The 71,317-nt window shown below is 45.9% G+C and overlaps 1 protein-coding gene and 2 long non-coding RNA genes across 5 annotated transcripts in view; 1 reads left to right on the forward strand and 2 right to left on the reverse strand.

Moving 5' to 3' along the window:
- The window catches only part of LOC122167625, a 5,758-nt gene extending 3,349 nt beyond the window's left edge, over window positions 1-2,409 (reverse strand). The window contains exon 1 of the long non-coding RNA XR_006171061.1: window positions 1,976-2,409. This is a non-coding gene — a long non-coding RNA (uncharacterized LOC122167625). The remainder of the gene's footprint in view (window positions 1-1,975) is intronic.
- Window positions 2,410-5,700: 3,291 nt separating this feature from the next.
- Window positions 5,701-29,549, reverse strand: SLCO4A1 (solute carrier organic anion transporter family member 4A1). Of its 3 annotated transcripts, none has more exons than XM_042832329.1 (12): window positions 29,483-29,549; window positions 16,598-17,498; window positions 15,699-15,789; window positions 14,773-14,894; window positions 14,438-14,549; window positions 10,008-10,162; window positions 9,171-9,366; window positions 8,461-8,626; window positions 7,642-7,814; window positions 7,435-7,499; window positions 6,765-6,913; window positions 5,701-5,931 (listed from the first exon to the last, which is right to left on the reverse strand). In XM_042832329.1, the coding sequence occupies exons 2-12, from the start codon at window positions 17,358-17,360 to the stop codon at window positions 5,782-5,784; spliced, it is 2,142 nt and encodes a 713-aa protein (XP_042688263.1). In that variant the 5' UTR covers window positions 17,361-17,498; window positions 29,483-29,549; the 3' UTR covers window positions 5,701-5,781. The 3 variants fall into 3 exon arrangements, with proteins under 3 accessions (XP_042688263.1, XP_042688264.1, XP_042688265.1); XM_042832330.1 differs by lacking the exon at window positions 29,483-29,549 and adding an exon at window positions 20,987-21,027; XM_042832331.1 differs by lacking the exon at window positions 29,483-29,549 and adding an exon at window positions 20,942-21,010.
- On the forward strand, window positions 29,018-34,789 carry LOC122167626. Its single transcript, XR_006171062.1, has 3 exons — window positions 29,018-29,072; window positions 30,456-30,647; window positions 33,597-34,789. It is a non-coding gene; the product is annotated as an uncharacterized LOC122167626 (long non-coding RNA).
- Window positions 34,790-71,317: the final 36,528 nt, after the last annotated feature.

The raw sequence follows: 71,317 nt of genomic DNA on the forward strand, positions 1-71,317 counted from the left end.
AAGATGCACTTGAAAAGAATTGGGCTTTCAGGTCTGGCGTCGATGTGCTGTTGCAGAGGTATGGAATCATCAAGGCTGAAACCAACCATCACTACCGTGTCCACTAAACCACGTCCCTCAAAATGGATATAAGAGGACATACTGCATTTGAATGAAGCTCATGGTTTGTTCGGTAGGGGTGGTCAAGTGGAGCGCTGAGGCCCAGTGCCTTTCTCACCACTTCCCCCTAGAGGCAATGGATGCCGAAAGAATTGCTAAAGGTAATTACTTGAAAATAGTTTTTGGAAGATTTTTTCCCCACTTCAGTGAAACAGAAACAAAATTCAATCAGGTTGCTCCAAAAGTAACGCCTCCTATTTATTTCCATCGAACACATTTCAAAGATTCATATTATTTTGCCACAGGGAAGGGAAAATCTTTACAATTGCTATGGGGTATTGGGGAAAATCTTGCTTCATTTTGATACTAATGATATACAAAAAGCAGCAAACCCTCACTTTCCAAGAATCTTTACTTGTTCCATGCTCATATCTCTTTGCCACTAAAAATCATGTAAAAATGCCGAGCATTTCATAAGGACAGAGATGAGATGTGCCTTCTAGATAACACAGCATATTTGTATCTTCAGGCAAAGAAGCATTCACAGATACGAGGCCCTGCTAATGAGAACAACCCCGTGCTTAGTGGGAATGTTAATCAATTAGACACGCAGAGCATTAATGATGTTTTCTTGCCTAATTAGATTAACAAAACATGAGCACAGATGCTTTTTTCCCCTTGCAGCCATCCCAAGGAGCACCACCCATCTGGCCCCGGGATGCTCCATGGGGAGATGTTTCCCCGGGCACCCCTAGGGCTGGAGGAGGTTCTTCCTGCAGTGAGGACACCCCCAGCACCCAGGGGCTCGGTTCCATTAGTTGGGTAAATCTCAGGGAGGACGTCTTGCTCATTGAGCATTAGTAGGATCCCCAGGCGGAGCTACTGGAACTCCAAGACAGTGATAATAAAAGGGCTATGAAAAAGAGAGAAGGCTTATCTCTAACAGAGGAGAATCATTTGATTCAGAGTGAGACAAGAAGCAGATAAGAAGCCAGAAACACTCACAAGTCCAGAATAACAGTGACCTACAAAGCATGGGATTCCTGAAAAACACTGATAAACTGCCCTGAGACCTCATCAGCTTTCCTCCCTGTTATCAGATTCACACAAAGGCAGGTAGCACATGCTCAGTGCCTGGCTCCCCAGAGGAGAGAAGAAACGAAGGAAATCTGCTGCACTGTTTTCGTGGAGGGAGAAGTCACAGAGCAGATCCAAGCACAGTGTTAAAAGGATTGCACAAAACCAAACGACCTCAACAGCTGCTGGTAGGGAATTGTGGATTATCATTAAATAAATAAATAAATGTTTTAATATGCGGTTAAATAAAGATTAATCATCCATCATCAAGCCCCAGGTTGGCTTTCTTTACTGAATGGCTGCAGGGGGAGCTGGAGGTATCCAGGAACCCCTAATTGACCCCAACCAGATGTACAAAGGGGCAAGCTTAACTGCACCAGTGATCTTTTGCAAAGTGTCTGAGTGCTTTGGTGTCATGCTCTGCTGTTCCAGGCAATGACAGCCATCAGCTGGCTATGCACAGAGGCTGGCCTGCCTGCCTGCTGCTTTCGGCACCTTGTGCAACCACAGAGCACCCACAGCCCATACTTCAGTTGCCACAGACTCGTTCTGCAGTGAACTAAGTTAATTGCCATTAGCTGTGAGACCACAGGAGGTCAGGGATTCTATAGCAAAGATGACAGCACAAATACACTCTTTTCAGTGCATGCATTAAGATCTGCGTTATTGACTTTTTTTCTTTTTCCTTTTTTTTTTTTTCCCAAGCAAACACAAATATTACTCTGAATTTCCTTCCCATGCTCCTGGGCAGATCCACCACATCCCCAGAGCACACTGGGCCATGTTGCAGAGTTCTTACTTGCACGCAGAGATGGCCAACTCCAACTTCTCTTACATGGTCAGATCACAGGAACACTCCAAATTCCCATTGCTGCATCATGTCTGCTCTGGACAACGAAGAATAATTGCAGTGATCTACATCAGCTGAGGATCCACTCAGTACCCACCAGCAGCAAAATGTCACAGATTTGCTTCCACCCTTAGGAATGGAGGCATGAAATGATGCAGGTAGGTTAGTTTTCCTGCTGAATGTGTTTTCCATAGCTCTTGCTTATATGGCTGTTAGATTTTATCCATAATGCCTCAAGGTCTGAGGCAGCTCATGGTATTTCATTCTACTTCTGAGGTGGAAGGTTTTATCTGTGCTTTCACAGGTTTTCAAAACTTCACTCTGCTCAGGACAGATTTTGTACTCCTGAGCCAGGTGTACAGTTGAGTAAGAGACTGCTTTTTTCTTTTAACTTATTTTTTTGGCTTTTATTCTGCTCCAAATGAAATTATTTTGGCTGAAGGAAATGTCGGCACATTTTGCTCCTTTGAATCCCCACGGATTTGGGATGTAGTGCAGGACCCCACATTGAGGCTTAGGATTTTTACAGGCAATTTCTGCCTGTCTTCATCATAAAGTGAGCTGAAAGGCTCGAACCAATAACGATCACAAGAAAATCACATGGGGAAAATATTAAGGAAGAAACTGCCTTTTGATTGATGCTTCAGCGCTCTCCATCCCTGCCTGGGAAGGAAAGGCTTCGAATACAAATTAATCAGCTTCCATAAAGATAATACAGCTGCTCTGTTTGGACCCCCATGTGCTGCATCACTTCCTGATTACGAATGATATTTGCTTTCCCTGGATATACCTCTGATATCCTCTTCTAGATGCCAAAAAGTTCAATTTGGACATTATTCCGATCTTTTAAAATATATTTAAAATTTTGGTAGTGCCAACCTGGAATCCAGTGCTCTGATCTGTTCCTTGAAGCAGCCAATGTTTGCTGTTACAGCACAGGGATGTGGGCAGCACTGGTGATGCTGAAGCCAACTCCACAGTGCTGCTGTCTCCATTGCCATCTAGTGGCACCCAGAGCTTGCTTTCTTTTGCTGAAAACAAACAAACAAACAAACACAAAAAAATCCTGTCAATCCGGTGGGTTCTCCACCACCACCCCATTAAAAAGTGCATTTTAATTATTTGCTGCTCCCACTGACAGAGCCCTGCAAGGTACCACGAGGGATAGGATTTGCCTGGCCTCTCTGCGCACTCCAGGATGGGACAAACCAGGGCAGGAAGCACTTCAAATCCATCTCTGAATCACAGGTACAGCTTTATTTGCTGCTGTTTTAAAACCTCCAGGAAGTTTGCAAACTCTTTGCTGGAGAAGAAAGGCTCATTGACTGCCCGGGTAGTTGCCTACAACAAATAGCGTGCGGCTCTTCCTGCTCAGAGCCCCTTGCGTGCTCCCATTTGTTTTACCTCCCTGTGACATTTCCTGAATACCAACTGCTGTTTGTATTCTTGTGCAGTGTGAATCATCCCTTCAGCAAACGACACAGGACTTTGCCCTCATTTACGTAGCGTGGGTCTGGGAGACGTCGTGTGGCTGCAAAGGGTCACTGCGGGTACGGATGTGGCAGCAGAGAATTTTCCCTCTTGGTCCTTCCTCAGCAACCAATTAGCTTATTTTGCCTTCAAAAGCTATTATCCTCCCTAGAAGGAGGTGTACATCACCACAAGACTCACACCCTCAGGGTCTCAGTGTCACCTGCTGTCCCACCAGTTGGATGGACCCTGTTAGGCTGATGGAAACACACACAAGCAGAAATGCCCATCACATTTCCAGGCCTTTTATAGCATTATAATACTTCATATGGGTCCAGAAAACATACTCTCAAATATTTTGTTCGAAGTTACCTGTACACCTACATAACTCCTACTAGGAGTGTCCAGTTACTACTTCCTGAAATCCATCCCTCACCAGTGCCACAGCATCAGGATAACCCCCCTCTCCCACCCCACCCCAATGTTTTATTTTGCCCTGGAAACAAGAGGTTCAGCAGATGAGGCTCATTTAATAAGCACAAGGATTGCATTGTGATATCTGTATATATATTTATATATTAAAAAAATTTCTACCTTCATAAATACATCATACATAAAACATGTTCCCAAAATACATTCATGCGTTTTCCCCTTTTGAGATCCCTGCTTGTACCCAAAATATCTCTAAGTTGGGAAAGGCAAAGAGGGAAGAGAAACTCATGGTCTGCAGGTGCCTCAAAAACCAGGCCAGGTTGTGAAGAAGCCTTTGGTGTCTGGGTGATGCTGAGGTCAATTCCTGCATCTACGTGTCCAATCCTGACCCTCTGGGACAGCAGGGCTCTCCTGCATTCTGTACTCGTTGTGCCCTTCATCATCATACTGCACCAGCTGACAATGTTTAAGCAGCCACAGGAAAAAAAAAATGCTCATTACATGTCTGCTTACGAAGGCATAAATATACAAAATATACAAAACAACCACAAACCAATTCCAAGCAGCACCTGGCACAGAGCGGTGCCAGCAATGCAGCTCAGTAACATATGTCCTGTTCAACAGAAGATTCAGTGCAGTACCTCCAGGGCTGCCCACAACCCTCCCCACCCTCCACAGCTGTACCTGAACCTTGAGGCTGTGCAAATGCAGGCAGACGAAGCCTCTGACCCAACGGGGGCTTTGGAGAAGCCAGGGGAACTCCTGCTGAATGCTGAGATTCCCCCCTCTTCACCCCTGATCAGTATTGCAGGTGCACACTCAAAGCCATTTTGGAAACGCTGCCCTCTCTGCCTGAAGCACACACTGGGCATAGGTCAGCATCTCCTTTCCGCAAAGCAGTCTGTCATTATGGTGAGCTCTCCCTTAAGCTAGCAGTTGAGAGAAAAATAAATCAATTCTGACTTTTTGCATGTACCCAAAACCAACATTGTACAAGGCAACCGAAGAGAACCATCACATAGCTCCGTATCTCACATCCTCCTGCATCCAACAAACAGCAAGAAACACAATAAAGTTTTGCACAGTACATTGCAAAAAGGCGTCACCTCTCAACAACACAACAAAAAAATGAAGTGTCACCACGATGCAAACCCTGCAGGAAACAAGGCAGCGAAGTACAGTGCTCAGCAGCTCCCAGGGATCTCTGTCTGTAGTGTAGTGATGGATTTGTTGGACAAACCTCATCCCAAACCTATCTCCCATTGCACAGGAATACCAGCTTGCATAACCAGATGCTCTGCTTCTAAACACAAAGGTTGGAGGATGCCAGCACGAACTGATGTGAAGCTGTGTGTTGCAGGAAGACAGTGCTGGCTGGGCTGTCTGCTTTGCATCCAGGAGTTTAAGGGCCAGTCATCTTTGCAATGCAGATTGCAGGACAGCAGGTGTCTTTTCAGGCAAGGAAGTCTCATGGGAAGTTTTGCTACAGTTGGCTTGACAACTGAGATATTAGGGACCGGATCCTCTAGTGGCTTCAACCCCACTCACTCCATTGGAGTTACTGGTGTCTGTTTCCACTCATGGAGATCATGGTCCTTGCTTGTCACAGACAGAATAAAGCTACGGTAGCCCTTTCTTTAAATAAAATTAAATAACTGCATATTGCATCAGCACGCAACTTGGAAAGTGCTTCTGCTGTTCAGAAAATAGCAAGCACACCAGTGATTAATTAAATTATTTCTCTTGAAGTAAAAAAAAGTGATAATGTTACTAATAATTAGAAACTTTGGGGCTGCACAATGTCTTTTTGTCGTATTTTTGAGACTGAGAAAGTCACTGGCATGTGCACAGCCTCATATATCCTCCTCAGCTGGGAGCGAAGGTTTGTTTTCCTGGAGGTTCCCATTGCCATTTTCTGATGTGTCTGAGCTGCCGGGGGCTGATTCTGTCGGCGGTGGTTTGTACAGCACACAGGCAATGGTGAAGAAGGTTGTCCCAAGCACCTGCAGCCACCAAGATCACAGAATCATAGAATCACAGAATCATGGAATCATTAAGGTTAGAAAAGACCAAATTGAGATCATCAAGTGCAACCATCAGCCCATCCCCACCGTGCCCACTAAGCCATGTCATCAGTGCCACATCTGCCGTGTCTGGAACACCTCCAGGGATGGTAACACCTCCACCTCCCAGTGCCAGTGTTTGATTGCTCTTTCTGGGATGAAATCTTTCCTTATATCCCATTACTTCCTGTTCTCCCCATAAACAGATGCCCGGCCCTCAGTGGGTACAAACCAGAAAAGCAGAGCTTCAGTGTGCAAAGGATTTTGAAAGCCACTTTGTCACAATAACTGCTAAACACTGATCTCTACATCAAGTGCCTACTTGGGAGCAGTTGAAACGATGGCTTTCAGCTAATAAATAGGAATCACACAGCTATGCTCTCATATTTTCTAGCAGTGATCAGGAAATGGTTATTTACAGTGTGCCCACAACAGCATCATTCACTCACTAACACTGCAGTTATATACTTTACTCCATTTTTTAGCAAAAATCATTCAGTAACTGTTCGGTGTTTGGATTTTTCTTATGGCTCAACAGAAGCTGTAATGGAATGGAATGGAATGGGAATTTAAAAGAACAGTGCCTGGAGCACCATTACCTGCTGAGAAGCAAGGGAAGCTTTTGCCTTCCCTGAGGATACTTCTTGTCTTAAGGTCTGATTTGGCTTTGGAAGGGGGCAGATGGGCATAGCACAGTTCTGTAAGACTGTCCCCCAGCATGAGCTGCTGCCTCTTGAACACTGCTTGATCAGAGTGTGAAACACCAACCTCACCTTGTAGACCAGCCCGGTGACCAGGGTGTAGCGGCTCATGGCTGAGTTCTGGTACACATAGCAGGAGCCTTGCTCACCACACTGGTCCTGCCAGAGCAGGCAGGATTTGTCGATCATTGACCCAAAGGCAATGGGACCAGGGATACCTCCTGTGGGAAGACAGAACCAATCCTCAGACTGGGCAGAACCTGTGCACCAGCCTTGCAAGACACAAGGTGCTAGCAGAAATGCACCAGGCGCTGTGTCTACTATGATGCAGCAAACTCATCCCGCAGACATTCAGAGATGTGCCCAAAGCATACTGAATTTCAAGAAGTGAGAGTCCAGTCAGTTGACTTTTGACCCTGACCTACTACTTGCACAAGTCCCAAGGAGGGCCTTCAATGCCTCTGCTCCTTCTTCTTAAAATAATGACACACTGCCAGGACATTCTCCTTTGCTCCATCTGTGCTGCGTTGTGGAATCCCTCATTCATTTTGCAAACACTATGCAAACAAAATTAAGTTTCTTTTCTGAAGGATGGCAAGCAAGGGAAAACATCTTCCACTCAGTACCTCATGTCCTACCCCTTCCACTTCCAATCCAACCTCTTTTGGACATGTAACAGTGTGGGGCACGCTCTTCAAAGACAACAGACCACACAGTTGTGCTGTGCAACTTTGTACCATACCTAGTGTTCGGACCACGATCCACTGGATCCCAAGTGCAAATGACTTTTGCCTGTCGGAGACGCACCTGGGGAAGAAGAGGGCAGTTCAGCAGCTCCACCAGGCTGCATGGCACCAACTTTCCCATCGTGCCTTCACTGGGGCTTGTGCCAATGGGGTAAAATGGAGGTGGGATAACTGAGGCTTCTTGCAGAGGATCCTGGGCTTACCGTAGCGTTGCAGTCAGGGCAGGAATGCTGCTCAAGAAGGTGAAGAGGATCACCACAAACATGAAGAAGAGCAGGAGAGTCCTTTTTGCACAAGGGGAAGTGCATTTCCCTGCTTCTGCCTCACCGGGGCCAAGCAGGAGAGTTTTCTCAATGCAGCTACACTCACGGTAGACCTGGGAAAGAAAGGCTGGTGACCAGATTGCTGGGGAGAGCATGGTGATAGTCAGGACTGGGTTTTAAAAAGAAATGAATTTGGAGAGGGCAGAAAGCAGCTGGTTTTGCTCCTGGTGTGGACTGAAAAAGAAATCAGGCTGTGTTCTTGATGAACCTACTTCAAAACAGATTATTAAATAATAGAAATCAACTTTGCCAGGCAGCACTTCAACACTGAATGTCATCATTACCTATCTTGAGCATTCTCCTGTGTCTATAAGCTGTATTCAGGAAGTATGTGGAGGTGCATCATGTGCACTGAACACCCAAAACAACTCTCATAAGCACTGGCTAGGAATTAGATGCTCACCAAGCTTCCCTCCTTCCCTGGGTGACATCCCATAGATCTCAGTGCAATTTGACCCAGAGTGGGGCAAAATCAAAGTTGGGCACATTGAGGGAAGTAAAGCAGGGTGACCTCCAGGAACCTTTTAACATCCTTCCAGGTGGTCCTTGAGCACATCCTCCATCTGCTCTGTGCTGTCTCTACCTTTTACACTAACTTGCAACAAAGCCCAAACCTGAGTATGCTTTTGCAGAGCCAGCCAGAACATTGCAAAGACAGTGTGCTGCTGCCTTATCAATACACAGTGCTGTGGGACATACCTTCTTGCCATTCCGGAGGTTTTCAGACACTTTTCTGCATCCAGCATGACAAGGAGAGTAATACATAACATCATCACTTCCGCAGACAGGGCTGTAGGTCTCCTGCAGGCATCCGCACTCTGCGTTGCACACTGCTGTCAGGTTCAGCTGGCCACCAGGCAAAGTGCTGAAGGAAGCATGGGAACAGTCAGTGGGGAGAGCCAGAACGGTTCTCCAGGATGAAAAAGGGTAAAGAATGAGAAGGAGAAGAGGAGAAATAGAAGATGCAAAAGAGCTCTGGAGAATGTAACACCAGGCCTGGGAAGGGTTTCATCTCACCTATTGTAGCCAGGAAACAGGAACTGAGCTCTGCAGCTACAAAGGATGCTTTAGTGACCAGATCAAAAGGAGATATCTACTTTTGAACAGGAGATCCCACTTTCAGTCTATACCACATTGTTTGTACAGGGGGAGATCTTGTGAAGACCACAGAAGAGTAGACAGACTGAGATGTTGCTGCTGCTGACCCTCTTGCTGGCTTACACTCCCAGTTAAATTCCAAAGTTTGGATATATGTATTCTGGGGATATGGTTCTCACCCTCAATATCTGCCTCTAAGACTGACTGGACATTACCTTCCATCTCTAACCCTAAGCAATGGCCAACATCAAGACCATGTGTTTAGCACTACATTCCAACTAGGGCCACACAGTACAAGACATGGTTATTACCTTCCGTTGTACATCTGGGTTACTCCTGCCATTGGCATGTTAGGGCAGTGAATGAAAAAAATGAAAATAGCTAGCAGACTTGACACTGTGCAAAGTAAACACAATTTGATGATTCCTGAGCAGCGGAGTTTAAATTTATTCACAAGGAATCCTCCTAGGAATGTGCCTCCACCTCCAGCCGGCACAACCAGATAGCCTGAAAAAGAGAGACAAAAAAAAAGCACAAACAGATTTAGAAATATCAGTGAAGAGTTTCTCATTTATCATACATGCAGTGTGTCTGCATGAGAATAACCCTTTGGTTGTTGAGTTGCTTTTTGGTGGGAGTTTAGGAAAATTTGCTACAGTAAGTGAACTTCCACAGTTCCTAGGGTAATGTGGCTTGAACCTGGTAAGGCAAATTCTTTTCCCTCTAGATCTTAAAAGAGACAGTTTAAGGAGCACATCGTGAATACTGATGCTTATTTGGAACCCATGGAACTCAGATCAAACTTTCTTGGTCTGGAATGCAAGAGTTAATTGAAGATCTTCCCATTTTCTGATAAAGTATTCTTGTTAGAAGCACTTGTTAACGTTGCCTGGTTATGTCCAAGAAGGAATTGAATACAGGTTTTCACCTTTCTCCAGGTAGTGACAGTGGCTACAGGAGTGATGCATTTCTTACTGATGTCAGTAGATAGAGCTCTGAAAACACACTTGGTACAGACATGCTGATAGGAAATGATCCTCACTGCCTAATAAGTGGAAGATGATTACCTTTCTGTAAATGAATGGCAAAGTGTGTTTGTCTCATTCTACATGAAAACTGAAAAACATAGCAAAACCAGGTTTCCTTACCAAAAAGGGTAGCAGCTTCAGAGGCACTTAAACTAAACTGAGACTCCAAGAACTTGGGTCCAAATGTGGACATCCCAGCAATGAGAGTGGCTTCTGTCGCTCCTGCTAAGCAGAGGAAGACGAAGGTGGGATTCTTCAGGAGCAGCAATACTGATCTGGGAAGGACAAATACACTGGAATTGAACTGCTGTGGCACATTTCTACTTCAGATATATTCCCTCCACATGTAAGACAGGGAAGCATCACACCAAACTGTATCCCATGGAAAGAAGAATCCCAATAGGAGCTTTTAAAAGAGCAGTGACATTCTCCACTTCAACTTACTGAGTTCTACCAGCCAAGGAAGGATGCAGAGGAGACCCTGACTTCTCCCCATTCGATTGCGTGTTGAGAATCAAGTTTGCCCTTGAACTCTGCATTATAGGACACCTCTTGCATGTCTACTGCTGTTGCTACTACAGGGCAGCCAGACTCTGTGTGGTCTTAAATGCCCTCAGTCACAGGCTTACTTTCGCAGCTTTTATAGCCCCACCAACAGATGGATCCAAAGGAATCAGAGAAATGTCAGTCAAATAGCCAAAACTGGAGGGGACAATATGGGATTTTTCTCTTTGGACTTCATGAAGGCACCAGATGGGTCTACATGAGTATGGATAGGCAAATAAAAGCACTGTGTGTAATGTGATTTGCACTAAGGATGCCCACATGCCCACCACTTCTATTTGGGTCTTTTCAGTGGTAATTTACCAACATTTGGGTCCAGGATGCAAAGCATGTAATAACTTTCACTCCTAAATGGCAAAATTGTGGAGGGACTCTATTTGACACCAAATCTCAATCACTCCAAGGTTGTAGCAGTCCCTAATGGCAGTCATCCTGGGACTCCTGTGTGAAACATTTATGAGCTGGGAATAAAGCTGTGTTATACACCTATGTACACTTGTTTCTCAAGTGCATACATGTCCTCAAGAGACTAACAATCACTTACAAACATGTTTTTTTTTTGCAGCTTGTGGGAAATACCAGGCAAGTCTTTCTGTACAGAGAAGGCACCTCTAAAACACCTTATATCTCACAGGAAAACAGAAAGCAATCTTTCTCCCAAAGAAATGTCTAAGCATAGTTTTATGTGAAGTTTAACATCTAAGTTGAAACAATACATTTTGTTTTTGACCTACTGGGATTTAGTAGACAGCCAGAGATATTCATGAAAAATTGCCGTATGTCATTTATATGCAGAAAGATGATCCAGCAATAATTCCATCTCTGAGACACAGAAACACCCTCAGGCACATGGAATGGCCTCAATTATTTCCCACTATCTCGGATATTGGACTAAGAGAACTGCTTTGGAGGGAGCATTTTGTAACAAGCTTGAAATTCTGCCACATAACTTGCCCCAGGTTTAGCCCTGACCAGTACAGCAAATCATCTTGTTTTTGGGGTATGGCACAGCCTCATCACACTGCAGCAGCAGCAACTGGGACCCAGGAGGATGCTCACTGAACTGAAAGGCACTGTCAGTTAACAGCTACTGCTTGGGAAGAAATGTGAAATGGGAAAAAATCTACTGCAGAACCACCAAGTGTGTGCGGTGCTCAGCATTAGATATGCTAGGAATTCAGGGATTTACCTGGTTTAACCCAAATAAAGTGGACAATTCCATTATGTCAATAGAACAAAGAGGCTGAAAGACATATATATGACACGTTCTTACACCTTGATTTCAGAGGACTCTATAATAACCATTGTCCAGCTATTGGGATTGTCTTAATTTACTAAACTATTTAACAGGAATGGTCTTTTCTACTGTACTTCTTTCAGAAGAAAAAAGCCTAATCTCTTAGCTAGAAAACACTCCTTGTGGGCCTCTTGACTGCTGTAGAAAACATACAATGCCTTCACCATTTACAGTTGAAGAGAAAAGAGGAGAGTGGTTCCCTGGCAAAAGCATTACTTTGTGCCTGTTGGACAAAGGTTGCAGGTAGGAAATTTAAGAGGAACAACTTTCAGCATGATGAACGACCTGCGTCATTTCTTGTTTGCAGACAGAAGAGGTATTTCGGAAATAATGCATATAAAACCTTAACAAAGTCAACACATCTTTTTATCGTTAGCAGCAGGATTTTAGTCACACCCAGAAACCACATAATTTTCAAGAAGTCTTGGCTGCCCTTGGGTTTAGCAGCCAAAGTGATTTCAGAGAGTTCAGCACTCCCAGAAGTATCCTACCATGTATAAAAGCCTCATCCTACAAATATTTACTCATACAGACACGTGGGCACCCTTTCCTCTTGTAATGGTCCTGTTAAGTGAACGGGGAACATATCTGAGGAGAAGTGCATGCCCAGGACAGCAAGCTGCCAGACTGTAACACCACATAGCCACGTGCTAGCAGTCAATAGTGACAGATGAGTATTTGTGCAATCTTACATCATGTGAACAGGGATATTTCCAGCACACAGCAATGACATCTGCTCCACCAAATGGAGCACCACTAAGTGGATCAATCACCACCACCAAGTGGATCGAGGGGAGCATTTATGTCCCAGAGGAATGAAAAACATCCTCTCCTTACCATACTGATGCTGCAGTAAGGCCATGACACATGCCAAAGCCCCATCCTACCTAGTAGCCCAAAGGAGACAAGCGAAATACTGGCTGTAGCTTTTTGCCCTGAAGACTGGCAAACCAATGAGTGATCTTCAAGCTCCACTTTACTTGCTAGTAAGGAGCAAGTCTTCTGTGCTGCCTTGCTGTGGCTCTATGTGTCTTCTCTTTGAACTCCCACACATGGACATCAGGGGATGTTCCATGCAAGCAGTCATGCAAGCAGAAGGAAAGAGCTCTTTTATCATGCCTTCTCAGCCCAAAAACTAAGACAGAGGGCAGAAGCTTAAGCTGTCTGGGCTTTGTTCCTGCACGCTCCTGCTTTTAGGGAGCACTGTGAATACAGCAATGCATTAAGCTCTCTTATAAAAGACCTGATGGTGTGGAATAGTATTCTATTTCATCTGTGTTTCTTCTTATCTTTGTGAGACTCTTACTGCCTGTACTGTGAGAAAATCTGTAGCAGCCAATCTGTCATCTAAACAAAAGCAACAGTGTCCTTTGGCTTTGCTCTGTGCACAGGGCCACACGTACCCAAGAGCTGCACACAGATGTGGTCTCCTCTTTAATGGAAGTTTCCAGTACAGCAAGCCTTTAAGGCACTTCCCTTTCATTAATCAAAAGCAGGGAACACAAATGTCTGGTGGGTTTTTGCATTCAAAAGAGAAGAAATTTCTGAGGTTTAAAAACAAGAAAAAAGCACATTGAGAACTGGACTGATCTGAATGGTGTGAGATGAGCCAAGCTGCCTTCAGTGCTCATTCTTAGGGCATTAGGCATGAAGGAAGACAGTCCTCTAACTCGTCACCTTAGTTAGAGGAAGACACCTCTAACTACTGCTAGGACAGTCCTCATTAGGAATAGTAGGAGCTTTGTTCAAGGTAAGCAAGCAAAACACAAAACTCTGAATTCATCTCTCCCTGCTGCCCAGTTTGTGTTGGTTTCAGTCATAACCTTACCATCATTTAAATGCAGGTTTTGAATTTAATTTCCGTGTGGAGAATAAGTCATGACCTTGGAAAATGGCACCAAGTCAAGTATGCCATTTAATAACAGTATTGAAATCTATTCCATGTAATATTCTTTATGAAACTGCCTTAACCCCTGGTAAACTTCCCATGAGGTCTCCAGGATTTTTAACTACCCCTCACTGTGTGAGAACCCGCATTACTCAACACAGATGGAGTGCTGCTGATAGCTCCTGCACTCAGCACCTGCCTCAGCCCTCCTCTGCCTGCACAAAGTTCTGAAATAACAGCAGCATGGGTTCTGGCAACATGTCGCCAACACATGCAGATGCAAACTCCTCCCTAAGAACGGTCCTGGGAGAAATGCAAAAATGAAAAACCCTTTTATTGATGTCAAGCTCACCATCCAAAATGAAGCAATGCCCAGATCTCTCTGCAGCACCCACAGCTCCACGCTCAGTTGAAGCCAAGCCAAGTAAACAAAGAAGCATCTCCATTTACATAAAACTCAAAACAGCAAAACAGAAAATCATAAATGATTTCAAAGATCCAAGACTTGATTTCATTTTGGCCTCTTACTTGTTTTTACCCAAAGTTCCAGGATTCCTTTAAACCATTTCCTACCAAACCTGTGTGAGTGTACTTGCCCACACGACATGCCCTGGGATTTCACTTGCTGCTGGATTACTGCTTTGCAAGAGAGCTAAGAGGTAGTAACACATAAATGGGATCAGAATACACAAAGGCAAAACAAACAAACAAAAAAGCCTGTAAGAGGCAGTGAAGGAGGTGACTGTCTCTACTAAAATGAGCCAGCTCTCTGTGCATCACCCTCTGGGGCAGCTTTCTCACCGAGGTAGGTCTTTAACTGTTTTCCCAAAGTCTGGATCTGATGCTTTTTTGTGGCTCCCATCCTTCAGCTGATGAGCCTCCGACACCCTCATAACAATATACCTCTGGGACCCTGCAAACGAGAGGCAAATGGGAACAAGGAACAGGTGAGACATGAGACATGAGTGTTACCAAAGGGGTGGATTTGCAGCAGGAAAACAGGCGTCTGAAGAGCCAAGGGGTGAAATTAATGTATTAATTACAATTAGAACACTAAAAGCTCATTCTCCATGTCCAACCCTGTCTTCCCTGCTACAGGAGGGTGCAGGCACAGCCCAACCCTGCGGGCTGCCTACCTGGGAGGCGCTGGGGGTAGCCCAGGATGGGGATGGAGATGAGGAGTGAGGCTGCTCCAGCCCCCAGGAAGCCGATCCACCATGCCCCCACCCACAGCGTGTTCTCTGGGGAGATGTCAGTCCTGCAAGAGACAAAAGCAAAAGGACACAAGGGAGAGAGGCGGTGGTTTGAAACAGAGGGGAAAAGCTGGGCACTGCCCTCACTAAAGCTGGCCGAGGTTGGGGGAATGATGGGGACATCACTGAAGGAAATTGCCTCTCCTGGAGAGTTCTGCCGTGTCCACCATCTGTCCTGCCTGACAGATGCACAGCACTTAGTGAGCCTGAGAAATTACATCATTTATTTCTCTTTTCATCTCTCGCTTGCGTGTTTCACCTCATCCATTTCATTTCTGCTTTGGGGGTTGCAGTGAGCCTTGTTCCATCCCACAGCCACCCTTTCAGCAAGACAGCTGGTGGAAATAACCCATTCCTTCCCCAAAAACCCACTCAACCACTGCAGCCCATTCATCTGCCAAAGAGCCTATAGGCTAAGAGGTGATAAAATAAATTAGAAGCAATAAACAGCGAAGAGAGACAGACCAGGCATTGTGGCCAGATAGCCAGGAGGAAAAGCTGCACTGCTGGCAGCCTGGCCTGATGGGGGAACTCATTCAAAAAATTCACCTGCTGCTCCCAGCCTCGTTACAGCAGGCAGTGCAGCATAAGGAAGGATTTAGGCTGACAGGTTCATGAGCAATTCTCTTCCAGTGACAGCATTACTGCAATCAACCATTCCAGCCTCAGCGCCCCCCACAGAAATGCTGCTGAACACAGTGGGCATTTTCCCCCCAGCCACTGAGTTATTTTCCTGGATTTTTTTTTTTACCCCAAAGGAAACATACAGCATAAAGGAAAAGGAACAAGATTATTTTTTAGCCACTTACTCTCTGCCAATTTCAGTATAAATATTTAGAAACATTCCTCCTACCAGATAACCCGCTGCAGGACCAAGGATTGCAGCAGTGTAGAAAACAGCTGAAAGGGAAAACAAGCGGTGTTAGAGAACCTGCAGAACTACAGCGGATGGGCTGCTGCTGGGGAGTGCTGATACCCACAATACAACCAGCAGCACTGAGGAATGAACAGCCTGGAGAAGAAAAGGTCTGGGAAGACCTCATAGCGGCCTTTCAGCATCTAAAGAGGGGCAACAAGGAAGGTCTGTTCAGACCTTTCAGTCTGGTCTGTCGTGGAATAGGTTGCCCAGACAAGTGGTGGCTGCTCTCTCCCTGGAGACATTTAATGTCAGGCTGGAGCAGGTTCTGAGCACCCTGCTGTAGATGTCCCTGGTCATTGCAGGAGGGTTGGACCAGATGGTATTTACAGGTCCCTTCCAACTCAAATGATTCTATAAATCTATGAACGGAGCATTCTTTCTCAGTGAAGCTGCACTGTATGTTGCACCAGCAGCATCCGAACAAACACTCCTCCCGTGCTCTGGTACTGAAAGGGCAATGCCTTGCACGGACATGACTGATGGCCAGAGAAGGTAATGCCATGCACACAGGAGAGACTGTCCTCAGCTGACGGCTGTGCCAGGAACACTAGCACCTCCTGCTCTGCAGGACTGCAGGAGCAAAAATGCCCAGCTGCACTCACAGCGCCTGCCTGCCAATAACTGGAAGGGGGAAAAAATAATGAAAACCTCCCAGACAGCTGCTTCTCTCTACTTATCATCATGTCTGTCATCAGGAACAAAAGACTTGGAGCACCTCTTGTGAAAGCGCCCAGGGCTGCCAAGGCAGATGGAGCGGACCTCCCCCCAGCCCCTTTGGCAGCCACTCACCAATGTACACAGGGGAGTAGTTAGTCTTGACGTTTTCATCTAAATAGGTGACGCCAAGCGTGTAGAGCGGCGTGGCTCCCATCCCATGCAGGAACTGCCCCAGCATGAAGACAAACCTGTAGCTGGAGAGCCCGGACGCAGCCGCTGCGCAGGGCAGGCTCTGGTTGGCAGCACAGATGCCCACCTCAGCCGAGGAGCGCACCTCATAGCGGCCCGTGGTGAAGTGGGGCAAAGCGAAGAGCAGGGAGCCCAGGCCCATCACCAGCACGCCCCAGCCCAGCCAACGTGGCTTGTGGCCATTCCCTCCGAAATAGCTGACGAAGGTGAGGCAAAGGCAGGCGGCGATGTCGTAGGAGCTGGCGATCAGCCCGCTCTGGTAGCTGCGCAGGTCAAAGCGGCGCTCAATGGAGGTGATGACCGTGTTGATGAAACCGTTCACCGTCATGCCTTGCAGGAAGGAAGCCACGCAGAGGAAGAACAAAACGCCCTTGGAGGTGTTGAAGAGCTGCAAGCAGCCAGGGGTGAACCCTCCCCAGCCGCACGCCAGCTCCTCCTGCTCGGCTGAGATGTATTTAATGCCTTTGGCCTCGCAGAGGGGCAGCCCGCAGGACTCGGTGCCGCTGGGAGTGCCATTGCTCAGTGGCGTGCCGCTTGCCGAATCGAAGGCTGGGCTGTCCTCACCCACAGGGGATGGGCTGGGGAAGACGAGGGGCTGGGAGAAGTGGAAGCCATTCTCTCCCGTTAAGTGATGGGGCTTTGCCATGAACGGCGCAGCAGAGTGGGTCCAGTGTTGGCTGCGGCTGGGGCTGCGCTGCGGGGCGGTCAGCGTGTGCCTATTGCGGGGCTGTGAGCTTTGGCACACACATTAGATGGCAGAGGGCTGAGCCAGGATCATTGCAATCTGTGAACAGAGAAGTTTTACATATACTTTTACTATGCTATAACCTATAATTGTATTTCCTTTTGTAGAATGCTTTTTCTCAGTAAGTACCAGCATTTCGCTGTGCAGTTTGGCTGCATTTGCCTTCCACCACAGTGTGCCAGTACTTCAGGTATTGGGGTTCCATTAATAGTACAGAAAAGCAAATTATGTTTATAGAATCACAGAATCATGAAGGTTGGAGAAGACCTCCAGATCACCAAGTCCAACCCCAGCCCACCCCACCATCCCACTAACATCTCCCTCAGTGCCACATCTCCATGGCTCCTGAATGCTTTCAGGGACAGTGATCCACCCCACCTCCCTGGGCAGCCTATATCAGTGCCTCACCACACTCTGGAGAATAAATGTTTCCATCCGTCTGGAACCTCCTCTACTGCCACCACCTCTTTCTTAAAAGATGAGCATTAAAAAGCTACACTGAAGACCAGCTCCCTGTCTGATGAAATCCTTCATCACTTCTCCCTAAAAGTGATCCCAGGTCGATGCTGGACCTTTCCCCTCTTAGGCACAGCCTCTTTCCCTTCCCTTTTTCCTGCAGAGAAATTTGTGGAAAGCTACAAGTTTCCCACTGTTAGAAGTCCTTTGGTTTCTCTTTCACACTGTGCTAATAACAGTTTATAATTATCCTGAGAAGTTTCCACAGTTGGATCGATTTTATCCCAGGCCCTGAGATCTGTTTACAACTATTCAGTAAAATCCTTTCTGTAACTAATTAGACTACGTGCTGCTGCAGAGGAAGCTGGAGGGCACAGGCAGCTGATGTTAACCTGATTACCAATGTAGACTGTCTCTCAAACAGTTCCTGTGCTGTCCCAGCATCCCAGCACCTCAACATTGCAGAAAAAAAGAAAAGAAATTTTTTACAAAAAGAGCTTTTTTAGTTAAATGTATTGGCTGAACTATAAATGATGTAAAAAAGCAACTTCTCTTTTGAGTGCAGATCTTAAATACACAACGAATACTGGGCAAGAACTGCTTTATTACAGAATATTTTCAAAGCATTCAGCATTGCCCAGCATTTGCTGTCAATATTTATTCAAGAGCCTCCTATAAAAATGTTCCTCTTTAGATTTATCTAAGGGAATGGGAGAAAAGAGGAGGTTGTTGTCCCAATAAAATGAGCCACGTTCAGATTGCTGTAACCTGGAAATGTTGCAGGAATATTCCTGTAAACAGTAGAATTGTTTGACCTCTACCATTGGTTCTTAGAGGCACCAGGGCAGGTAGGCTTGAAGAATTTGATGCTTAGAAGATTATCAAGGTTCTGCTTCCACCCCAGAGGGCCAGAGGATACACCCCATATAAACGGATGTCAGTAGTGCTACAACAGCACTGGTTTAGCAGATGAGATGCACTCATCAGTGCATGAGGCCTTTCATTTGCAGATAACTGTCCATTCTGAGGACCAGAGGGCACCGACTACATCTGTGTCCAGGTTTCTGTAGGAATTTGATGATAGTACAGAGGCAGGGTGAATTTCACAGCAAAAGGGCCACTGCCACACCCAGAGCTGTGTCTGTAGGTGCTGTCAGCACAGAAACCTGCACAGGTTACTGCTAACACAGGGAAATGCAAAAACTATCTGCAGGTTTTAAAGTTTAGCTGAAGGGACAGACTTGTGCAATGTGTTGGCATAAAAGGATAATAGTTTGGATGTATGGCTGTAATTTTTCACTTTTTTGTCCCTCTACTGTCCCTATGACTCTTGCGGCTCTAGATCTATTTTTCTCATCTTTGCAATATTGCAAACAATAAATAAACTCAGAAGGGATGACTGGCTGCTGGATCAGGCGTTAGGGAGCAGAATGGGTCACGTACCAAAGCGTAAATCAACAGACTGCAGATGCAGTCCACACATTTGCCATTACATTTGTCTATCCATGAAGAAGGCTGCTTAGCTGGCAACTGTTTTTGCTAGCACCAACTTCAGCAGGTTAAATAAGCCCATCTCATATTGCTAACTTGTAGGATGGAGAGCCAAGAGTTCCCAAAGGGGCACCCAGGGGGAAGCGCTCGTACTGCCTCTATCAGCAGCAGGATGCCTCCATCAGTACATATTTCATGAGTCAGGAAGAGATTAGAGATTAGCATTAAAGTTTTCCCATCTTTAAAGTAGGAGGAGGAGGAGTCTGGCCACCAGCTCCAAGTGACCGCAGCATCCTCCCTTCCGACTTTTGTTACCCTTAATCCTATTGAGTTATCAGTAAACATGGAATGAAGCATTTCAGTGTATCTCTCCCAGGAGCAGCAAATGCCTCCCCCGTGCCCAGCAGCCTCACACTCTGATCCAATCCCTGCACCAGCACAGAAGGGTTGCACCCAGTGCTCCAGGCAGGCAGCCCTGTGCTGCATGCTGTGCCTACCTCACAGCCCGCTATCTCACCAAGTGTTTCCAAACTGGAACTGACACATTCACTGGGCAGATTAGCTTCCACGTGAGCCATGTGCCACTTTAGAACAGCAACAACAACAACAAATGCACACACACAATAAAACTTAACTTCATGCACTTCCTAATCTTTGTTATTCATCTACTTATTGCTTCTCATCCATCTCTGTTTTTAATGACTCAGCTGGTAAGTTCTTGCTTGCTTTGAACCAGTCCCAATACTATTATGTCAAAGCTATAGATGTCCTCATTTTGCTGCAAGACTTGTTCTCGTTATTGTTATTATTTTTGAAGACATACAATTGATTCCAGGCTGCCAACAGTACCAAATCAACACTATAGCAGTAGCAAGGCAATGAAAGCATGTATCTTATAATGAAATTTGTAAAGATTGCCCTCTCCCCAATATTTACCATTAAATCAATAGCAAAATGGCAAAACTTAGAAGCTTTTCATCAGGTGATCACTTAACAAGTCACAGGACCCATAAAAACAAGCTTTGTCTCTGCTGAGGCCTTTGATTAATGTCACTAATTAACTCCTAACTGGCATGTGAAATAATCCTATTTGCTGAAGCAAATCTTTCCTTTCACTCTATGATTTTTGAATTTCATGAGGTATTATTGTGGCAAATGTCATCTACTCATCATTTCTGCTTTCCACAGCCGAGCACAGGGCAGATTTAATAATTTCTTCAATCCTATGGCAGCACACTTGCTAAGAGAAAACAAGTGATCAGAAAATGTGTTGCGAACCACTAGGACAACCGCCCTCCTCCCTGATCTACAGGAGAGCCTGCCCTGGCTGCATGGCCAACCAGCCTTTGGGAAAGCCCACATCCACTCATGAGGCTCTGCTATCACTGCACACAGGGATAAATTCATCGAGGTTTGGACCCTTAATTTCTTTCAGTTACAAACAGTGAATTTGTGTTGCACTTGGCTTGGAGGATTATCGGTATTATTCTGCTGCAGCTGATGCACACCATATGGATCAAGCGTAATCCACTCACTGGTTTACCAGGGGAAAGCCTCGCAGAAGTGAGACAAATCCATACCGTGGTCCTGAGAACACGCCTGTCCTCGAGGGCTGCTTCAGCTGAGAGGGAGATAAAAGAAGGCACGCGGTGACCGGGCTGTTCTCTGGATGTGCAACACCGCAAATTGCTGTCCTGGCAGCTGGGGAACTTTACTCAGGGGATGTGAGGACCTCCTGTTACAGCACAGTTACAAAGCCTCCCTTCAGCTCAGCAATACGGGGGAGGCTGCTGTTGCCAGCAGCAGCCTTTAATCAGCAATTCCAATAGCAACAGCACCATTCTGCACATACACGTTTCAGGAATGAGAAACACACCCAAAGAGCTCACAGATACCTAATGCTGTGCTCCCTACCAGTGGCAGTGCTGCAGGTGCACCAGAGGTGTGTCCCACCAGGGTCTGAAACACAGAAACCAGCAGCAGAAGCTGGCTTTAAATTATCACCGGAACAAGGACACAATTATAATTAAATAACGTCCAGCTAGCAAAGCTTAGCACTCACAAAACCCTTTGTATGTTTTCCAAGCACTCTTCCATTCGCTGGCAAATTAATGCAATAATATGCAAGAAATCAGGAAGGTGGCTTGGATAATTTTCAATTAGCTGCTTGAAAATGCTTTGAAGATAAATCTAGCCAGATTTTCTGAGCTTACTTATTTGTTCCAGCTTATCTGTGCAAACGCAATTGGCTGCAGCTGCCTCAGCCCATCTTCAAAAACTTGCCGTGCCAATACACAGAGCAGATTTAACCAGGCAACAATATTCTGCTGCAGCAAAGATTAGCCAGACAAAAGGTTCCTTTATGCCATAATGCCTAACTCCCTCTCTCTAATGTCACTCTTGCTTTAATGTCTTTTTCCTTCCCCTAAGTTTGATCAATGATGAGAAAGTTTCCATGCCAGCACCGCGGATGCAGCCCCAGTATTTTCCCATGATCCAGATAAACACACATTATTCTCCAGCATTTGGATTCTTAAGGACATTTAAGGAAGCTCGATATCCAGGACAGTGTTTTTGCATAAACCATGAGTCAGCTTTCCTCCATGATTATCACTTAGTTCCTATACGTATCCCCTCTTGCTTCCAAGAAATGATGATTCAGGCAAATCGTGGATGAGGTGACCAAACTGAATGGGCCAAATTATGAAAACGAAGCAACCGTTCTTTGCTGTGTCTAAAGCAATTATATTAAAAAAGCCACATCCTATGCTATGCAATACAAGGATGCTGAGTGTAGGATAAATATAATATCATGATGTTGACACTACCACCACTTACAGGAACATTTTTTTTTAAAACTTCCTGGTTAGATGAGTGCAAAGGTAGGAGTGAAAAGAGGAAATGATACCATGAAACTCTGGGGAAGCCCTGCCACAAACAGGTGGATTTGGCATCAGCAAGATGTGGTGTAGGTGGTGTATTAACATTATATATCAGTAGCGCAGCCTCTTCATAAATAGAGGGTAACAGTCATTGCTGGAGCAGCAAAGCCTCTGCATGGTTTTCCACATGCTTGTCTGTTGCATCGCTGCTGGAACAGGCTTTTCATTGAGATATCACCATCTGGCTTTTTTTCCCCTGAACAATCAATTCATGCACTACATCAAGCTGCTCTCCCCTTGCAGAGTATCAGGAACTGGGAATTTGGCTTTACTGTAACGCAGCAAGAGCAGAAATGCTGTTATTCTTGCAGCTATAACTACCTATACCTAGCTCAGACCGCTGCCCCTCTTACCACTGTCTCCCATGCAAAAAAGCCCACCCAAAGCAATCAGGAGACACATGTACATTTCTACATTTTTCTTTACTGCTGCAGCATGGGAAGAAAACGACATGAAATCCCAGGCATTATGAATTCCTGCACAGAGGAAGAAGATCTGCCATGGGACAAAGCCTCTACACCACTTTTACATGCTGTAGGCTGTGGGGTAGGATGTCAACATCCAGATTAACTCACGTTTTGTTTCTTCTTGGGAAGAGACTGCTTTCCAGCAGCTCTTTTCTACAGCAGGTGGGCTTTCCAGGGCCAACCATGCACTGTGAGACATTTGCTCTACCAATAGAGCACAGGCTGCAGGACATCTGCAGCTCACAGCCTTCTAAGACACATTCTCCAGCTCTGTGCCTTGTTGGTGGATTAGATTTCCTCCCCAGTTCCTGTCCTAACCCAGATAATACAGGGGTAAAGAGAGCACATTAGAAGAGATGAACGCATCACAGGAAAAAAAACCACACCACAACACACACAAAAAAAAAAACAACCCACAAATCAACCCACAAGGTGCATCCCCCAACATTCACCATCCTCAGAGAGCACATGAGTCCCTGAGACAGGCTGAGAGAAGGGTGGAGAGACAGCCAATACAGGAAGGATTCAGCTGAAGGAAGAGTATTACCCACACAAGCTCGCTCTTTTTTCCAGATCAGCAAGTAATAGCTTCTCCAAACATCCTCCAGAGCACAAGCTCACTGGTGCACACCGCTTAGCCTGGATCTTGTTTAACATTCAGTGATGCTCTCTAATCCTCCGAGGTATTAGTCTTGAGATTCCTGCCAAGCACAGGAACAGCACAGCACTCCCAGACAGCACTTAAATGAACTTGCTGCTTGAAATGGGCCATTTGGCTCTCTACCATAGAACTCCAGCTGTTCCTTTTTTTGGTTAACCTCAGATGAGCACCTAGGAAGGCACTACAGCATGCAAAACACACAGTTAAATAACCCTGATTTCTCTGACTCAGATGACTCCCTGCAATGTCATTCTGCATTAAGAATGGGATTTCTCTCTTAATCACTTGTTTAAAAGTTAAATATCTAACTGGAGTTGGACATTCCTATCGTCTCTACTGACCACTGTGAAAAGATCATCAGGTCCAGCTTGTTTATGGCTCTCCAGCCATGTCTCCACCATCACTACTTTTTGTGTTTCTAAATCACCCATTAGTACAGATATGATCTGGAGCAGGAATGGGCATATAATCATATTTCTGTTGGATTAGCCAAGCATATTATTTTGAATATACTCTGGTCTCCTGTTAGCTACAATAACAGAAACTGTATTTGATCTAGCACAAAGCCAGATGGTGCAAAATGACCCCTTGGGCACAAAGCTGATGTGACACAAGGGTGTTCGGACCAGACCAGTGCTCAGGTCATGTAGCTGTGGGACTTCTGACTCAGTGTGTGCTTCCTCAAAGTCTCATGGCACCAAGTACTCACTATCTGCCCTCCTATGATGAACTAAACAAAACAGTCGTATTTCATCCTCTTAAAATAAACACCACGTCAGATTGGGGTTAGTTTGCATCTGATCACACAACACATCATGGTTTGGAGATTTCTTTAAGAAAAACATATCCTTATTATGCAATCAAGAGGAAATGATGATCCCCGTCAAAGGAATCCTCCTTCTCTGACTCAAAATCCCAAACTGGTACCATAACCACAAACTACAGCAGTGATGAGATTTAGGCAGGAACACAGACCCAAAGAGAATGGATCAGAGATTGAGGGCAGCACATGAGCAGTGTGCAGGACTGCTGATCATGCAAATGGGGGCAGGCAGAAGCTACGCGGTGAATATTATGGCCTGAGAACTGCAGGAGGTTTTGAGAAGCCAGCCTGAAGTCACTGCTTCCTTAGAAACCTCCAAAATGCTGAGTCCTCACCAATGTCTTTGCTGCAATCCCCTATCATGGCTGCAGCCATGACTTAATGCAGAAGGCATAGAATGTCTCAGGGATGGCCACAAAGCACAGCAGGGTGCACACAGGCAGTTGTGTTATGGCCCGATGCTTCCACGTGGCTGAGCACAAGGAGTAAAAATCACTGCTGACCAGAAAACATGAAATTACTTTGGGAGATGCTGGTGGAAAAATGCTTGAAGCCATCAGCACAGATCAGTACCAGCATTGATGATGTGGTGAGGTGGGCCCATAGGACAGTGAGTGCACAGGTGTGTGTGTGTGATTTGCCAGCACAAACGCTGCTGGCTTTGCAAAGCTCTTATAGGATGGCACCCCTCTCCTCTCACAAGGCTCAATCAGGCCAGCAATTCATTCCCACTGCCAGGGAACAAATTGCTGCCAAATGGTATTTCTTCCTGAGATAAAGGAATAAACAGGCATATAATGTTCCCATTGTCAACCCAAAACATCTGCTGGAATTCAGAGGGGCTTGCTGTCCCTGCGTTCTGTGGGCACGGCTTCTGCTTTGTACCCTCTGTGCTCTCATGGATGAGAAGCGCAGCCTCAGAGGGCAGCTGTGAGGGGACAGATTTACTCAGAAATCTGAAAACTGCCTTCAAGAGATTCCTGCTCCCATGCAGCAGCACGGCGTGGTTCTTGTTTCTGACTTGGGAACTTTTTGGTTTGCCTTGCTGAGGACCTGCCTGCCCCTCACAGCCCCTGCAGTCCTGTGTGGCATGAACACAGCCTGGTTATTTACTCTGCACTCATTTTAAATTCATTTTCTTCAGCATCTTAAAGTAGTCCCTTCAAGGTTTTCTGCCAAATAAAAGGAACACACGCTAAGGGGCTCATGAGCTCCGTGGGGCAACGCTGTAAAGAAGCCCCACATCTGGCCTGAAGGGTCAGAATCCTCCTCAGCACTGACTCCACTCCAGCAATACAAAGCGTAAAGCTGCTTTGAAAGCACTGACAGGCAATCCCTTTTTGGGGGAATTCTTATGCTAACGTGAAGCTCTGTGGCATCTGCCTTGGCCTCCATTATACCAAAGCATAGCAGAAGCAGGTCAGTCCCACAAGGAGCCAGGCTTCTGTTTGCTGTGCAGCTTGTGAGGTGAGAGCAAGCTTGAGTTAAAAGTTCAAATCTATTTTATTTGGAGGATGGTAGGTCAAAAATATTGATGCAGTTTCATAGAAGAGGATGCAAGGGAACAGAAAACTGAGCAGCGCCCAAGCCCTTCAGATGCTGTGGGGAACTGTTTATTTCTGTACGGTGGGTTAGGATCACTTAGCAGAACTCTGTCACCTAGATGTATTCTTTTTCTATCTCTTAGTGCCATTTAGAAAATTAACCCCTATCTCAGAGTATCTGAAGCACTCGAGTTCACAAATGTGAAAGCGTATCTATAAAAAAGCCAACAAGTACTTTTTCTTGGATTATTTTCAGCCAGAGCACTGCAAAGTCAAAGTATCTTTTGGGAAATAAAAGTGTTTGGCCTTGCTTTCTCCACATGAAAAAGACTCCTAAACTCCTTCAAACCACTGTGCAGTGGTTAAAAAAACTTGTCAGCATTTCGTTTTCATGCTTGGAAGACCCAGCCCAAGATCTGAGAATTCAAGTGGCTGAAGACTGCTGACATCACACAGCAATATGTTATTTATATATATATATATAAAGAAGAGGAATCAAATTTAGTTTTAGTGTAACTACACATAGAATCATAGAATCATGTGAGTCAGAAGGGACCTTTAAAGGTTGTTTTGTCCAGCTCCCCAGCACCACCACAGTGGGAGATCAGCCTAACATCTTTGTTGCTGAACACCCAACACGGATAACAAGAATAAAGCAGAGATTTCCCACCACTGACATACTCCCATTGCTGGTAAACCTGGAATGACATTATTTTTGGTACCAGCAATATGGTAGTTGCCCTGATTTATCAGTACTTCTGCCTGAAGAGAGACTTAAAGTTAGAATAACATCGTTCTGCCAATATTAAATACTACACTTACTCATCTTGTCGGCACAAACAAAAAGTCTGATGTAACATCCACTGCTTAGTGGCCCTCTCTGAGCACTCATCTACAATCAGTCATCCCGACTTCTGGGGTGAGATGGGCAGTTCTGCCTGGGTTTCAGCAAACAGATGAGTGCTCCCTCAGAGCACTTTCCATGGAAGTGTTTGCAGAATCTCTTTCCTCTTGGATCGCCCAGTTTAGCATCACTGGGATGTTGCTCAGGGCCAAAATGGCACAGAACTAATTACATCATGGGGAGGTCTAGCACTGAATCCATTCTGAAAAGGAAAAGGAGAGTAGTAGCTCCAATAGCAGCTCCTAGGGCAGCTGGGGGAGCTGCTAACATGCTGTGCTTGTGTGTCAAGCATGGGGTAGGAAGAGATGTGGTCAGAGCTGCTGTTGTCCCAGTGCTGTTGTGCTCATCAGCACAGATCAGCCCAGAAGTGGGCCCAGATAACACAGTTTTTGAGTCCTGGGTAAGCAGGACTCATTTCATATCAGGCACTGAAATAAAGACTGGAATATCAATGCACTTCAGAGCATTATCCACCCTGCACCCTGCTGTAACACCAGTGTCCTGTTATCAAGAACAGAACCCAAAGGGGGAAGGGAACCTTCCCCTTGAAACCGTGCCCAGCATCTCACTATCCTGAAACGCCAGCAGCAAGCTATCAGCTCTGCTAAGTGCTGCCATGCACCTTACAAAGCATTTCCACTGCTCATCATTGCATTAATGGGACTGTGCAAGACTTAAACGTCCCAGGGTCTGAGTAATCAATGCATGAGCAGCAGCTCAGAGAACACAACGAAGAAACTCACAAACTCAAATGGCAAAACAGAGTATTTGGCACCTTCACCCATGGGTTGTGACCAAACCCTCAGGGAAAGGCAGGTAGCAGGGCTTGGTGCATTGTGAAGTAAAGGGGAGCAGAACAAGGGCTCAGCAGGGAAAGAACAGAATGATCAGCACAAGGCAGAGCCATGAGTCATTTTAGGCTGCTGCAGGGTGTAAAGATCCAAACCAGGAGCAGGACCACAGCATGCTTCAGGCACACGAAAGAGACTAAGGCAGCCTCGATGGGTTGAAACTGGAAATCATGTGAGGGAGAGCGGCTGGATGCTGATATTCCTAAAACAGGGGTTATTTCTTTCGGTAATGGCTGATCCTATCTTCTCTCTTGTCTGTGAATCTCTAATCCCTGTATAGATTTCTAGTAAGCACTTGCTCAGGTAGCTCCTAAGTTCCCAGAGCCAGGAATAACTACAACGTGCATCGATTGCTGTTGGAATTCCAGTGTTTTGCCATCCCAGGGCAGGATCTCCACGGCGGTAACTGAGGGCAGGATCCACGTAGCACTGTCCTGCACAGCTCCTGGCACACCTGGGCACACTCACACCGCTCAGTGCCAAACACAGGGCAGGAGTTTGCGGGCAGCCCCAAGGCACAGGGCTGTGAGCAGCGCTTCACATCATTTGCGCTAGCCTGCAGGCTGGATCTCTTTGCATAAAAATAGCTTCGCTTTTTTTTTTTTCTTTTTTCTTTTCGTTATTTGACTAACTCCTTCTCCCCGCCCACCCTGTTTCATCCTACTTATCACGTTTACAACAGCTCAAGGCATATGTCTCTAAAGATCCCCTTTGTTTTAGTTCTCCATCAGATGCGATTTCAATGTGTGCTTTTACAACCAAGCGACTCCATATAGGAGCCCAGAAAAGGGGGAGGGTATGAGGAGGGGGTGGAGAAATGGAAGTGGCAGACTGGGATAACTTCACGTTTGTAGCGTGTTGCTCGCTAAAATCAGACTATAGAATAGTTATAAAAGACACATGCAACAAACTCATGTGATGAATGTCATCCAGAAGAGTCTTCTGAGGACTTAAAGCTGAAAAGCACGTTTTTATTACAACACTCCAGATTCACATCAACTGAGCAAATAGGTTACCGAAAGTAATACAGGTCAAACAATGAGATCACTGCGATTTCAGCCCAGCGTGCTGCCTGTGCCTTCCTTCTCTAACTTCGTTACTATTCCCTTGAAATAAGGATGCTGGTATTGCTCACATCCCTTTCACTTGCTGTAAGCATTGCTGTGCCATGCCTCCACACCAGCTCTTCCTACTTTCCACTCCTTCTCTGCACCTTTCTAATTTCCCGTAGAAATATGGTAACAGGAGGGGTGGGGGAAGGGGAGAAAAAGAAGAAATGATTCAGTCCTGACGAATTTCAGTTACACCGTGGTAAAAAGTATTGTTCTGAAAGCATCGCTCTGAAAGCCCAAATGGAAAGTCTCGATTCGCGTGCGGCTATTTTTTTTTTTTCCCCTTGAAGCGAGACACGCGTTTCCGCACACGATGACCACAGAACACTCGCATGGCACCATCCGCTCCTCCCCGGACCCCGGTGAAGAATCCCATCCCCGCTCCTCCATCCCCATCCCCGCTCCTCCATCCCCATCCCTGCTCCCCCATCCCCGCTCTCCCGTCCCCATCCCCATGTCCGCTCCCCATCCCCATCGCGGGGCTTTTCTACGGCTCCTCCCGCACCCATCCCTGTCGCCTCGGGGCTCCCCGAGCGGTGCAGAGCTGTGGGGAAGGGGATCTCATCGGTGGTCCCGCCGCCCCCAGAGCCCACACTGTCCCCGGTTCGGCTGTGCAACCAGAACCCTCCCGGTATCACGGAGCAGCCAGCAGCTCGCGGTACCCACCCTGTGCTCCCTCATCCTTCCTACAGTCCTCCATCCTTTCTACAGCCCTCCATCCCTCCCATGTCCCTGCGGTCCCGGTCCCGGTCCCGGTACCCCCGGCCGGTACCTGCCGCCACTGCCGCCGCTGCCCTCTTGTCGCCGCCCCGCGCTCCGCTGCCCGCATCGTGGGCGCGGGCATTGAGTCCTGATGGACGTGAGCTTCCTCCAATCGGAGGCGGAGCGCGGAGACTGTGCGGCCAATGGCGGGAGGGGACGCGGAGGGTAAAGTGAAAGTGGGAGAGAGGGTCGGGGGGAGAGGCGAGAGATGGTTGGGGGCAGTGGGGGGAGAGGGAGAAGGAGAGGGAAAAGGGGGAAGGAGGAAGGGTGGGAAGGAAAGAGGGAGCAAAAAAGAGTGTCGGCGAAAGGATGGAAAAGGAAGGAAAAGGATGGAAGAGAGACCCTGGCTAGGGAGAGGGCAGGTGTGAGAGAGAGCAGGTGCTTCATAGGAAAAATGAACTATTGTCCTCTTGCTGGAGGGCACTGCAGCCTTCCTGCCTCCAGGGTGTGCTGGGGGAGCTGTGGGGAATGGCCAGGGGAGACCTCAGGGGAAGCTGTGCTGCCAGGGGATGCAGCTGTGATAGCAGAGCAGGACCTAACCCTGTCCTCTGGCTGCTCCAACAAACCTACCTCACATAAAAGGAGGAAAAAATGGAATGGGAACTGATGCATAAGTATTATTTTGGGACACAAACACAGCTATTGCAGCGTTATCTTTATTGGTGCAGTATAGTGCCTAATGTTGTTACTGGGGCAGGTGTGGTAGGGTTAATGATTGCAGGGGAAGCTCTGCTCCAGAGCCTAATCTGCTGGGAGAGCCAAAGCAGTGCTGAGACACTGGGCAAACCCCTTTTCCTGGGCCTGTTCCTACTCTGCTGTGACAGAGCTCAATGTTACAGGCATAGGGCAGACCCACACAGGAGCTCCCCATGCACTCCAGGTCACAAATCCTCAGGGCAGGAAGGATCTCAGCAATCACAACACATACACATGGGGGGCAGCTCCTGTGCAGCTTTCACAGCCATCTCTGTGTTCCTTTTCAGGGTCATTCCATATCACCTGGGAATTTGGCCTGTTTCTTCATGTTAAAGATAAATAATTCAGGCACTGTGTCTTTAGCTCTCCAAAGCACAATCAGTTCTCCATCATCTAGAGTGCACAGGATGAGCTGGGTAATGGAAATCCTCACCTGGTGCTGCACAGCAAGGAGAGCAAGGGAAAGGCAAGGCCAGAAGGTAAGGGCTGCCTCCCATCGCCCTCTGAGGCAGCAGCTCTGCATGATGCTGGAAGCTGCTGCCTTTACACCTTTCTTTCACTGTGCTCAGTGGATTGCAGGTGCTGGCGCTTCTGGCAGGTTTTGCTTTCACTGAATGGGCTAAATTGGGAGCTGCTGAATAAGCAACATTAAAGTAGGAGAACTGCTGCTTATGATGTGCTGTGATCAGGAAAAACAGGAAGTGTTTGCTCCGTAGCCACACTCTGATGGTTTATTAAACATGAATAGTTTCATAAGCTGTGCACTGAAATTAGAGCAGCGCTTTGGCTGGTGCTGTACATCACTGACGAACCTGGCCCTGCTGCAAACCGTTAATATTTTAATTAAACAGGATAGAAAGGGCAGCAGATGTGCGAAGGTGAAATGGTGCGTCAAAAGCACCAGAGCTGGAGAAACTCCCCCCCGCCCCCCAGCTTCCTGCTCTGCCCCATCACCAAGCTGTGCTCGGCCGGTGTTGTGTCCCTGTTCTTCCGCCTCTTCAAAGGTGCAGAAGAAATACTTGGCTCAATTCCAGGCTGTGTTTTTTCATACAGCAGCTCCCTACCTTTTACCTTTCAAGTGATTGAGGTGTATATCTATGGATTTGCATGAGCTAAAAGTGGCTTTGATGATGTGTCTGACGAACAAGGAAGGGCAGTGGTAACCTCGAAGAAATGTGTCCTACAGAAATCTTTGGGAGATGCCTGGCAGTGGCATAACAAGCCAATCTGCCAGCCCTGCTGAATCCTCTCACCTCCAGGTGGTAATTGCATTTGTGTTATCACTGACCAACACCATCATCATTGTATCCTTACTGCTATATGGCTTAGCTATTCCTTGAGTTTGGGAAGCTCTGATCATTTTAGTTCGTTGAAAACCCTGACTTTATGGGTCAAGCTAACGCTTGCAGATATCAGTGCAATGACTGTGTGAGCTGCCTCCTCACTTAGCGTTTCAGACCAGGATGGATTTATGCTACCTTGTACGTCTGTGGGAGGTGTTCAGACACATACTCCTGGGCTGCTCTCCCTGATCAATCTACTTAAATCATTAAAACTCTGGGCTCAATGAATGCAGATGCAGAGCTGTAGGAGGGCACTCTGAGCTGGAATTGCTCCATTGACTGAAACTGTTGGGAGATGTTTCTTCAGGTTCAGACCTTTGAATGAGGTGGGACTTGGGACGATCACGACAATCTTTGGCCTAAATCTGTGCAGACATAAAGCTTACTAATTCCAATCAAATGAAACCATCCTCATATTTCAAAGACTCACAGAACTGACTGGGGAAGATGGGGAATTGCAGAACATTCATCAGGCAAAGTCTGGTTCGGGGAACGGGTTCATTTTTAATAAAGTTAAGTGTGCATGCACTTACAAGATTGAGTTAACACAGCCATGAACAGTTTATTTAAAGATGTACTGCCTAACACAGATTTCTGGTGCCTTAATGATCTCTTCCTAATATTGCTGTTATAAATACTTCCATGATTCACATCTCCTGTTGCAGAACAGGCAGCGAATCTCCAGGAAGGAAGTACAGAACTGGATTTTTTTATTATTTTTTTTTTCTGCAAGATATTCCTTGGAGTTCTATTATAACTCCAATTTGTGCCAGAAAGTCATTCACAGGAAATGTATAAAAAATAGCCAATAAGAATGGCTTTATTTTTCAAGTGCTGGCAGTGGAAAAATGCACCTCTGAAAACCTCCCCTGGGATGTTTCCTGGTCTTTGTGTTGCTGTACTTCTGTGAGACACTGCTGGTGTCACACCAGAGAGCAGCAGCTTCCATCAGTCTCCTCCCGTAGGGCTTTGCCAGCTGTGTTTATCCTTGTGAGTGTAAGGGATCCTCTAAATGAAAGGATCAGGTAGGAGGCTGGAAGCAACCTCTTCCCAGCTCCTCATTAATAGCGGCAACCGTTGCCAGAGGACATTGTGGAGCCCGAAAGCATAACCGTGTTCAGAGAGGGATTAGACAAATTCCTGAATGGCATTTGCCTGGGAGGCTGTTAAACCTGATAATCTCAATGCAAACCTCCTGTTGGGGATGGCACTGAGCCACGGTTTGCCAGGGACAGGAGAGCACTGAGGATGGAGTGAGTGCTGTGCTGAGTGTTGTGTCCTTGCTGTGTTGTGCCACAGCCTCTGCTGGCCTCGCCAGCCCTGCAGTTCTGGTTGCAGCTCTGCACTGCCAGCAAATGGCAACAGGAGCCCCGCTGCTGAGCACACACAAAATGTGACGTGCTAACAGCAAGAGAGGGAAAGCTGTGACTTTTCCTTCAGCTGTTCCTTGGAATATTTCTGGAGGAGCTGAGCTCCCTCTTGCCAGGTCACTTCCATCAGGTGATGTGCAGAATGCTGCCTTGTCCACCTAGAATGGAAAGAAAGAGAAGTGATTTCTTGCACTCCTATTGAGTTTTATTTAAATGATATTCATTACTGAAGAAAGAATCATGGGAAAATCCAAGCTGCATCGCTAAAAGAGAAATATCCCTGAATCTCACTGCACAAGCCATCCCATCGAGTACCTGACAATTAACCACACTGATTGAGCACCGAGCTCACTTCAGAAGGAGCTGTGGCTCTGAGATGACAAGGACAGTGTTGTTCCAACTGCAGCCCAGAGCAGCAGTGACCCCGTGCATGCATGTTCTGGTCAGGGAGGAGATGGTACAGAGAAAGGAAGGAGAAAACAAGGAGAAGGAAAGGAAAAGGGGAGGAGAAAGGAACGAGAAAGGAAAGATGCCCTGTTGGGGCCATCAGCAGCTCACAGCTCTCCCTTCTTGGTGCCATATGTGTAGCTCTGTACACCTATGTACAAAAATGCAAATATTTATTAAGAGCAAGAATTGCAATCCAGGTAACCACATGGGTTAAACTGAGTTCCAAGCTTTGTAAGCATAACTAACCCGCTATATTTTTATTTAGGAGGGATACAAATCCTGGTTTCTGGAGGTGTGCTGATGCTCACTGCACCTTACCTGCTCCAGATGCTGGATCTGGAGCCCTGGTCCAAATGAGGGTCCCACTGCAGCAGCATGGATCTGCAGGAATGTCCAGCAAGGCAAGTGTCCACCTGGTCCTGTTTTTCCATGGCTCCATTCTCCGGGGGAAACAGTTATGAAGAATAATTAAATGTAAACATATAAAATGGTAGCCAATATTTCATGGTTGCATGACAGCTCAGAATTCATTGCTGTGTGCAATGCAAGCAGGAACATAGGAAAGTCAACTGCACTGCAGTCTTTGCTTCCTACCCACCTGCTGGACTTTTGGCACTGTGTCTGATGGGAATATTTGTTCTCCATGTGGTGACAACATGAATGCCACCATGCCAAGGAAGAGTTCATTGAGCCCCCACAGGTTAGGAGTGGGGCTGCAACGTCTTGCATCCCATCCCATCCCAGCCTTTGTGAGGTTTGGGCTCTGGTTGGAAGTGGTGTGCCATGGTCAACACAGTGTGTACAGCCTGGAAAGATCTTCTCATCAGAGCAACGCCCTTCCTCTTTGTTCCTTTATTTTTTAAATTAGATTGCCCCACTGAACCACCCATTGACCCTGCTTCTCTCCAGATGGGAGACCAGAGAAAGGTTATTTTCAGTCACTGTTTCACATTTAAAAAAAAAATCTGATGAAAAAACATTCTACCTCAGGCATGAACTTTTAATGACTTCATTTCATAATCTTTTCAAAGAAAGATTCCTGTTGAACTAACCGAGACTTTCAGCTCTTTTTGTTGCAGGCTTAAAGAGTTGGCACTGAATGCTGCTCAGTGCTATTTGCTCTGCTCAATTCCCCCTGCAGGTTTTGCTAAACGTTACGGTGTGACACAGTGCAGACTCTTATTGACAGTGATATCATCTGCATATAAGATCCAGCCTCACATGTATGTGAAGAATATATTCCAGCGTGATATGCAGCATGCTTGGTTGGCTGCACTGGAAAGATTTCCAGATAGCTATTGATTTTCCCATCCTGTAATTAGTTCAGAGATTACCAGCATACAAAATATTGCTCTAGAAATTGATTTCTGTAGTTGTTCATTGCACCAAAACTACAGTATCGCTGCGAAACACGTCACCGTGTTTTCTGCAAAGACTTTGAACTTGGGAGAAATATTGCTACCGTAAACACCAAGGAGAAATCACATGGCTGATGATTTTGCCATCTCAGATTAAGCTAAATCCTGCCAGCTGTCTGATTTTGAAAGTTCATCCTTATAGGTCTTGCAGGATCAAGGTCCAAAGGAGAGACTGGCTCTTTTCTTCTTTCTAACTGAGAGCACCCGTGAGGCTAAGAGGTCAAGATCCAAGCAAGCATCAGCTGGTGCTACAGTTCTGCCATGCAGGGACCCTGTTGTGCAGGCAGAGGTGCTCACCATGGAGCATTTGTCATTAATCTGTGCCCTGTGCTCCCTGTCACCCTTTGCCCAGTGCCCCTGTGGAGAGATCCCAGATCCATGAAGCATCCTACATCCTCCATGCATCCCAGCATAGGCAGCACTTAGCTGGGAGCTGTGTGCACCCCTGGGGAATGGAAACTCTTCTGACCCCCCAGTCCACGGAACTATCCTTAGTCACCATCACGATGCAGATGCTGCAATGCTAACAGCCAGCTACCAAAGCTCTCAGACTGCAATCTGCAGCAACACGTTTCCTGGCACTTTGCTCATCTGCTTCCCCACCCCAGCCTCAGTGCTGGTGCTTTGCAAGTTTGGAATTTGCACCCTTTCTGCTGCTGCTGGAGTTATGAGTGCAGTAAATGCCAAGCATGCCAGTGCCTTGTCCTGGACTATACCCTGCTTATCACAGGTAGCTGAGCACTCCATAGAATGCCCCATCAACCATAGCTCCGAACATGCCCCAAAACTTTTTCTCTCCCCTCTCAACCCTACAACTGAGCCCCATGCATCAGGAAGGCAGGCACGATACACCCAGGAGCGTCTCTAATTTACTAATTACTAAGCCATCCTTGCATGTGCCATTTAATTATAAAGAGGAACTTAATCAGCTCAACATCTCGTTCTTCATCCCTGAAGAACAAGATGCTCATTTGCATTTGGCATGTTGGCAGAGGGCAGCAAACTCCACCATCTTCTGTAGTCAGCAAAGAAAGATGTGGGTCCCAGCAGTGTCCTTGTCCCACAGGTCCCTTGCACCCACCACAAGGGTGCACCCCACCACCAGGCTCTTCACAGCTTATCTCCTCAGCTAACTCCTTTCCTAGTTTTAATTCCCTTTCAAGGTGGTAAAGGGAGACAATAGGAAGGGGATGGCAATGCTGGAGCATAGAAAAGCAGAACAGAGTCACAGGAGTGGCCCTGTGTGCGTGGGCTTTCATTTTCCCATTTGCTCACCCAAAACTTTGTGAATAAGGGGCATGGGAAGAAGCAGACTGCTGCCCAAGGGCAGAAGCAAACACACAAATCCCCATCCCTTCAAGACATCCCATGGTACATCCGTCCCCATCTCTGTGTCCCTGCACTGCCCCTACCTGGCAGCCAGAAGCTGCCCCACTGGGCATGCCCTGACTCTGCCAGAGCTGGATTTTCTATCACTGTGCTGCTTCTAAGCAAAATTTTTTTTGCAATTACAGCAAATGAAAGAGGTCTGCTCCCTTCTTGGGAAAGCTGGTCCTTCTCAGCATGGCACCTGGGTGGGTCATGACTCCGTGCTGAGCAATGCAGTGGTGTTACACGCATGGGATGGGATGACTTGCTTATGTAAAACAGAAGAAATTACACCCAGAAGACATTACAACTCAACTTCCTCTTCCAAAGAGGCTGTTATCTCTCTCTGGCTGGGTAATGGCATCTGGGAAACCCCTGCAAAGGCAACGAGGACACAGTTATGGAGGGGTGTCAGGATTATTTCATTCAAGGGCACAAATGTCCCCAGCATTAAACAAACCAGTTGAGTCACTTCTTTACAAAGATTGCAAATTAAAGAGGTTGGGCAGACAGAAAAGCCCCCAAAGTTGCAGTATTTTCCTATTCTGTCAGAGTCAGAAAAATTGGCAGTATAAATGTTCTTGCAGAATCCGTGCAATCCCAAAAGGAAGAAGTCATGGTCAGTCTTAAAAACCCCAAACCACTTAATAACAAAAAAAATAGGCAAATTGGGCAATTTTTGGTTTGGTTGAGAAAGTGTTTCTACTACTTTAGAATTCCCAAACACACTCAGTTCCGGTAGAAGCTCAGGCAATGCCTCAGGAGATGGGAAATGCTGCAGTGAAAGTAAATTTAGCAAAGCATGAATGCCACAGGGCATCCTCTGCGTGCAGCTGCCGGTGTCAGATGGGGCCACAAATTCCCCTCCTGCAAGTGCAGCTGTTGCATCAGCACATTTTTAATCTTTGCAGAAAGAAGCGTTACTGCCGTGAGCATTATGATGCAACAATCCTGGAAGAGAAAGGCATTGGAGAAAAGGAGGAGAAAACAGGGTGTGATTCTTTTGCTCCCAAAGTAATGTTGGGGGGAGGGGGGCCAACTGATTCCCTGGGATGTGGATAGCCAAGAAGTGTTTCACCCCAAGAATACACCTTCAGTTGCACAGGGGAGTTCAGTTGGATGTTAGGAAAAATATATTCTCTGAAAGAGCGGTGCTGCAGTGGCACAGCTGGCACACCAGCCAGGGAGTGGTGGAGTCGTCGTCCCTGGAGGTGTTCAAGCACTGTGGAGATGTGGCACTGAGAGATGTGGGCAGTGGGCACTGTGGGGTGGGCTGGGGCTGGACTTGGCGATCCTGGAGCTCTATTCCAACCAAAATGACCCTATAATTCTGTGATCTAACCTTTGCGTACCTGATTCCTCCTTGGATGAGGGCAGAGGAGTTGACACTGAGGGAATCCCCCAGCAAGCGCTGGTCCTCCACAGCCATGCACTTTTGGGGTTAGCTTGTAACTCGGCTCAACATGCATTTTTAGGGTTATCCACACCGTTTCCAAGGGCAGAGAACGTGCAGGATGTGCCCTCACACCCAAGAGCTGACTTGAGTGCATTCCTAAATTCTTGTCTCCCTCCCTGTATTCCTGTCAGGATAAAGATGGGCAGATTGTTAGACCGGTCTCACTCTCCCATCTAGTGGAGAAACAAGGAAAGGTCGTCCCATTAAAATAAATAAATAAAAATGCAGGTTTCAGTTGCTTTTTGCAGGAAGGGGTGTGGGGAAGGAGGGGGGGGGGGGGGGGGGGGGGTACTGTTCTCACAGTGGGTTCTGTGAATCTGTAGGATTGCCACAGACCTGATGCAGAGGAAAAGGCGTCAAAATGTAAAGAGATCTCTGATCATTCCTTGGATCTGGCAGGGTGTGGGGGTTCCCTGCTCCGGGATAAGGCACAAAGTAGTGCCCTGCAAATCTCTGGATGTGTCCCCACAGAATGCTGGTATCTTGGGATGGAGGCATGCACGTATCCAGCAAAACAGTGCTCTCACCGAGCAGGTGCCAAAAAAAGGCATGCAGCAGGGCTGCATTCTCACACAAGCAACTTCTGACCTTCAAATAACCCTCACTGCTGCTAAGGCCCTGTGCACTGAACAGCCTGCACGGACCGGACAGGAAACCACAGGCATCCTCTGCGTCCTCCCCTCACGTCCCTGCGTGGTCGGGGCTGCAGAGCCCCAGTTCTCAGCAGCAGGAGAACCTTCTGCTCCACAAGATGGCTGTGGGAATGGGGGCTGCTCAGAGCTGTGAGGCAGTGCTTTCTTTCAGCCAGAGCAGGGAGGGAAGACTTGCACCCATCCCATTAAAACTGCACACAGTTACAGCAATTCAGGTGCAAGAAATCCCATTCTTTCTACAAAGAATGAATGGAAAACAAGCCAGGTCCATGGGCAGCAAACAGTGCCATGGGACTGCTGTTCCGAAGACAGGACAGGTGTGGAGCTCAGGTGCTAGCCCTGATATGGGATGCTCCCATTGCATTCTGATCTAGCTGAGACCTGAAAACCTGTCTGGAACTGATGCACACACACTGGAGATTTATGTTCTCATGTCAGATCGAAGATTCGTGGTATTTCCTGGAAGGTTACATGATGTTTCATTTTCAGCAAATAAGGTCAAAAGCACAAGGAGAAAAAAAAAAAGCAATCTCTCAGATCAGCTGTTTGCAAACACCCGCAGCGCAAGCCTGTGTGTTGCTGTTTCTACAAAACTGCTTTCCTGGAGTAGCATGCTGCTGAACCCACACAGCCTGCAGCAGGAGACAGCCTCAGCTGGAACAGAGCCCTGGGACAGGTGTGCTGCTCACCCACATGTTCAGAATGAAAAAGAAGAGGTGCTGGGACATAAGAAATTGGGCAGTCAATGGCGTGCAGCATGGACCCCCAGACACATCTCTCCTTCTGCAGCAATGTCACAGCTAGAGGATCCAAGTGGGATGTCCTGGGATTGCATTTCATCCTGCAAATCTTCCCAGTGGGACGGGCACTGCTCCTACCCTTGAAATCGTGTTTGCAGCTACAGCAAATAAAATAAGGTTAATGAAGAGACACTCTGGTAACACGAAAGCAGAGACAGTGCTACTGCTGTGATGCTTCATCTGAGATGCAGGGAGATAAAGTTCTGCCTCCCACCAGAGCTGTCACCGTGGAAAATTATTTCTTCCTTCTCTAAATGACATGGCATCATTTCTTCTTTTCATTTCCCTGCCAACTTGGTGTCACAGTTTGATTTTTCAGTCATTACCTGACAGTGGTGGTTGCCTCCATCCACTCACCCACCCCCTAAACAGACCTGTAAAAATAGACTCACAAACGAAGAGCAAATAAAGATGGCTCCCAGCACGTGAATAGCTGATGAGAAGCCACTTAGCAGTCTTGGCGGATTCATCAACTTCAGCACATGATCGTTGATTGTGTGTCTGCAGCTCCTTTGTTCTTCTTTGCTCATTATACTCAGGTCAAATGGAATGAGCACAAACCCGTGGCAGAAATGATAAGAGCCAATGGAGATGGCCATAACCATGACCCATCCCAACTGGAAAATTACCGGTTAGGATTTTTTACAGCCCATCAAACGGAGCCATTCCATCCAGCAGTGAGAGGTAGGTCACTGCTAATTACGGGGTGAGAGCCAGTTCTGCACATTGCCCTGTGCCTCTCATTAGCAGCCCAGGCTGGAAGACCCTTGCAGAAGTAGGGCAGGGTTTCAGGGTGCTCCTCTCCAGTGCAGACCGATCCTACCTTACAAGTACCCATCTCAAGCAGCTGGGGACTCTGCTGCAGTCTGGGTTAGGGTGGTGTAAGGGCTGCTCTGTTTTCTCTGGCTGATCCGGCCCAGGCACTGCAGTTCTTCCAGGCCCTTTGCTCCCCACTCTTCCTAGCACTGACCCAGTAAAGCAGATAGAACAGAGCATCCTTCTCTCTTCACTTCTGGGTCAGAGGAAAATGCTGTTATTAGGCTACCTCTACTTTACGGTCTTTTAATTATTTCCACCTCTGTGATTAGACTAATTAGTTAACTGGTTTGTAATGGCTGCATGGTAGCTCTCATTACGTTTTCATTAATCACAGCATCAGTGAGTCTCGTTAAGAGTCCTGTGTTTTTTTTTTTCTTTTGCATTATGATTTGAAATTATTCAAAGCAAAAGTAATCTGAAGGGGGAAAAGAAGTCAATAAGAACAGACACAGTGTTCATCAGCATCTTGGCAGAGAGACTCTCTGGTATATTTAGAAATGCTGTGATTTACAAGAGCCCACCAGCCATTTACTTAGTGTCTGGAAGACACGGTGAGTTTGAAGTTTCCAATCACAGCAGTTTAAGGCACCTTCTCACCCTCTTTGATTCAAGACATCTGAGTGACACACTCAGATGGGATCAAAAATAAAAGGACTGACAGCACATCTCCTTCATCCCAAGAGCTGCACCCAGCAACGCCTCAGCATCTCTTCATCACATGGAGAAGTATGGGACAAAGCAGGAAAGAGATCTAAGAGGAGGTTAAGTTTTTGCTGCTAGAAAAACATTACTCTGACAGCTCCCAAGGCTTTGCTATAAATCTTTATCCACCAAGGCTATTTGATGTGCTAAAAGACTTCTTAAAATAATCAAAATTAAGAACAAGGCAGCCCACACTGGGTAGTTTAAGTATGTGCACAGGGGAACGTTCATCACTGTGGTTATGACAGAAGATAATAATAATAATAATGAGATTTAACACCTACTTAACAGGAGAAACCCAAAAGCCTGTACAAACACCAATCAATTAGCTCTGCCAACCAGCTGTGTGCTGGGCAGGATGGTGGGAGAGAAGATAATTGCCCAGAAAGCTGCAGATTGCCAGCAGAGAAGGCAAAACTGTGTTGCTGCTCACTGCCCTGCAGCTGCAGTGAGAGTGCTGTCAGACATTGCTACTGCTGCCTACACAAACACTGTGAAATCCTTCAAGGATACGTGTACAGGAGAGCAGAGCTTCATCCTGACATCCTGAAGATTTTGCAGAGTGTCAGAGACACAAACCAGGAAGAAGCCAAAGTGGACTTTATACATCAGTCCTGTTTTAGCTTCTGAGAGCTGAGAATTGGTCATACTCTTTACAGATGGAGGTGCTATAGATCCCTATTACTGGTCGTTCTTTTTCCTTTTCAACCATCCTCCATCTGATCCTGGTCAGGCTGGATATCAGGAGAAATTTCTACTCAGAAGGAGAAGTCATGCATTGGCACAGCTGCCCAGGGAGGTGGTGGGGTCACCGTCCCTGGAGGTGTTAAGAAAGTGGTAAATGTGGCACAGAGGGACATTAGTGGTCATGGTGGGATGGATTGGGATTGGACATTATGGCATTAGAGGTCTTTTCTAACCTTAATGATTCTATGAAAACAGTCTCCAGCTCCATAGCATCCTGCAGCGTGCCCTGGGAACAGTGATCCCTGCAGCTGACACTGAGCCAGAGATAGCAGCACCTCAGTGCTCTCCCCCAGGCAGAAAGAACTCTGCACTGCACTTGCTTCTTTGTGACTGTCAGCTGCAGCCTGGGCAGAGCCAGCAGCCAGGTTTCAGGGATGCTCATGTGCCTCCCATCTATCCCATGCCTGGTTGTGGCATTTAAAGAGGGTGAGCACACAGCAGCAAACGTGGTGCTGCAGTGCTGTATAATTTTAGTGGCCACTAAGTAATACTCGTAACTTCTTTAACACGAGGAACAAGAGTTAACAGTGCCATTCATGGAGGGTTGTTGCAATTAATTGGGGCCCTAAATGACCCAAGGCATTTCCTCAACCTTCTGGCACGGTGGGATGGACGGGAGCTGCATCACTGCTGTGCTCACTGCTGGCTCCTGCTTGTAGCAGGGAATGGAGCAGCATTCTGCATTTCCCGAGTACAAGAGGCTGAGGATTCCCCATGACAAGCAAACCATTAAAAAGAAAAAGGAACAATAATGCCAAGCAAAATATCGCTTCAGGGAAAAATTCTGGCTTGCTTTTAGCACAGATGTTGATATTGCATGCTCAGAAATGGCTCTGAAAAGTGGCAACACTTCTGCAGCGTGCTAGGAGATGGTGTATGGAGGCAACGAGCTGTGCTTCAAGGGGAGGAATCGGAGCATTTGAAAATTAAAAGAAATGAAAAGGAGAAGCCTTCTGAAAGAAAAGTTATGAGAAGAGCTTCCACACACTGCAGCCCCCTAAAGTCTGTCTGGGGAGCACTGTCCCACACTTCTCCGTTCCAGCAGCAACGGCTCTGACAGGAGGATGCAAACAACACATGCGTGCTCCTTGGCTCCAGGCGAGGTTCTGCCAGAGCTCCCAGGGGCAAGCTCTTACCCATGGAGAGCAGACACCCGTCCTCTGGATGCCTGTGAACGCAGTGAGGCCCATCCAGTGCCCTGAGTGCCTCCACAGTACGTAAAGAGGTGTTTTTCATATGCTAGGTGTCCTCATTTTCAGCCCTAGTGTGCTCAGGAGGAGGGCATCCCAGTGCCTTCAGGATGAGGGAGGTGCAGGTCATGCTGGGGTACAGTTTTTGGGCATCCAATGGCAGCGTGTGGCAATGCTCGTGCATCGCGCAGAGGTGATTGCTTTGCACTTTGCATATTCCCTCTGTGCACTGCGCTGGGATTTTTCATTGCATCCATAATTCATATCCTGCTGCAGCAGTTCTATGGAGGCAGTGCAGGATCTCAGCTCCAGCATTAAGCAGGGAAGGAGATGCTCTCATCACCAGACAGCAAACCGGGGTGCTGGGGTGCCGAAAGCATCTCCGCTCTGCACCAACTGTCCTGCAGGCAGGAATCCAAGCAGGCAGTGAGTTGAGAGTTCCAGGGGTGACTGCAGGATGGGTAGCAGCACAGGGCTGCCTGCTTTTCCAGCCCAGCCCTGTTTTACACATGCATGGCATCATGCAGTGCTGGATGCCTGTGCACCACTGGTTTTTGTGGTGATATTGCTTTCCTTCCTGAAGGGTCACATCCTTTGCTCACAAAGCCACCCACAATCCCTCCTGGGCTGTGATGCCTTCTCCTGCATCCCCACTGTAACACATGCACTGAAAAACACTGTTTGTCAGAAACCAAAGTGTGTCGGGAGATTAAAATGTAAATGTTGTGCTCGGCTTTTTGGAGGGGGGCTGCTGTTTTATTTGTGACGGTGCAGGAAATAGGTTTTTGATAACTGCAGAACTTCTCCCCAGCCACTGCTGCAAACAGCCAAAGCCTCAATAAATAACTCTTACGGTTGAACACCAACGTGCTCGTGGTTTGAAGAAGCATCAGGAATCATAGAATGGCTTGAGTTGGAAGGGAGCCTCAGCGATCATCAAGTTCCAACCCTCCTGCCACAGGCAGGGCCACTAACATCCAGATCTGACACTAGCAGACCTGTGATTGAGGTTTCCTGCTCTTCCTTAGGCTGGGAGGGGTGCTGCAGAAGGGCCCTTTAGCAGTGCTGACTGTAACCACCATATATTCTGTTTTTATCACTTATTGGCTTGGGAATCTGGGGAAAGGTCTCTGCAGGTGTGATATGTTGTACGTGTAAGGGTCACTCGTGAGCATCAGAATGAGGCACTGAAAGAGAGCGTGCAAAGGGTTCTCAGGCTTTTGGCATCCCTAGTGGGCATACACTTAGATGTGTGAACCTTGGGATAAGGAGCTCTTGGATCATGGCTCTCACTTTAAAGCTACAGCCAGCATCAATATTCATGGCTTTAATACCAAAAAGGATGCAAGGCTAAATGAACCTGGCTTCTGTAGTACGTGGAATAACCTGAACACGACTGCTGCGCTCAGGAGCGACCAGTGAGCCAAAAATCTCTCCCAGCATTAATCTGGCAAATTATTTCAAACAACAGAGATGGATATGAGGAAGAACAGACCCCACGCTAACAGAGCCCAGACTGTAAACTTGGCTACTCACTTTGTATCCCTTATGTAAACTCGGAAGAGTAACGTATTTATAGCCTCTTGACGTAAGTATCCCTGGTGAAATATGGGATGCAATAAATATTCTGCCATCTCAGGAAGCCTTTAGGACCAAACAGTACTGAGATGCTGCAAAGACAAACCCTATGCAGCTAACGAGTGTTGGGGAGCTGCCAGCCAGCTGAAAACATCACAAGTGAGAGAAAGCATGGAAACAGCCTTGCTGGTAACGTGGAGAGAGTTTTATTGACACAATCACAATGCAAGGTCACTGAATAATGCCTTCTAGCTCTTCACGGCACCTTAAAACATCCCTTCCACCCATCAGGTTGGAGTTTGGTCAGCTTTATCCCAAAGTTTTGTTGTTTGTCAATAATTTCCTTCTGTTCATTTTATTTTATTTCTTTCCTTTATGATGTAAAGATGAGCTCTGGGCCCCTCTCCTTGTCCCATGCTGCCAGCACTGCTTTTTACAGAATTACAGATAACACAGCACTTCCACGTTAAAACAAAATGAGTTCATCACCGTTTTTAAATAAGGATGTCATTTGTAAATGCTTTATTCATAATTAATGGAATTATTGCTGGGTGCAGCCACATTCCTCGTCCGTGTACTATAAGATCTGTTGTAGAGTGCATTAGTAAAAAGCTTTATAGATGGGGATATGACAAGCTGATTGCAAAGTATGTTATGGGATGCAATGTAGCATTGTTGTAACAATCTTTATGCAAGATTTTAAGCTATCAGTCAGCTGGGGGCTGATAGTGTAAATGTTAATAATTAATAATAGGATAATGTTGATAACTAATTAATAGTAAATGATGAGTATGGATTTTTTTAGTTAGTATTATGCTAATATGCATTATTCACTGAATCATAAAGTCATGTTAGAGATGAGAAAGTCTCGCTAGCTGTCTCCAGCTGTGTCACTCATGAGTGAATGCTGCTCTTTCTACGCATTTTCCAAATGGCAATTTTCCTCCAGCTTTCTGGCTCAAATCACTTGGCTAAGAGGTATTTAGAAAAAAAAAAAAACACAACGTCAGAGCTCTGCATATCTGTGCACCAGAGTAATGTGTAGTCATGGCCTTAGGGACGCGCATGCGACAAACCTACCTGCCCTAAGAGTGACCTGCTGCCTCTACAAGGAAATCGTTCACAATGAAGGAATGGGCTCTGCAGATTTCTTGCAATCCTTTGTGGCATCCTCCTGCAATTTAAAGCCATTAGGCACGCTTACCTTACACTGAGGGTAAGGGAAGGTCCTTGAGCTGGGGAGAAACACAGGGGTTGTGTGAAGGTGGTGATGCAGCAGAAAGTTTAGCAGGGAGCTTTAAGGATGGCTCCACACCATTTTCCTTTTTTTTTTTTTTTTTTCAGACAGCATTATCTCTTTTTCTATGTGCTAGGCAGGATCAAAGCCGGTGTGACATCATGCTGGCTGCTCAGGGGATGGGAAATGCCAAGAGCAGCATCAACACTGGGATTTAGAGCCCACTGCAGTTCAACATCCCCAGGAGGCTCCCAGCAGGGATATCCCCAACTCTAGCCCCATCATGGCCCATTCGTCCCACGCTCAGGTGGGTTTCCATAGTGCTGAATCCATTGCCTGGCTCATATCTGTCCTCACTGAACCAAACGGGTAATTATCCATCTCCAGTTCCAAAGACTGAGATGCTGGATATCTCCTACCTGGTGCTCAGCTGATTTGTAGATGACCACAGCCAAAGGCATAAAGTATATCGAGCACTCTGGGGTTCTCTTGTCTCTGATGAGGAGGGATGCATTTGAACCTTCTTACAAAATGCTGGTTCTTTAAATCATGCCCATATCCACTCAGGTTCACAACGTCTGACAATGCATGAACATGTTTTAAGGACAAATGCAAGAGCAAACTTTGGCAAACTAACCAGCGATAGGTGATGCTGATGTTCGCTTGTTGAAGGAACTGGTACAGGGAGCATTCGTTAGAAAAATGGGAGTCCTATGAGTTGATCTAGCTTGCCTTTCCTATCCCTCTTCCCTTCCCTGCCTCTCAGATCAGGTGTTTGGCTTTTCAGAGCTTTCACTTCAGCCAAATCTGCAAGCACATTTTTGGGTGGATGTCACCAGGATCCACTTCCTCTTGGCCCACAGACAGTCTGTCTCTTATCTCACTTACATTAGTATCAATTATTTACAGCAGTAACGTTAAATCATGAAAACGAGGTTGCAGCAAAGCTGTGCCTTGGCTAATACCCCACGCTGCCTGCAGCTTCCCGAGCCCATGTGCTGCCTGCATTTAACCTTCCAGAGATGTGATCCTGGATGTATTCCACATCTCATGGCTGCAGGCTAGAGGGGCAAGGCACCCACATCCTCTACGGCATTTTTCTCCTTCCTTCTGCCAGTGCCATAGCACTTCTCAAAGTCTATCATCTGGGGGAAAGAAGCTCCCTCTGTGCCCACTCCCATGCTGTGAGGAACACAGTCCCTCACCAACTCCTTCAACAACTGCCTGCATAAGGGATTTTTTTTTGGATGCATAGTATTTAACCATGAATAATTAAAATCTCTGTGAAATAGAGTCATTATACAGCTTAGGACAACATAAATACAAGCGTCTGGGCTCTGCTCATAACTTTACTTTGGATCCAGGACAGCAGAAGTGCTTTACCTCTGTTGGAAAGTGCACCACTGAGTGAGGTGACGCTCAGTCTCCTGACCTTGAAACAGTGCCTACATTTAGATTTCCAGTAATTCAGTATTTTTCATCTAAATCCATGCTTGCACCAGAGGAGTTGTTCTTTTCTAGTTGTGCTTCAACTGCTCGCCTGGCACATTCCCATTCTGCTAGCTGCAGCTCTGGGAAGTGAAAAGAAACCTGAGGAGGTAAAAAGAACGGAAGAAAAAAAATGAAATTTGGATGTAGATACTGTGCAGGAAGTGAGGTGACCCCTAAATCGTAGAATCATGAGTCATAGCACCATTAAGATTGGAAGAGAGCTCTGAGATCCCCAAGTCCAACCCCAGCCCGCCCCGCCATGCCCACTGCCCACGTCCCTCAGTGCCACATCTCCATGTTCCAGAACACTTCCAGGGACAGTGACCCTACCACCCCCCTGGGCAGCTGTGCCACTGCATCACTAATCTTTCTGAGAGGAAATTTTTCATAATATCCAGTCTGTCCCTTCCCTGGTGCAACTTATACAGCTGCCTGCAAGGTTCTGTTGAGCTGAGGCAGAGCTTGCCTTGGCCAGGCCTTTCCCATTGCTCAGGGCATGCTGAGGCATCGAGCAAGCTCCAAGTTCAGCTGGTGCTCTGCTGTTACTCACCTGTGGGATTTAGGGGAGATGCAGGTACCCCACAAGGGAGGATGGAGAACAGGAAGGCTTTTTAAATGTTGAGCTCCTGTGAGTCACTTCATTAGTCCTGGCTCTGCTCGACCCTTCTGCTGTTATATCAGCCCAACTGTTTATTTTGCTCATAAAGCTAAAACAAGATCGATTGCTTTGTCTCGAGGTCCTTTATGAGTCTTGGCGCCCACTGCAGCCCCGCCGTTAGCAGCAGGCCTAATGCAAATTGAATCTTTGGGAAACGGGCAGTTCTGAGCTGCCCATCTTCCTCCTTTTTCCTGCTTAAATTTCATCTATTGCATTTAAAATAGAAATTTTATCTGTTTATTCTAAACATAAACATGCAATTTTCTTGCTCTCTATATGTGCATGGTGTGTCTCTGTTGTAGACACATATATGCGATCAATAACCATCTCTTGCTGGGGATTTAAATATTAGTTTTCCAAATCCAGTCTAGAGCACCAGATTTATTTTTATGAAAATATACCCTTTCTTGCTTAAGGAGGGATATTAATTATAGATGCAAACCCATAAATCTTCCGGATTTAGGTGAGATATTTGCTGGATTATAAATATGAATTGGAGATGAGGGTCTTGCTCTTCCTATTATTACTATTATTATTACTTACTGGTTATTATTTTCGGTGTGATCAGTATCTTCGGGTGGGTCAAATATTGCTGGGGAATGGGGAGCTGAGCCTTCTAAGGGTGTGCATGCTGAATTCATTAAAATGTTTTCTATTCCATCCCTGCTCTCCACTGCGCTTCGCAGCCTGGTGAGTCATTAAACACCCTGTTCAGATCACTTCCTTTTCTCTCCATCCTTCTTTTGGTACCTGTTTTCATTGTGCTGCTTTTGCCAGATCATATCAAGCTCCCTAGTGTTTATTAATAATGTCCCACATGCTATTGACAATCTGCTGTTGTTTCCAAGGGTCTGCTTCAAAACCGGTCTTGGACAGCAGTGAAACCAGTGGCCATCAGGCACCCCAGAGTCGCCCAGGGCTTTGGCACAGGTAACAATATTCTTCTCCTCCGTTTATTATGACAAATGTGGGAACAACAGTAGTTTGCCACATGGGCTTGATCCCTTCCAACGCAAAACATTCCATGACTCTGTGATAACTGCACATTTCTTGCTAAGTCAGTGCAAACTGAGATAGGAGTAAGTTTCAGTGATTCTCCCAGGCTTCACCAAGTGCTCCGAAGCCAAGAGGCATTTCTAAATCCCAACTAACAGGAGTTAAATGGAAGACTTCACCAAGAATCTCAGGGCTTTCTTCTTCCCTGCTGATCCCTCAACCATGGGCTGCAAAAGGTGAGATGCTCACGGGCATTAGCAGCAGCAAGAGGCGTGGAGCAAGGATGTTGTGCATCAAGAGAGGTTCCTGCAGGCAGCTCTGGCAGTGCAGTAATATAGAGGGCTGCTGACCAAAGGAAAGCACACGGTGGGATCTCAAGTTGATTTAATGTAACACCCTACCCTGAAATTAATAGGACCTTGCATGCCAGAACTGAAAAGATAGGGCACTGTATAAGGTCTGCTTTTTTAAATTAGAGTCCCCTGCTTAAATAAATTAAGTGAGCTGTCAGTATATTAAATGATTTAATGCCTTCTCTAGTTTTGCAGTGGAATCCTAATGAAAATACTCTTCAATATAAAACGCTGGATAAATTAAATGGTGAAGTGTTTTAATAAATGGTCTGTTGTTATGGTGAACCACATTAAAGTAATGTTTATCTGTATGATAATGATGTTGCCCTAGCTTTAAAACCATTTCTGCTGGTTCAGGCTTCTTCAGATAAAATATAAACGCTGAGTTGTTGTCCAGTTCAAAAGCATCTGCATGGTTCCTGGACCCAACCCTGAAATCAATGCTGGCCAACACAGAGCTGGATTCAGTGGTGCCTGGAGCAGAGGACTCTTGCACGTTTGCTCCGTGATGTCAGTAGGGGGATGAAGCAGAGCCTCCAAGCTGCAGAGTTGAGGCCTTATACGTACAGTGGGATGGGTTTTAGTATCAATGAACTACAGTGAAACAGTGAGTAGGCTGTGGAGGAGCTTAAAATCTTTGCTGATCTCATTACAGGTTAAGATAACAAATTATATCTCTTTTATATCCTTTATATAAGGTAAAGGCCTGCTTTTAAAGGTAAAGACATTATGAGAAGATAAAGTCCCTTTTATATAAGTTGGTTATAAAACAATTTTTATTTTCTTGCTTTTGGGTATCAGTTCTTATTTGACCTCTTTCACCTATCACATTTCTTTGGAAGGAAAATTCTCCCCTCATGCTATTTTCAGAGCCTGAAAACCCAGAAATAATGTCTTAGTTCTCAAATTAATATTACATTAATAATAATAGTATTAATAAAATATACCTGTTTGTTCCCAGCTGCACTGTAAGATGTCATCAGGGCTTGCAAACCAGCCCCAGGAGAAGCCAACGGGTAGTTCTGGAGATGCCCAAGAGGTGTCTGCACCAAGGGCTTTTGTGAGGAATTTCCATGAAAGGAGAAATTCCAGCAGCTCCTGAACCACACAGCCATTCCTCTGCAAAGCTGAGGGGTCTGTGAGAGTCACCACTGAGGTTCATCACAGTCCGAAAGGAGGGAGTCGTCTCACTCAGTGCTCAGGGGTGATGTCTTAAGTACTCATAATTAAGGCCGTTAAGAAATCAAGGAAGGAGAATCCTATTAAGGCTTTGAGGGTCTCTGAGTGTTCATTTAAAGAGTGATCTTTGGTGGATCTGAGATATACACAAAAACAAAACGAAAATAAATCCTCTGTGAATTTGAAATGGTGAAAGATGGCGAAAATACTTGTTGGGAAGTTGTTCTGATGGCAATTCTGTCCATTTAAGGAGTGCACTTGTCCCAGCTCCTGTCCACTGAATTTCGCAGTGTCAGCTTGCAGTCACCGGCTCTTTTTATCGCTCTGTCTGCTCGATTGAAGAGCTTTCCATTTCTGTCTGTCTGGGCACATCTGGATTGTCATTAAACCATCCCTTAACCTCCTCTTTGTTAAGCTAAGCGCATTGGGGTCCTTGAATCTGTCACTATAAGGCATGTCTTGCAACGCTTCAGTCATTCTTGTGCGCCTCCTTGGAGCCCTCTCCCATTCATCAACATCCTTCTCCAGTTGCAGGCACCAGAAATAGCTGCAGGGTCCCAGCAGATGTTACACCAGAAGTATTCCACTTTGCTATTTGTTTGAGCTTCCAGTGTTGTGCTATAGGATCTCTCCTCCCCCCAGATGCCATGAAATTCCAGTTCCCAAGTGTGGATTTGTATGCGTGTGTGTTGAACTGGATGTTTTTTGCTTCTATCTGGCTCAGGAGGACACTGATCCCCAGCCCCACCATGATCCAAATCGAACTCATCAGCAAGCTTTGATTGTAATTAGTTTTGATTTTCTACCATTTTGCTAAAAGTGATGAACTGAAACACAGCCACTTGTGATGAGTGTCTGCACGCAGCCGTACATTTAAACATATCGGTGGGGTTTTCATCCGTTTAGTGCCTGCCGTGTTGATTTTACATTGTTTTAGCTTCCTAATAAATGAGACAACATTAAGTCAAACGCCTTGCAGAAGTCAAACGTAACAGTGCTGATGAAATGTACTAAATCAATCAAATCTATAATCACATTCTTGAAAAATTATATCAATTTCGTTTAATAAGATATATTTTCCATTAACTCATGTTGATTGTAATTAATTATTCTCCTTAAATTGTTATTAATCAAGTCCCTTATCAGCTCTTCCATTATTTCTCACAAAATCAACATCAGATAATCAGATTTATAATTACGAGCGACGTTCCTGCGCTGGCACAAAGTCAGCAGCACTCGGGTGTGCTGCATTCTTGGAGTTTGGGGCACGAGTTGGAGCTGGAGATATTTCTCATAGTTCTGTGACATTGCTAATTTACTTAGCTTTTCCCCCAAAATTAGAGGAATGAAATATTTAGTGTCTGCCTTTTATGTATTTCCTTTTTATCGTCCACTATTCTGTCTAGACAACTGCACTCAGCCACTGATATCTAAAAACCACATCCCTGCTGCTCTCGGCTCTGCTAGCAGAGGTCTCACCTGCCGGCCTTCTGCTTGCTGTTGGTTAACACATTTTCCCTTTGTGTGAATGTAGACCTCCCCTTCCTCCCCTCCGAGTCGCTGCTTTAACCAGAATAACCTTCTCTCTCTGAGCTCTGAGATTTCATTAGATGCCCTAAAAGCCAGAGTGCTTTTAAACAACGAGTTGCCAAATATCACACACATTTTCTCTTCAAAATGCTACAAGTGACCTGGCTTACAGTGTTGAAAAGTGTCTGCTATCAGCTCAGGCTTTGTTCTGTCTAAGCCCTGCACATGAGATGGAAATGGCATCCCCTCTATGTTGGCTGTAAGTGGTTTTTAGAGCTGTGATCAGCTCTTCAGCTGTCAAGACCATCCTGCAGAGAATCTTCCTGATTTTGGTTAACAACGACTTCTATAAATTCCCAAAATTGGCAACACAAGCCCTCCAATTCATGTCATTCCAGGTCAGGTTTTCCAGGACAATGTATAGGAATTTTTCTTTAATATTTCTGGTTTCTGGTGAGATTTGAGCAGTGTCATCCATTCACTTCAGGTCACTTTCTCTTGAGCTCCTAGTGACTTGGATGGCAGCAATGTCACTTCTGATATTGATTGTCCCTCCTACACCTTCTTTGCCCAGTCAGTTTTTTGGTTTTTTTTTTTTTTGCAGATAGGTTCCAACTATTGATTTTAATATTCCAGGCACATGGTTTTTCTCCCCAAGTTTAAGTCATGCTCTCCAGATAGAATTTGTACTCATAAATTAGTCGTTCCCACTCTTTTTTATGGCTCAGCCCTCCTGCGCTGCCGTACAGGCAATTAAAGTTCTTCTCGCATCCTTTCGTGTGTTCATTAGCTCTCTCCTCATCATTTTCTTCTTTGAGCCAGAGACGGGGACGGGTGTGGAATGAATTCTGTTTCCTCACTGCTTTCCAGTGCCTGTTTCTCCAACCCAGTCCAAGCATCCCTCCCAAAAGCTACAGCCCACAGAGCCCTCAGGAGCACCACAGCAGAAGGGAAAACCTCTGCTGATCACAGCACTGACAAGTTTTGGTGGCGATGAGCTGATGGTTGGACTAGATGATCTTAGTGACCTCTTCCAAACTCCACGATTCTATGATTTTGGGGTCATCATGGATGTAGAATGATTCAAAACTCCATTGTGCAACAGTGTCTGATCTCCCAAATTCTTTTGGCAGCCAATTCCCCAGCTCTGCCCTACAGCAACCGCTCCCCAGGCACCCAGAGCCACAAGGAAAAACCATCTGGATTGTGCTCTCTTGCTTTCATGCCTATGGGGGATTTTCTGGGATTTTGCAAACCCCGCGGATTTGGGGGCAAAGCCAACAGAGAGGCAGACCTATGCTTAGGGCACCTGCACAAGCTAGCCTGCAGGCTTACAGCTTCACTGTGGTTTGAGGTTTGAAGGTTTCTTTTCACTTGCTCATCTCCCGCTTTTGTGAACAACAACAACAAAACACACAAAAATATCCCTCAGAAAATCCAACCATTCTTGCTCTTGCAGGTCCTGAACTGTTTGCCTCCAAGGGCGGAACAGAGACTTTAAGAACTCTCCTGTCTGGGTGATTTTATTTATATCTGATGCATTTCAATGCAGAATGGGCAGAGAAGAGCTGCTTTAGAGCAAAATCAAAGCAAAGCAGTTCTGCAGGTCTGGCCCTCACAGGGCTCAGTGATGTGATGTGCCCATCACCCCCTCTTCAAAATAACCCCCTGCATCTCCTTTCATCTAACAGAACATTTAGGTGCATATCTGCAAGTGAAGAAGTACAAGAGAAGGAAGCATAAGGCTGTAAAATAAACGTGCTACAAAATGCCTCCAGGTTGCTCTAAATTATGCATCCTTCCTGTTAGGAGATGTTCAAGGTTGTCTTTTCCTGTGAACAGCGCTCCTCCTGGGTCCTCACCTTCATTAGCTGGGATGCCTCTGCTCTGGGCTTGCAGTTACATCTCCTTCTCTTTCGCTGCCTTTACAACCATTTCTTTGCCACCTTTTATAATTCAGAACACGACAAATGAATTCCCATCTCAGCTCAGCACTCAGATGATGGGAAAGGGATAAACGGTCCCTGGTAGCAGCTCAGTGCATGGTGAGCATCACTGCAGCCCTGTGCAGTGCTTTTTCCCTGTGCACATGCAGGACAGATGGGCACAGAAGTGGAACAATGCTCACAGCCCCAGTCCCTGGTGAAGAGCTGCAAGCATCACTGGAGCAAACCGTGGTCAAAAAACTCACAGACTCTTCTGGGAAACAGCCCAACCGTCTCATTTCTGAAATGTGTTTGGCACGTCTCACTTTTGCTTTTTGTTTCTAAAGGATAGTTGCTATTCTTTTTATTAAACCTCTAAATTTCATTAGTTTGCACTTACCAAAATAAACCTGGCATCACTAGTGAGTTCTCCCGCGACTGTGCCATCGATCTGATGCAGCCCCACGTCACACCTGGCACGGTGACAGCCATATCCCTCTATGCTGAACACAGGCACCCGCTCTGCCTGGGGTCTGAGAAGGATTTTCATGGAGTTCTGTGATGAGGAACTTTGCTTCAAAGGTTTCAAGGGGGAAAAAAAGAAAAAAAGGAAAAAAAAAAAAAAAAGAGAGAGAGAAAAAAAAAAGAGAGGTTGATTGTAAATTTAATTCCTGTATCTTAGTCATTTCTGGGCCATGGGTCATTAGGCACACATTAGTGCTGCTGGGCATTTTTCACAGGGGCTGCAACAGCAGAAAGAAGCTGGGTTTTGCAAAGCCAGGGGTGAGAGATAGATCCACGTGCATGGGAAAGCTCAGTCCCACGCTCAGCCCTGCGGTGCTGGGAAGTTCCCCCAAATACTCCCGAGGTCCGTCTGTCCGCAGGCGTGACAAACAGCCAGGGGAAGCAGGCTCCTTTAATGGGTTCCAGCATTTTATTTATAGCCCCTACGAATAAGTGCAGCTGATACTTAAGATCGGCGGATTTAATGACAGCGAGCTGGCGAAAGGCCAGGGCTGCAAATAGCGCCGCTAAAAGTCCTGTCCGCTATAAAATTTGTTTAATGCAAGAAATCATCCCGTGCAGGTTTTTTGGCTGGCGTTTTTATAATTAGTGGGTGAAATCGCCATTTCGCCCCTACGAACCGCCAGCACTTTATGGGATGGGGCTGGTGGTGCTGCCTTGGAGATGGATTGTTGTGCTGGAAGAGCCGCTGAAGCTTTGTCACTCCGTATCATCCCGCATTTCCTCAGGGACTCCCCATGTATGCCCACTCCCAGCACTTTTCCCTTTCCTCCAGGTGTCATCTCCCCAAGGTTTGACCAAGAGCCTGTCGCAGTTAATGGTAAGGCAGTATGGCTGGAAGCTGGGACCTCTGGGATCATGCACTGAAGCCACCACACTTGGTTGATGTTTAATAACTCCTCCACTTTTCACTAAGGAGCCCTCAGGTGAGCACCTGCTGTGGGGTTGTAAAGGTGGGGAGATGTCTTTTCTTCCAGCACACAGCCCACCTGGCTCTCAAAGGGCTTTTCAGGGTGTTATACAGGATAGCTTTCTCTAAGGGAGCAGTGCCATTAAAAAAAAAAAAAAAAAAAAATCTATTTGGGATAATAAAAGGCAAACAAAATGCTGGAAAAACTTTGAAGGGTTGGAAATCCTCCTAGGTTTTGCAGTTAAATTTACCGACGCATTCAGGAGTTCTCTATGAACTTCCCTGGGAGTCCAGAGGAGATGGGATTATCCTGAGCATCTTGATGGGATATTTCTTCCTTGCTGTTTGCCCCATGTGATAATGTCTTCTGGACCTCCTGCCCTGCAGAGATTTTGGTCCAGCGCCCTCCTGTCCAGAGATGAACCATGGGTGAGCCCCGGCCAGCTCTGTGATTTAGATCACAGAACCATCGCCTGGTTGTGAGCTGGGCTGATATTTATGGACATGCTCTGAATCAGAGGTAAAATGCTGCATCTTTCATGGAAGCTGTGAGAGGTAATTAGTATCTGTCCTGTGGGATGGGGCTTAATGTTGAGGCACTTCAGGAGTGCCCTCGGTGTTCAAAGACCGAGCACCTTGCTGAACTGGGATCTGAATTCACAGGATGCATTAAATTATAATGTAAGGATGAAAAAAGGCAGAGGAAAGACGATAATTGGGCGGATTGTGCCCTTGCAAGACACCACATCCCTATTTCCAAGTAATAACTGTGTGTAAGAGAGGCACTGTGCTGGCTGCAGGTGTCTTCAGACCTTGAAGGCTTTTGGAACAAAAATCCAGGAGGGCTGACTCCCATGGGACTGAGACTTGCAGCTTGAGATCCTTCATTTCAGGTCATCGCTTCTTCTGCTCCTCTTAGCGAATATCATAAATACTGATGCTTTGCCCCAAAATTGTATGCACAGAAATTGAGGACTATTTGAGGGCATGAAATAACCTGAGTTTTTCTGGCCCAGATGACTAATTTCACAGTATTCACCCAGTTCTGGTAGAGTATCCATTTTGCTGGACTAAACCCCATCATATAATAACCTCCTAGCCTACTGGGCTCATCTCCAGAGCTCAAAGCTCTTTGGTTTCCTTGCCTCTCTTCTACAACTTATTTATTTCCAAAAAATACTGAAATAAAAGGATTTTTAAACCAGAATAGGACAGAACTTTTTTTTTGCAGTGCACAGTTTGCTGGGTATGGCTGGAGAACCTGAACTATTGTCAAGAATGCCACTCAAATTACAATATAATTGTCTGGGAAAAAAAAAAAAAATCTGGCAGCTAATTCTGATTGCAGTGCACATTTCTGTGCCTGTGACAAATGATTTCTAAAGTTAGCCTCAAGGACACTGAGCTTCCAAGAGGTCACCCATCCACACTGTTTATTTTACTTGCCATCCTAAAATAAGTTTTAAAAAGTGAAATTAACAGAGAGGGAAAAGAAGGAAGAAAATTGTAGATGGTGTAGAGAAGATTGAAGTGTTTTGTTTTAAAAGGAGCAATGTTCGGAGCCATAAAGTATGAAATACAGGGGGGGAAGCAGATTTGGGGCTAACCTACAATATCGCATTAGGCTTTAAAGCCGTTCCAACAGACTAAGCATTTGAGAAAGAATTGGAGCTGCTCGTGATAAGTTGCTCCTCTTATCGGCAAACTGTCATCTGTCTTGAGAGAGAACATTTTGTCCACCCTACCAAAACAAGTCAGAAAAATTGGATAAAAACAAAAATATAAATCAGAATAGGAACTGGGAGCCGAACTGAAATGATGGCAATTTCCTGGCAAGAGTCACTGGATGGCTAAATGTCAGACGTGACAGCAGGAATTATCCCTGCGATGCAGGGTCAGGAGCGATGTGTGCGGGTGGTGGGCAGAGCACGGCCACTGTGGGGCACAGCCTTGGGTCAGGAGGGTTGTGCATGGGGTGGCACAGGGGTCTCAGGGGAAGAAAAATGCACAGGACACACAGGAACAGTGTAGTGGCAGCCCCTTAGAATTTCAACTGAATGGTGAGTTGGGCTGGCCACAACTGCCCGAGCATCGATTGGCAGTGCTGGCACTGCGCAGAGCTTGGGGTGTCTGCTAAATGAGAAGGGCAGCAGCAGGGCCCTGGGACATTACCATGGGGAAGGTGGGATCCAAACCTGCCAGCCCTGCCCCACAGATGTGTCTGAGTGCTTTTCTCCTTCACTGAATGCCATGTTCCCTCAGCAGCAGCCAGGCTGACATCACTGGAGGCAAGACCTGAATCAGGCGTGGAGAAATCAGCTATTTAAATGCACCAGAGTTGCTGTGTTCCCATTAAACCCCAAGAAACCCAATTGCAGTTTGGAGATGGAGGCACAGCGAGAGGAGGCGTGGAACACACTTCTGCACAGTCACCTAATGGGAAAAGACAGAGTCTGGGCAGAAGTGAGTGATAAAGGCATGGCAATGTCCAAGGCTTGCACAGCTCAGTGCTGCAGCAGCACCTACGAGAGCAAGCAAAGGAAGAGATGCTATCTCTGGCAAGGGAGCAGCTGAAGAACTGCTCTCCTGTACTTTAGTTTTGAAAAGCATATATATTTTTAATTATTAATGTCGCATCAGTTTGATACACATGACACTGAGGCAGCAGAGATGCTCCATCGTTTTGCAGGGGTCTTATGGCTGCTTGTGCAAATCAATATGAACGAGCAACATCTGAGCCTTTACTTCAGCCCAGCTCAGAGCAAAGTGTCCCAACACACAAGGCTGCCTTGCCAGGTACTGACAGCCCTCCTGCATACACACAGCGAGTGCCTTGCTCAGAAATGCTGGAGGAGAGAGAGTGGAATGAGGGTCAGCAATTTGCTCCCTTTTGGAAATATCCCAACAGCAAGGATATCAAAGCTGCCCTTTAAGCAGAAGCTGATGAAAAGCTGTTACAAATTAATCTCTTAACATTTTAATTTAATGCACATTTTGTTCCAAGAACAGGGGTGACCCAGGCAAGGGTTAATCCGAGCTGTACACCTAGCACATCCACACCAGATTTGCAGCAATGTGGGTATATACATGCATTTCTATCGCATATACAGATATTTCTTTATCAGAGGCATGTGGGCTGGGCAGCAGACAGGCTCTCCTCTCACCACGATGGGGTGTGGGAAGCCGCACAAATTCCATCAGGGCAACCTGCAGCCTGTCAGCACTGCAGCATCGAAGGGAGCCCCATGGGAGCAGGGACACTTTCCAGCACCACTCAGAGCCACTCCATTGGCTTCTTTATTTTTATTCTTTTTTTTCATGTTGTAGTGCCCTAACACTGTTGTTGGTGGGAAAGAGCTGAACAGACAGGTTCTGACCAGCCCCTCTCTGCTATCAGTCACACAGCAGAACTGAACTGCTTTAGTTGCACTTAGTCATGCTGTTTGTTTGTTTCCATGTTGTTATCAGACAATAAATCCAAAGCAATCACTGTCCAAATTTTTAAAGTTTTCCCGAAGGGAATGTCAATTACCTTTCCCTCTCAGCACCGTCGACCTCTGCCACATACAAATCCCACTTTTATTATGAGAAATGCAGCCACTTGCTCCAATTATTCAGCCTGCACTCTTGAGGTAAGCAAAAAAAGAGTATTCTGTAGGTACGTCTGAAAAGGGCTGGCTTAAATCAGTATGGCTGTGACCCAAAGTATGAAGTACAGCCCCTCACACACAGCCTATGTGTAAAGAAGGTTTGCAGGAGGAGTGGGGCATCATTGCAGACCAATCCCAGAGGCCTCAGTTTGAGTGAAATCTCCACCCAAGGGATTACTTTCGTTGCTGATGATTTGCTTGGAGAAAACAGTGCCATGACCTGGATCAGAGGCAGCCTCAGAGCCCATTGAGGGCTGCAGGAGGGATGGTGAAGTGGCTCCCTCAGTTTCCAAAGAGGAAATGTAGTTTGGGACAGGAGGAAAGTGGAGGAGAGAAGGCTTCCTCCTCTTGCTTTCCAATTCCTGCAGGGCCCAGGGGTCCTCTTTGTGGGGCATGACACAGGGAATTGCCCAGGGAAGGAATGCCTTCAGGTGATGTTCCTCTCAGCAACTGCCCTCCTTGTGCTTCATATCGCTCCATCCCTACCTGACTCTCTCTGTGGGCTGCCTACTCCTTCTACATTTAGATGCCAGCCCACCTCTATTCCCCAACCATCTCCTTGGCTCAGTCACCTCAAGCACAGAGCCCTGTCAGGTGCCAGCAGGTGCAGGTTGGTGAATGGATCGGTGATGGGCTGGAGGGTGGATGCCAGGAATGCCTTTCAGGAGCATCTCCACACGTCTTGCCATCTAGTTGTTATCCACAGCAGAAGCTGAGCACTGATCCTACTGTGGCTGCCACAGGTCATAGAATCAAAGAATCACAGAACATCCTGAGTCAGAAGGGACCCATGAGGATCACTGAGTCCAGCTCCATCACCTCTGTATAGAATGCAATGTAGATGACTAAAACAGAAAAGCAAGGCATGGATAGAAGAAAGAGCAACAACGCCTTCTCCTCCTTTCAGCCAATAATTCCAGCTACACAAAGTGTTCAATTTTTGGTGATGCCATATATTGGTTTGTCTATAAGATGATCTCAAAGCCACTGTGTGCTCTGAATTTTGATGGGAAATTGTGGTGCCATGTGAGGGTGTGCTCCCCAAAGCTCCATAGGGTGTGCAGGAGGGATGCAGTCCGATACAGCACGATAATGGTTAAGGGAGAGATTTCAGGAAGGAGAACAGAACAGCAGTGAGTGAACTTTGCAGATAAATTATAGCTAAAGAGGAATGAAACATTATAGTTTCAATTACTGCTGTGCCCAGCCACGCAGGTAGTAATTCAAACAAGAAACAATTGGCGGATTGTCACCCTCAAATCAGACACATACCATTTAATTCCATTTACTGAGGGTTCACTGACTGTATTTTGAATCAAATACAGCCATTAATGTGCAAAGATCTGAAAAATGCATGTGTCCCTTTTACAAATGTGACAATGAGACGCTAATTCCTGTAAAACCCTTTTTTCTTCAGGTTGGACTGTTCCTATTGCCTTTAGTTATGCAGATATTACTTATTAAGAGTTTTAATATGTCAGGCTGGTTCTTTTGAAATGGCTTGTGCCTTTTTGTTCAGAGCGTACAGAAAGCACAGCGAAATCCATTCTTACATTCCATCATCCAAACTTAGCAAATTGATTCGAATGCAGAAAAAAAAGCTACTTTCATTAAAACAATTAAATCCTTACTATTATTGCTGTATCTGGCTATTATAGCACAAATATAAATCATCGGTTACAGGAGCTAAAAGCTTTCAGCTAGAATTGCTCTATGGTCTGCCCCATGCCTGGGCAGGGAGGAAGGATGATGTGCACCAGGCTTCTTTACGGGTGATGCTGCTGCCTAAATAAAAAAGTCAAGTCCATAAAGTGAATATTATTGTGCTGCCTTGTTTCTCCTCAGCAGTGAAGCAATGCATGCCAATGGGCAGAGCAAATGGGAGGAACAGCAGCTGGTTTGGTTTTCCCTCTCCGTGTGAACTGGGGGATGTTTTGGAAGGGGCACAAAGGTTCTGGGGGCAGTTGAGTGCTTTTGTTTTCCTTTTCTAAACGAACCACGGATCTGCACCGTCACACATTCTCCGTGGGGTCACAAAGTGTGTTGCAGAATAAAAACGGAGCTTTCCGTGATACTGCACTTGCCCTTCAGAGCTGCTTGGATTGCATCAAAGGGCAAATTGTTTAAATATAATTTTCCTGATTACTGAATAGGTCAACCGAACAGGATATGAAATGCAAAGGCTTTTCTCATCTTGCTCTTTGCATCATCGTAGGGCACACCTCGCTACAGGTGCTGCCTGTTGGCTCAAGGACACTTCCAGGCAGCAGAATATCAAAGGAGCAGGGATGGACAGCCCAGTGCATCCTGCACATTTTAAACTGCTTAAAAAGACTCTTTTGGAAAGGGAGTGTGAGGCAGGGACTGAAATCAGTGCTCAGCATGTGGATTAGACAAACAGAGTGGTCATTAGCGCTGATTGTCATTGTCACACAAGCACAGACTGTTAATTCAGCCCAGGAGTCATCAGAAGCAAGCCTGAGTGGGGAGAAGGGTTGGAGTAGATGCTGGATGGCTTGGCAGAACATGAAGAAGATCCCTGAGATCCTACACTGCTCTGGTTGTAAATTCCAAATGGAAAGTCCCAGGAATTTGCCAGGAAAAGGATAAGTCACCCATTATTCTCATTTGTGGAAAACTGTTTGAACCCAGCCTTGCTTTTCTCACCCATTCCCAAACTGAACTCATCACCTTTTCAAGAAGCCACCCTCTCCCAGGTCAATGTCCCTTTCTCCAGCAGGCTTTTGCCCTGGCTCTTCTCCTGGGTCCAATTGGGAAGGTTCCATCTTTGCTCCAATGCTTTTGCCAACGGGTGCCACCATTCAGAGAGACATTCAGTCCCAAGAAGCCCAAGAAGCCCCAAGCACAGAGCACCCACTGCCTCACCCAGCAGCAGCGTTGCAGTCCCACAGCTGCAGAGCAGCGCCCGTTGTGCTGCGTGGGTGTCCTTTTATTGGAGTTCCTCCCACAACGTGCTTGTAATTTATTTGTATTTCCAGCAGCGATAATTGAGTTATCAATTTTGTGCTCTTTTGGGCCAGAAGCGAAGAGATCAGAGAGCTGTTTTATACACCTAATTATAGATTATTTCCCATAGCTATAAAACCACAGAGGGACAGATCCAGAGAACATCCTTTTCATCTCCACTGACTTCTCCCTTTGCTCTCTCAGACTTCGATCAGAAGGCCTCCAGACAAAACAGTTGTCAAAAGCAAGGTCTCCTTATCTCATCACAGGACAAAACCTCTCCGCATCCCAGTAGAGCCTGTGCATAGTTGCTTAAAGATCAAATTCAACTTACACTTAAGCAATCTGCTTAAGCCTTTAGCACCTCATTGAGTCGTGCTGAGATTTATTCCCTTTCTGCACACTTTGGCTATAATCTGGTTCATGACAATGGCCTGGGGGTCTGCTGAGGATGTAAAAAATTGATTTTCTTTGCCACATGCAGGCTTTGTGGGCTTGCATTTGGCATGGTCTCTCATGCCCCTGCTAGTTCCTATGCTCGGCTGCTCCTTCTTCCCGAGGCAGCTCCGAGCATCCTGCAGCATCCGCAGATCCCGCAGAGCTGCAGTGCAGACCAGGGGTTGAGGTCCAGCATACCCTAATTTTCTATTTATGGAAAGAAATGGGAATTGTCTGTGTGTAGGTATTAAGTTTCTGGTGCTGACACGCAGAGGCCATCCAAGATGTATGACCTAGCAAATGTATTGTAACGCACACATCACATTTGTTCTCTGGGTAAATAGATATTGTCTAGGGTACATTACATCTGTGCCTTCATGTTTAATTTAATGTAAGTGAACTGCCTTAATTTCTCCAAATTGTAGTAATAAACATAACGTTAACAGTGATACTGCTAATAATTTATTTTGCAAGTGATTAATCAACAGCAAACTCTTTTAATTACCTGTTCTGAAATGTCAAACTCTAAATTAATTATATGTTATTACATGAATTCATGTATATGTATACACAAATATGAATTCCAAGGGTAATTAAAATGAATAAACTGACAGATTTGGTAAAATTGTGCAGCTGAGAGAAGTTTGCTCTCTGCTGCATTTCTGCCTCTTTGCATTTCAGCCTCGGCACAAAGGGAATTAGATTCCAAGGCTCTAAGCAAGTCATTTGTGCTTCTGCAAAAAATATAACCCACAGAAAGCAGCAAACCCCATGGGACCTATGCTGAGAGCTGCAAGGAGGAGAGGAAAGCAGCTGTGCTGCTCTGCTGGGTGGAATTCAGGGCATGGGGCTCATTTGGGTTCTCCCCGTGCAGGAGGTGAAACCAAGCAGGGCAGAAGTGTGTGGTGTACATTTGTTGTCCTCAATAATTGGCAACAATTTTTGGAAGGAGACTGGGGGTGAAATTAACAGATTTGGGGCACAACCAAAGAGTTCTCCATTTTGTGTTCATGTTGCATCTCTCACTGCAGGCACAACACAAGGCTCTTTGCAATACCCTGTTCACCCCTGGGTGAGATTGGGAAGACCCTGAGACTGGGAGGACCACTTCTTTGCACTAGCACTCCAGACATCATGGCCAAGAGCCCCCAGCAATGTGGGGCTGTACGTCAGTGGGTCATGGAAGGACGGAGACCACCAGTTTGGAGGATCAGGGAATGAAGCCTTTAATTCAGGGGTGGACACTGTGGCAGTCCCAACAGCTTGCAGCATGGGCTGGAAGAACAGGATGATTAATGAGAGCAATGGCAAGAAGGAGCCAGGAACTAAGTAATGAGACCTTTATTTGATACATAATACAGCCGGGGCCCTCTATAAAGAGAATACCAGGAGTAGGGCTAAGTTTCACAGTTCTGGGAATGTATCAGGAAGGGGGAAAGCTTTGCTGACTTTGCAGCCAAACGCAAGCCAATCTGCAAGTGTTGTTCACAGTGAGCATGGGACATGTTAATTTGTTCATATATCTTCAGATGGTGGCAAGATGCCCTGACTTTTGATTTAGTGCGCTGAGTGGGTCTGTGTGATGTTGTGGGTTTAAAATGAGGTGTCCAGAGTCTGATTCAGTCATAGGATCACTGAATTCCAGCTGGGAGATGAAGAAGTCGTTATACACATACAACAAGAACTTCCAGCCAAAAATTACTTATGGTTTCAATTGAAGGAGAAGAAGTTGCTGATTGTTTAGGTATGGATGTCAGAAACGCAGCAGTTAACAGCGGAGATGAATGAGAGATTGTGAGGTGATAACTTAGATAAATTGGTATCTCATCCATATTAAGGAGACAGCTCATCCTCTGGTGCTGCTGGATGACATGAAGAGTGGAGTGTATATGGATACTAAAAAACATTGGTCTTAAAGTTAAATCCCTGAGAACCATCAGAAATAAGTCTCAGAAGCCAAAGTGAGATCTGATGCGTGCTGCAAAAATATGCAGTCTGTCAGGGAACGCTGCTCCCTCCATATAACTTCCACCGTTTGTGGGACAATTATAGAGAAAATGATACTGTGATCTGTAAAGCAGTTCCTGCAGTGGTTTTATTCACTAACTCGATGCCACGCATAATCATTGCCAGTAACATCTCCAGAGGTGTGTGCATAATAGAGAGATATCAAGTCAATGAGTCAAAACATCAGAAAATAAAATTCAGATGAACATCACTTGTGGAAATTCTATCATCTGTCATTTAGCTGTTTGAAGACCTCCACATTGAAATAATGCATCGAAACCAGAAGTTACCCCAGGCAGCAGTTCTTAGGACCTGCAAGGACTCAGGGTTCTCTGCAGGTTGAGTTGAGTGCCAAACAAGTTCCCTCATGATCTGTAAACTCAAGCACCCAAAAAACACTGTAGAGGGGAGGGCAAGGTGCAGGGAGGGTCTGTCCTACCGTGTCCCCACCTCAATGCCTGCCCAGCATCACCCCAACAGCTGCTACTGGGAGCACAGTTGCTCCTGAATCACCCATAGGCTATTTGCAGCTCTTGCTGATGCCCTTTCAATACCCAATCCTGAAATTCTTCATGCGAGGAAGCTTGCAGGATGACAGATTGCACCTTAAAACCAAGAGGTAATAGCTCTTAGGTCCAGATCTGTTCTTGGAACTAAATTCACTGCAGAAGAAGTGTTTCTGCACAACTGCATAATGCCTCAAAGTGGCATTTTACAATCTTTAAATTCCAACACCGATGAAGAATTCTGCTTTAAACTACTGCAGCAGCCCAGCCCCCTTTATTTATGAGTAATAGGCTTTTCATTTAGATTTAACTACAGATTCGAGTGGTTTCCATGTGCCAAGGCTCAGAGTCACACCAGTGTCACCTGAGATGGTCGTTTCCACAGAATCACTCAGGATCTCCAATAAATTTGTTTTCATTTATTCATGTCTGTATTTTATGTATATATATACGCATTTCATTTAAAAAAAAAAAAAACACAAAGCTTTTATTCCAGGCCTGAATTTCCTTTAAACCACATGAAACCAAAGTTCTAAAGGATGACCCAAAATTGCCCGTTTGACTGTAATTTCCCCCAGATTTTGGGTTGCAGGTACAGAGAAAACTGTGGCTTTGCTTCCCCCTTTCTGCTCATCGTCCCATGCAGTGCTGATGTGCCAGGAGGTGTGGATGAGACCAGGTAGGTTGGTGAGTTTACCACATAAGCAGTGACTGAGAGTGCCTGAAGTTTCATTTTTCAACAGAAAGCTGTAGTGAAACGAGTATTTTGCTACTCATCTCATTATTATTCATCAGTGCTTCCAAGCACCTCTCTGCCCTTTGCTTCTTGGGAAAGGCATGGTGCTTAAATGGGCTGAAAGGTGGATTTTGTGGAAAGCCCAACCCGCATCTTTGATCCCAGGGGTTTTGTAAAGCATTCATTTTGCAGAGAGGGAAAATCTCTGCCCTTCCCATTCCCTCGCCTCCCTCTCTTTCCCCTCCACCTAAGTTACCTCATCTGGATCCGAAGGAATGCTTGCCATCCTTTGAAGAGGTAGTCTCCTCCAAAAAATCAATAGTCAACATTGTCTTTAAATAGTCTGACATTTACCTTTGCAGCAGTTTTCATTTCTTTCCCGGATTGCTCAGACGTTTGTATTACCCACACTACATTCCTGATTTCTCGTCCGGGAGCTTTGCATGGACACAACCCCAGTGCTGCAGAGCGGCCACCAGCAAGGAACTGCAGCACGATAATTAACAGGATAGGAGCTCACTAATAGAAGCATCTTTAACTAATTTATGGAAGACATCAGGTGAGAATAATTACAAGCAGAAGGGTATTGTAAATCCCTGAAGAAAATACACTTGGAATGCAGTTTTCCCAACAAGCAAATCTGAATGCTAGCCCAAAGGTCAGAAATAAAAAGGCTGAGAGCTTCAGCTCCCCAAGCATGCACCTCTCCGATCCCTTCTTGTCAAGAAATTGTCTGGGGGTTCATTTAGAAAGCTGCTTGTTCAGGGCAGGGCCATTTGCAATCTGGGAAAGTTAAGCAAATTAGCAGAATTATTAGGTAAGAGGCAATTCTCCACAGCCTGCAAGGCAACTGCTTGTTAAATGAGCTCACACCAGAGAGTTGCAGTGATCGAGCGGTGTTTGCAGAGACGGGGCTGTGCAGGCATTTGCTCTGAAATAATACTGCTGTATTCCCCTGGAAAAATTAAAAATTGGGAATCTGTGCAGGCTGAGCTGGAAGATGCCTTTGTCTTCCATATGCATTCCTGCTTCTCGGCTCCTTCTGCTACAATAAATATCATAATCCTAACGAATGAGGGAAGGAGATAAGCCCAACACCTTTAACCCAGTTACTGCTAAAAATAGGGAGCAGTGTGGTGCCACGAGGCCCCAGAGCAGGTGGCTGTGCACCCGCTGTCCCCTGGGGCTCACAGGAACAGCTGTGAGCTGCAGCCCCACTGCTCCGTGCAGTGTTGGGAGTGGGATCCAACTGAGGTCCTGCAAGGAGCCCACCCAAGGGTGGCTCACACTGCTCACTTGTTTTTATATGCTCTTTGCCTATTGATTTGATATTTTTATACCTTATACAGTGCACTTAGCGCAGGACAAAAAAATGGATTAACCAAGTAAATGTACTTTATTAGCGGATCTCTGATGGAGAATGATGTCGGTTTTCCATTTAAAAGATGCATCAGATTCATCCACTCATGAATCAATTAGTTCTTGCTTGAGAACCTCCTAACATGCCACATAAAAAATTCCCAAACTGCACACTGATATAAGAACCAAAGGTTTCAAATGAAGAAAGTGTATCACTGGGAAACCTTTGGCTCTTCCACCACTACGGGGATGGAAGTGCTCTGCCCGACTCTTAGTGAAGACATTCTTTCTGTTCCTTGGTTTCTTAAAATCTTCCTTTTTCAAAGTTTTTATTGACAGCTCCTCCCCCTGCTGTACAATGGAGATGGGCACGTATCGTAAGCCTTTCCAATGGTAGCTTTGGGGTCAGGCTGATTGGATTTGAGAAGTGTCAGTTGTTGAATGCTGTCCTGCTTCTGTCTGAGACTAACAACTCTCCCTGCTCAAAGGGTTGGCCCTCTTTCTGTCCTTCTTGAGGTTTAGGGCTCAGTGGTCCATGCTCCACACCATGAAAAGACACCTATACTTTCCTGCTCAAATAAGAACCAACAGGCTCCATCCCACCCTGCAGCCCCAGGAACTTGTGGAAGGTCACAATGTTTATTTTTGGTCTTGTCCAATTAAAGACAACGACCTAGAGCAGATGAGATGACAGGGCATGCATTTATATCATAAGCAAAATGCAAGAACAGATAGGCACTAAAGTGGGAACTCTTTCTCACCCGCTTAGATGCATAAGGAAATAATCCACGTGGGGCATTGACAAGATATTTTTTGTTGTAATTTCACCTGCTAAAACCTCTAAATAAAAGGATTTTACTCTTCGAGAGAAAAAGGAAGAGTTGTGCACACCCAGCCTGGTTGGTCACTACAACTCAATGGCAGCAATGCATGAGCACTGAGCTGCTGGGATGGCTGTGTGCACACTGGCTACTGACACTACATAGAGAGCAGAGGGCGCTGCTTAAACCTCAGTCAAAGTAACCACGGATAAGGAAGTAAAAACAGATTGGTTTTTTTCTCGTTGTTGCAAAGAACTCAGGCCACTCAAGCACCAGCGCTGTGCAAAGAAGAGCAGCTATGTACAACAGAATCCTTCTTCTCTCTCTTGGATGTACAGCAGATGACATCACCCAGACCTTTCTGCTTTTAGAAACCATGTGCAGCACAACTTGCTGCTTATATTTAATCCAAACTGATGTCCTACGGCTGTCATATGCATGATTATGGCAGTCATTTTTAATTAGTGATTATGTCAATAGTATTGACATTTTCATCACTTTTGGGGGAAGTAGAGAATATTTTCCAGCAGGTGTAGTCCCCTCTTTGCAGTTTTCTTCCCTTCCAGCTGCACCCACTGGATAAATGAGCCATGCATCTTATTAAAAAAAACACAAGAGCATTAAGTCTATTCTCTGCTTAAGTACATTACAGCAACTTAGGCAAGACAAAACTCAAGAAAGGCAGAAAAGCAAATTCCATCTGTCCTACGGCACGATTTACAATCTTGTTCTGAGTGCAATATTTATTATACGGCTTAACAGAAGCTCTGGCAGGATTGGGGAAATGCTGGAGGCCCCGCGACGAGGAGGAGGCGTTCAATAGCTTGCTGGGAAGTGGAGTCGGACACAAACAGATCAACCAGCCATTACGCTCAGTGATAAACACCCTGCAGGAGCCATCATTCACCCAGGAAGAAAGAGGAAGGCAGATCATTACATTTATTGGTCATAGTTTTTAAAGAGTCAATAAAGACCCACTAGAAAAGACACAGTTAGGAGCAGGAATATATATATATTTTTTCATGTATCTCGAAAATACCTTCAGCTCAGTTTGCCTTCTGTCCAATACGTCAGGGTGAATCTTCCTCCTAGGTGATGGTCCCAGTGTAGATGGTGCTCACATTGTACAGTTTTTAATGTCTTTAACCGTCTTTAGCTTTGTACCCTGATAGCCCCTCCAGGCTATATGTCAATGCCATCTGGGAGTAAAAGAAGAGACTTCTGCTCAAGTGCCGCTGTAATGTAGATCTTTTGACTAAAATTGCACTTCCTTCACTTGACAAACTGTCAGCACAGAACAATTATCTGCCTGTTGGTTTGCTTGTCTTTTCTTTTTTCTCCTCTCAGTAAAAAAAAAAAAAAAAAAGAAAAAAAAATACAAAGGAAAAGGACCTGCGTAGTATAACTGCATGGGCAAAATCCAGCTAATCTGATTGCTGCACCCAGAGATGCATTGGTGGACCATCAAAGGTAAAAGAGGGCCTAATGCTAAAGGAGAAGGACAATTTCTACCCCCTTTTTGGGGGGGAGTTCCAGAGAGGATATTGCTAAATAGGTCATCAGGGAGGAAGAGGCAAGGTTCATTGGCCCCCTCTGCTTGTCTTGAGGGGGAAACCAAACCAGGCTGGAAGAGTCCAAAGCTTGTGTCCTGTTCGGCAAGCTGAAGGAACCATTTGATTTTTCTCTCCTGGTAAGAAAGGATGGGGGTGATGTCTAGGGAAGAGAACCAACCTGATTTTTTGTTAGCCAGCTTGGTGTTAATGGGACCATGCAGTTTGGTTGCAGAACACCCACAAAGCATGTGTAGAGCCCTAAGAAGTGTAATTTAAATTAGTGGGTAAATTTGTGCACTTTTTTTTTACTGTTTTATTTTCCTTTTTCCCTTCTGTACCACCTCTTTTGCCACCTTCTCTGCCTCACTTGACAGGTGAATGCTTTCAGATCTTTGGGATAGATAATGTGTCTGTTTTTATCCCTTTAAGAAGTCCTGTACAAACTATGGATATTAGAGTGCAGGTGTATTTAGTCTGGTGCATTTAGCAGATTTAGGTTATGAATTACTGCTCAAAATAACGTTTGCATTTGCTGACAAAGGTCTTTATTACAGAAGAGGTCAAGAAAAAAAGATTATTCCAGCTAATTATCCACTGCTATTTAATATTTGCACAAAAGGTTTGCAGGACAGAGTCCTCAGCATTGCTTTGTTTGAGAAGCTAATAGGGTTTCTAGGAAACCAGCAGGGTCTGGAGGGCCATCAGATCAGCCTCTTAGCAGCTATGAGGGACAATTAGGCTTGATGGACTTATAGGGTGGTTGGCTAAAGGATGGCAGTCCCTGAGCCAGAGCCTGATTCTGGGGCACTCAGTCAGTGGCAAAACTTCCACTCAGGGCTGTGCTTTATGAGAGAAACCAACTGGAGAGGGTCCAGTTTTCAGACCCTGGGTAGGCCTGTGTCCTGGTTGAAATGGAAGCTCCATTTGCTCCTAAGCAGAGCATCAGAAGGGATCTGAGAGTGAACAGGTTTGAGAGACAAACTGCTGGGAGGAATATTTGCAATTACTTTTTGGCCCTGGTCTTAGGTTTTTCCCTAGATACAAGCAGTCCTTGGAAAGTTCCCCCAAAGTCTAACAGCTGCCTTTGGCTTGGCCCCCACATTTCTTTGTTTAGTCCATGCTAGCCTGTATTGTTCTAGAAATTTCTTGTTAAATGGATTGAATTTCCCATTCATTAAGATACAATTAAACAGTAAACATATCTGCATAAATTTCCAAACATAGGTGTCTGAAGATGAGATCCATATCTAAGCTCCTAAATACATGGCCCGACTTTAAAATCCCCATTTATCTCTTCTTGCTTCAAGAGAACTGGAAGCTTCCTACTATTTAGTACCAAAACACCAAAAGACCAAGGTGATGTTTTGGCACACAAGTTTGTAGAGTGACCAGGGTAGTGCAACATCATTGCACAACAACTGCATCAGATGATAAAATATCATGTACTCCCATATAACATGTTGTATGGACACAGTGAGAACCAATGTTCCCACATATATCCAGAACTCTTCTGGGAGGATTTTTGGGACTACAGATGCTTTCAGTATTGCCTACAGATCTGTGTAGATGCCGACAGCCAAAGCCTGGGAGACCTATTAACAGAAATCACCCTGAGTTGCTGCAGCAGGTGAACCCTTGTTCACCCATGTTTCTTCAGGAGAAAACTTTTTCATTTACATTCCATGGTTTTGTTCCAGTTGTGATGCCTTCAGCTTCCCCACTCGACATTTTTTTAGTAAGTTAATTAACATTCCAAAGGAAGAATTTTAATAAAGGTGTTGTTTACAACCGAGGCAGCCTTGGGGAGTGAGGGAGAATAACCCAGACTGCAGGAGTGGGGAGCATGCTATTTTGGAAACCCAAGCCACAGCATCTGGTTCTACTCAACCTGTCCCAATATCACCCACACCCCAAACTGACAGTTTGTGCTGGAGATTCCTTTTCCCTGGTGCTTTCATCCCCATCCTTCCTTGCTTATGAATCTTGAGTTTGGCAGCAAGAATTTTAGGGTGGCATTTGCACAGTGATTCTGCATGCACACTCATTCCTGTCTTCACTGATGCTTTCACTTGATGCAAAATTAGGGAGTGGGATTGGATAATGCCCAGAAACCAGTGCTGTTGATTGCAAAGCAAACAATTAGCAGGGAAAACAGTGTGTAAAACTGTGTGCCTGCAGCTTGCAGCTGCACTGGCTATTTTGCAAAGTGCTGTGGCTGTAAAGCCACAAGCATCCTTCCTTTGCATGGATTTCACTCCACTCCATGATGTTGCAGGGGTTTATGGGAGCTCATCACTTTCCTCTATTTACAATCTAAAACATTTGCAACTTCATGTTGCAAGGGCTTGGGCATCTATTAGACCAGGATAAAACCCTTTTGGATGCACTGGTGGGTATTTGTAGAGATATTGCGT

The sequence above is a fragment of the Centrocercus urophasianus genome, unplaced genomic scaffold (assembly GCF_019232065.1).
Source record: "Centrocercus urophasianus isolate 14NV4802_14NV808 unplaced genomic scaffold, USGS_Curo_1.0 seq_38, whole genome shotgun sequence".
In the NCBI taxonomy this organism is placed as follows: domain Eukaryota; kingdom Metazoa; phylum Chordata; class Aves; order Galliformes; family Phasianidae; genus Centrocercus; species Centrocercus urophasianus.

What these genes read in the sequence shown, in the direction of transcription:
- SLCO4A1 (XM_042832329.1), bottom strand. Translation starts at nt 17,360, where the DNA reads ATGGCAAAGCCCCATCACTTAACGGGAGAGAATGGCTTCCACTTCTCC. An exon ending in CTACTCCCCTGTGTACATTG is followed by an intron (nt 15,790 to 16,597) that starts GTGAGTGGCTGC and finishes TTTCCCTTTCAG; the next exon opens with CTGTTTTCTACACTGCTGCA. An exon ending in ACCTCCGGAATGGCAAGAAG is followed by an intron (nt 7,815 to 8,460) that starts GTATGTCCCACA and finishes TTTCTTTCCCAG; the next exon opens with GTCTACCGTGAGTGTAGCTG.